The 72,089-nt window shown below is 49.1% G+C and overlaps 2 protein-coding genes across 2 annotated transcripts; one reads left to right on the forward strand and one right to left on the reverse strand.

Annotated features, from left to right (window-relative positions):
• Positions 1-24,737: 24,737 nt before the first annotated feature.
• Positions 24,738-27,428, reverse strand: LOC147118665 (uncharacterized). Its single transcript, XM_085984519.1, has one exon. It carries the CDS (start codon positions 27,293-27,295, stop codon positions 25,406-25,408), a length of 1,890 nt encoding a protein of 629 aa, XP_085840645.1. The 5' UTR covers positions 27,296-27,428; the 3' UTR covers positions 24,738-25,405.
• Positions 27,429-28,659: 1,231 nt separating this feature from the next.
• Positions 28,660-33,937, forward strand: LOC147118666 (uncharacterized). Its single transcript, XM_085984538.1, has 2 exons — positions 28,660-28,748; positions 33,052-33,937. Exon 2 carries the CDS (start codon positions 33,171-33,173, stop codon positions 33,786-33,788), a length of 618 nt encoding a protein of 205 aa, XP_085840664.1. The 5' UTR covers positions 28,660-28,748; positions 33,052-33,170; the 3' UTR covers positions 33,789-33,937.
• Positions 33,938-72,089: the final 38,152 nt, after the last annotated feature.

Genomic DNA, 72,089 nt, shown 5'->3' on the forward strand with positions numbered 1-72,089 from the left:
GGCCTGTAGTTTCCAGGTTTCTTTCTACACTCTTATAATGCAGTGATGTTAGTCTGATCGGCCTGTAGTTACCAGGTTTCTTTCTACACTCTTATAATGCAGTGATGTTAGACTGATCGGTCTGTAGTTACCAGGTTTCTTTCTACACTCTTATAATGGAGTGATGTTGGACTGATCGGCCTGTAGTTACCTGGTTTCTCTCCCCACTCTTATAATGGAGTGATGTTACACTGATCAGCCTGTAGTTACCTGGTTTCTCTCCACACTCTTATAATGGAGTGATGTTAGACTGATCGGCCTGTAGTTACCTGGTTTCTCTCCACACTCTTATAATGGAGTGACGTTAGACTGATCTGCTTGTAGTTACCTGGTTTCTCTCCACACTCTTATAATGGAGTGATGTTAGACTGATCGGCCTGTAGTTACCTGGTTCCTCTCCACACTCTTATAATGAAGTGATGTTAGACTGATCGGCCTGTAGTTACCTGTTTTCTCTCCCCACTCTTATAATAGTCATGTGATACTGATCGGCCTGTAGTTACCTGTTTTCTCTCCCCACTCTTATAATGGAGTGATGTTAGACTGATCGGCCTGTAGTTACCTGGTCTCTCACCCCACTCTTATAATGAAATGATGCTCGACTGATCGGCCTGTAGTTACCTGGTTTCTCTCCCCACTCTTATAATGAAGTGATGTTAGACTGATCGCCCTGGCGTTACCTGGTTTCTCTCCCCACTCTTATAATGGAGTGACGTTTGACTGATCGGCCTGTAGTTACCTGGTTTCTCTCCCCACTCTTATAATGGAGTGATGTTAGACTGATCGGCCTGTAGTGACCTGGTTTTTCTCCCCACTCTTATAATGGAGTGATGTTAGACTGATCGGCCTGTAGTTACCTGGTTTCTCTCCACACTCTTATAATGGAGTGACATTAGACTGATCGGCCTGTAGTTACCTGGTTTTTCTCCCCACTCTTATAATGGAGTGATGTTAGACTGATCGGCCTGTAGTTACCTGGTTTCTCTCCACACTCTTATAATGGAGTGACGTTAGACTGATCTGCCTGTAGTTACCTGGTTTCTCTCCGCACTCTTATAATGGAGTGCTGTTAGACTGATCGGCCTGTAGTTACCTGGTTTCTCTCCACACTCTTATAATGGAGTGATGTTTGACTGATCGGCCTGTAGTTACATGGTTTCTCTCCCCACTCTTATAATAGAGTGACGTTAGACTGATCGGTCTGTAGTTACCTGGTTTCTCTCCCCACTCTTACAATGAAGTGACGTTAGACTTATCGGCCTGTAGTTACCTGGTTTCTCTCCCCACTCTTAAAATGGAGTGATGTTAGACTGATCGGCCTGTAGTTACCTGGTTTCTCTCCCCACTCTTATAATAGTGACGTTAGACTGATCAGCCTGTAGTTACCTGGTTTCTCTCCCCACTCTTATAATGGAGTGATGTTAGACTGATTGGCCTGTAGTTACCTGGTTTCTCTCCCCACTCTTATAATGGAGTGACGTTAGACTGATCGGCCTGTAGTTACCTGGTTCCTCTCCACACTCTTATAATGAAGTGATGTTAGACTGATCGGCCTGTAGTTACCTGGTTTCTCTCCCCACTCTTATAATAGAGTCATGTGATACTGATCGGCCTGTACTTACCTGGTTTCTCTCCCCACTCTCATAACGGAGTGATGTTAGACTGATCGGCCTGTAGTTACCTGGTTTCTCTCCCGACTCTTACAATGGAGTGACGTTAGACTGATCGGCCTGTAGTTACCTGGTTTCTCTCCCCACTCTTAAAATGGAGTGATGTTAGACTGATCGGCCTGTAGTTACCTGGTTTCTCTCCCCACTCTTATAATAGTGACGTTAGACTGATCAGCCTGTAGTTACCTGGTTTCTCTCCCCACTCTTATAATGGAGTGATGTTAGACTGATCAGCCTGTAGTTACCTGGTTTCTCTCCCCACTCTTATAATGGAGTGATGTTAGACTGATCGGCCGGTAGTCACCTGGTTTCTCTCTGCACTCTTATAATGGAGTGATGTTAGACTGATCGGCCTGTAGTTACCTGGTTTCTCTCCACACTCTTATAATGGAGTGAAGTTAGACTATTCGGCCTGTAGTTACCTGGTTTCTCTCCCCACTCTTATAATGAAGTGATGTTAGACTGATCGCCCTGTAGTTACCTGGTTTCTCGCCCCACTCTTATAATGGAGTGACGTTAGACTGATCGGCCTGTAGTTACCTGGTTTCTCTCCACACTCTTTTTATGGAGTGATGTTAGACTATTCGGCCTGTATTTACCTGGTTTCTCTCCCCACTCTTATAATGGAGTGACGTTAGACTAATCGGCCTGTAGTTGCCTGGTTTCTCTCCCCACTATTATAATGGAGTGATGTTAGACTGCTCGGCCTGTAGTTACCTGGTTTCTCTCCCCACTCTTATAATGGAGTGACGTTAGACTGATCGGCCTGTAGTTACCTGGTTTCTCTCCACATTCTTATAATGGAGTGACTTTAGACTGATCGGCCTGTAGTTACCTGGTTTCTCTCCCCACTCTTACAATGGAGTGACGTTAGACTGATCGGCCTGTAGTTACCTGGTTTCTCTCCCCACTCTTACAATGGAGTGACGTTAGACTGATCGGCCTGTAGTTACCTGGTTTCTCTCCCCACTCTTACAATGGAGTGATGTTAGACTGATCGGCCTGTAGTTACCTGGTTTCTCTCTCCACTCTTATAATGGAGTGATGTTAGACTGATCGGCCTGTAGTTACCTGGTTTCTCTCCATACTCTTATAATGGAGTGACGTTAGACTGATCGGCCTGTAGTTACCTGGTTTCTCTCCCCACTCTTATAATTGAGTGATGTTCGACAGATCGGCATGTCGTTACCTGGTTTCACTCCCCACTCTTATAATGGAGTGATGTTGGACTGATTGGCCTGTAGTTACCTGGTTCCTCTCCACACTCTTATAATGAAGTGATGTTAGACTGATCGGCCTGTAGTTACCTGGTTTCTCTCCCCACTCTCATAACGGAGTGATGTTAGACTGATCGGCCTGTAGTTACCTGGTTTCTCTCCCGACTCTTACAATGGAGTGACGTTAGACTGATCGGCCTGTAGTTACCTGGTTTCTCTCCCCACTCTTATAATGGAGTGATGTTAGACTGATCGGCCTGTAGTTACCTGGTTTCTCTCCCCACTCTTATAATGGAGTGATGTTAGACTGATCGGCCTGTAGTTACCTGGTTTCTCTCCCCACTCTTATAATGCAGTGATGTTAGACTGATTGGCCTGTAGTTTCCAGGTTTCTTTCTACACTCTTATAATGCAGTGATGTTAGTCTGATCGGCCTGTAGTTACCAGGTTTCTTTCTACACTCTTATAATGCAGTGATGTTAGACTGATCGGTCTGTAGTTACCAGGTTTCTTTCTACACTCTTATAATGGAGTGATGTTGGACTGATCGGCCTGTAGTTACCTGGTTTCTCTCCCCACTCTTATAATGGAGTGATGTTACACTGATCAGCCTGTAGTTACCTGGTTTCTCTCCACACTCTTATAATGGAGTGATGTTAGACTGATCGGCCTGTAGTTACCTGGTTTCTCTCCACACTCTTATAATGGAGTGACGTTAGACTGATCTGCTTGTAGTTACCTGGTTTCTCTCCGCACTCTTATAATGGAGTGATGTTAGACTGATCGGCCTGTAGTTACCTGGTTTCTCTCCCCACTCTTATAATGGAGTGATGTTACACTGATCAGCCTGTAGTTACCTGGTTTCTCTCCACACTCTTATAATGGAGTGATGTTAGACTGATCGGCCTGTAGTTACCTGGTTTCTCTCCACACTCTTATAATGGAGTGACGTTAGACTGATCTGCCTGTAGTTACCTGGTTTCTCTCCGCACTCTTATAATGGAGTGATGTTAGACTGATCGGCCTGTAGTTACCTGGTTTCTCTCCACACTCTTATAATGGAGTGATGTTAGACTGATCGGCCTGTAGTTACATGGTTTCTCTCCCCACTCTTATAATTGAGTGATGTTCGACAGATCGGCATGTCGTTACCTGGTTTCACTCCCCACTCTTATGAAGGAGTGATGTTGGACTGATTGGCCTGTAGTTACCTGGTTCCTCTCCACACTCTTATAATGAAGTGATGTTAGACTGATCGGCCTGTAGTTACCTGGTTTCTCTCCCCACTCTCATAACGGAGTGATGTTAGACTGATCGGCCTGTAGTTACCTGGTTTCTCTCCCGACTCTTATAATGGAGTGATGTTAGACTGATCGGCCTGTAGTTACCTGGTTTCTCTCCCCACTCTTATAATGGAGTGATGTTAGACTGATCGGCCTGTAGTTACCTGGTTTCTCTCCCCACTCTTATAATGCAGTGATGTTAGACTGATTGGCCTGTAGTTTCCAGGTTTCTTTCTACACTCTTATAATGCAGTGATGTTAGTCTGATCGGCCTGTAGTTACCAGGTTTCTTTCTACACTCTTATAATGCAGTGATGTTAGACTGATCGGTCTGTAGTTACCAGGTTTCTTTCTACACTCTTATAATGGAGTGATGTTGGACTGATCGGCCTGTAGTTACCTGGTTTCTCTCCCCACTCTTATAATGGAGTGATGTTACACTGATCAGCCTGTAGTTACCTGGTTTCTCTCCACACTCTTATAATGGAGTGATGTTAGACTGATCGGCCTGTAGTTACCTGGTTTCTCTCCACACTCTTATAATGGAGTGACGTTAGACTGATCTGCTTGTAGTTACCTGGTTTCTCTCCGCACTCTTATAATGGAGTGATGTTAGACTGATCAGCCTGTAGTTACCTGGTTTCTCTCCCCACTCTTATAATGGAGTGATGTTACACTGATCAGCCTGTAGTTACCTGGTTTCTCTCCACACTCTTATAATGGAGTGATGTTAGACTGATCGGCCTGTAGTTACCTGGTTTCTCTCCACACTCTTATAATGGAGTGACGTTAGACTGATCTGCCTGTAGTTACCTGGTTTCTCTCCGCACTCTTATAATGGAGTGATGTTAGACTGATCGGCCTGTAGTTACCTGGTTTCTCTCCACACTCTTATAATGGAGTGATGTTAGACTGATCGGCCTGTAGTTACATGGTTTCTCTCCCCACTCTTATAATAGAGTGATGTTAGACTGATCGGCCTGTAGTTACCTGGTTTCTCTCCGCACTCTTATAATGGAGTGATGTTAGACTGATCGGCCTGTAGTTACCTGGTTTCTCTCCACACTCTTATAATGGAGTGATGTTAGACTGATCGGCCTGTAGTTACATGGTTTCTCTCCCCACTCTTATAATGGAGTGATGTTAGACTGATCGGCCTGTAGTTACCTGGTTTCTCTCCACACTCTTATAATGGAGTGATGTTAGACTGATCGGCCTGTAGTTACCTGGTTTCTCTCCCCACTCTTATAATAGAGTGATGTTAGACTGATCGGCCTGTAGTTACATGGTTTCTCTCCCCACTCTTATAATGGAGTGATGTTAGACTGATCGGCCTGTCGTTACCTGGTTTCTCTCCCCACTCTTATAATGGAGTGATGTTAGACTGATCGGCCTGTCGTTACCTGGTTTCTCTCCACACTCTTATAATGGAGTGATGTTAGACTGATCGGCCTGTAGTTACCTGGTTTCTCTCCCCACTCTTATAATGGAGTGACGTTAGACTCCATTTCTCCTCCATTTACAGACGCTCCCTGACTCACTTCCTGTCTGTCCCGGAGTTTGACGCTTTGTTGAGATTCGGGCCGGAGTGAAATGGGAACCTGCGGGTGGAGGCAGATAATGTTCACTGCTCTTATAATCGGGCCTGGGGCCGCACTCAGGGTGTGTGAAGCCCGCGTCCCCCTGGGGTTCATGAACCCGCCTCCCTCTGACCTGCTGCAACCTCGCCACCCGCGCATGCTCAGCTCACACTGCCCAACAATCAGCCACTCCCGCACATGCTCAGATCACACTGCCCAACAATCAGCCACTCCCGCACATGCTCAGCTCACACTGCCCAACAATCAGCCTCTCCCGCGCATGCTCTGCCTCCGATCTAGTTTCTTTTCTTTCCAGTTTTGAAGAAGGGTCCAACCCGAAACGTCAACTCAAATTTCTCTCCACGGATGTTGCCTGACCTGCTGAGTTTTTCCAGCATTTTCTGTTGTTATTTCGGATTTCCAACATCTGCAGTATTTTGCTATCTTGCTCAACTCACCTTCTGTTGTTCAGGTTTAAAGGTTAAGCCCCGCCCCTCGCACACTCCGATTGGTTGGAGAACCCGCCGCCCACTCGGTCCTCCAGCCCCGCATCGCCCCGCCCCGCTCTTCCTATTGGTCCGGAGCACCCGTCAATCAGTCCCCCCTTGCCCTGCCAGTACACTTTACACCCAATCTCAGCCTATTACCATCTCGTCTAGCTTCTAACACCTTTCATTGTCTCTTTTTTACTTCTTTTGTTTCTTTTATTCTTTTGTCCGATCGCAGCCCTGCCTCTGATCCATCTTTTCTTTCCAGTTTTGAAGAAGGGTTTGACCCGAAACGTCAACTCAAATTTCTGTCCACGGATGTTGCCTGACCTGCTGAGTTTTTCCAGCAGTTTCTGTTGTTATTTCGGATTTCCAACATCCGCAGTATTTTGCTATCGAATCAGTCCGCGGGCCCGTGTCACGTGTCCCTCGCCCGGCGGAGCTGCAGGTCGGCGGGAGCGGGGTCGGGAGATTAATAAACTGCGGGTAGGCCGCGCCGCAGCGTTTATAAAGTTGGTGGAGGGAGCAGGTTCATGAACCCCGGGGGGACGCGGGCTGCTCACACCCCGAGCTCAGGGAGCGGGTTCATGAACCCCGGGGGGACGCGGGCTGCTCACACCCCGAGTGCGGCCCCAGGCCCCATTATTAAAACACTCAACATTATCCGCTTCACACACACCCGGGGTGGGCCTCAGGCCCCGAACAAGAGCCTCCAGGCCGGGCGTTTGCCCTGAGTGGGGCGGCAGCTGCGGGGCTTTCTCCCGGTGACAGGCCTGGGGTAATGGCTGCCATCTTGAGAGGCTCAGGGGCAGCAGGGCGCATGCGCGGCCCCCTTGGCCAGGAACTGGGAGGAGAGAATTTTGTCAATTTCTATCCTGGACTCACAGTGATGGCTTTTGGAGTTTTCCTTTTACAGGCTGTGAGAAGGGCAGCATTTACACACCGCAAACTCAAACCAAACATCACATCAAGGTCTGACAGAGTCACTCCATTCATCAGGACATGAATATCATCGGCCTGTGAATGTGGAAGGAGAAATGTTTGTTCTGTATGTGGGAAAAGATTTCAAACATCAGTGTGACTGGAAAAGCACTGAGACACCCACACCCGAGTGAGAGTGTTCCAGTGCACTGACTGTGGAAAGAGCTTTAACCAGTTACACAGCCTGAAAAAACATTGCACCTTTCACAGCGGGGAGAAACCGTACACGTATTCTGTGTGTGGACGAGGCTTTAGCCGATTGTCCAACCTGGAGAACCACAAGGACACCCGCACCACGGAGAAACCGTGGAAATGTGGGGACTGTGGGAAGGGATTCAATTACCCGTCTGTGCTGAAAACACATTGACGCAGTCACATCGGGGAGAGGCCGTTCACCTGCTCCGTGTGTGGGAAAACATCACTTGTTTCCCACTTGGCGCAAAAAGAATATATTAATGGCAACAATTCATTTGAGTTGCTTTGAAATAGTTTAGTTTACAAAGGTCCATCATCAAAGACCCTACCCACCCCAGCCACAGTCTGTTTGCCCTCCTGCCATCTGGGAGACACTACAGATGCATTTGCACCCATACGACCAGATTTAGGAACAGCTTCTTTCCCAGGGCTGTCATCCTACTGAACTCCACAAATAAACTCTAAAGCCTGCACATCTGCCAATGCACTTTATTATGGATATGTTTATGTTAATATACTACAAGCCAAATGTATGTTGAATGTTTAAATGTCTTAATCCAAATGTACACTCTCGGGAGCCGCAAGCCTACATTTCATTGTACTGCACTTGTGCACTAACAATGACAATAAAAGTTGATTTGATTTGATTTGATTTTGAGTCATGTTTCTCTCATTGTATTTCCCAACTCAGATTCATGGCCTCATTTATTTTCTTCCTCTGAGCCCCTGAACCTCATCTGGCAGTGTAATGTTGGCACGTGGTGATTGATGGCCCTGGGAACCAATAGGAAGAGAGCTCAGAGGCCGGAGGGCCAAGGGAGCAGCGCATTCTGCAACCAATCACGGTGCTTGAGGGGCGGAACCTAAGTCGGCCAGTCGGGTGAGTCAGTGTGAACCGTTGTTAAACAATTATCTTTTAAAAGTTAAATTGAGATTTTGTTTGTCAACAGAACAGTTTAACATTTGTCAGTAGTTTGTTTCCGTTTCAGACACTTCAGTGCCAAGTAGACCAGGTGTTTACAACCCTCTTAATAAGGAGAAACTGACTCCAGTGTCAGAAGGGTCGGTAACCAGAGGACTCAGATTTAAGGTCATTGTCAAAAGAACCAGCGGCGACATGAGGAAAGAATTTAAGCAGCGAGTTGTTATGACCTGGAAGGCACTGCCTGAAGTGGTGGTGGAAGCAGATTCAATGGCAACTTTCAAAGGGGAATTGGAGAACTACTTGAATTGGGAAACAAATTGCGGGTCTGTGGGGATAAAGCAGAGGAGTGGGCCTAAATTCAAAGAGCTGGCTCTGGGACAATGGGCCGAAGGGCTGTACCATTCTCTGATTCTATGAACTCTGCATTCCTCCAATTCTGGCCTGTTGTGCATCCCCCACTTCCTTTGCTCCACCATTGGTGGCCATGCCTTCAGTTGCCTCGGCCCTAAGGTCAATCTTTGCCTGATTACGCTCTTGTGAAGCACCTTGGAATGTTTTACTACATTAAAGGTGCTATGTAAATGCAAGTTGTTGTTGCTGTGCTACCATTGGCCTCAGCTTTTCCAGACAGAATCAGCCAGGGACGGCGGCTGTGCTGCTCCCCATGGTTGAAATGCTGGCAGCTCACTGTATAAGCCCACAAGCTCAGCATTGCCATTGGGAAGGAATTGGAGGGCAAACAGTGACTGGGGCCAAACCCTATCATCAGGCACCACCTTTAGGAGAGAAAGGGAATAAAATCCGAATTTCTATCCTGTATTTACAATCATGACTTTTGTAAATTGCTTTTACAGGGCATTAGAAGGGGAGGATGTGCAGACGAGAAATTCAAACCAAACATCATGTCAAGATCTGACAGAGTGACACGATTCATCAGGACCTGAATATCATCGGCCTTTTAATATAGGAGAAATGTTTGTCTGTGGGAAATGATTTCAAACGTCATTGTGACTGGAAAAGCACCAAAACACACACACCCGAGTGAGAGTGTTCCAGTGCACTGACTGTGGAAAGAGCATTAACCAGTTACACAGCCAGAAAAAACATTGCTCCATTCACAGTGGGGAGAAACTGTACACGTGTTCTGTGTGTGGACGAGGCTTCAACTGATCGTCCAACCTGGAGAGTCACAATGACACCCACACCATGAAGAAACCGTGGAAATGTGGGGACTGTGGGAAGGGATTCAGTTCCCCATCGAAGCTAGAACTTCATCGACGCAGTCACACCGGGGAGAGGCCAGTCACCTGCTCTGTGTGTGGGAAGGGATTCTCTCATTCATCCAACCGTCTGGTACACCAGCGAGTTCACACTGGGGAGAGTCCATTCACCTGCTTCACATGTGGGAAGAGATTCACTTGTTCATTTGAGCTTCTGAGACACCAGTGCATTCACACTGGGGAGAGGCCGTTCACCTGCTCCATGCGTGGGAAGAGATTCACTTGTTCATCCGAGCTTCTGAGACACCAGTGCATTCACACTGGAGAGAGTCTGTTCACGTGCTCTGTGTGTGGGAAGGGATTCACTCAGTCATTCAACCTGCTGACACACCAGCGAGTTCACACCGGGGAGAGAACGTTCACCTGCTCAGTTTGTGGGAAGGGATTCACTCAATCATCCAACCTGCTGACACACCAGCGAGTTCATACCGGGGAGAGGGCGTTCACCTGCTCCGTGTGTGGGAAGGGATTCACTCAGCACTCCAGCCTGCTGACACACCAGCGACTTCACACTGGGGAGCGGCCATTCATCTGCTCCGTGTGTGGTAAGGGATTCACTCAGCACTCCAGCCTGCTGACACACCAGCGACTTCACACTGGGGAGCGGCCATTCACCTGCTCTGTGTGTGGGAAGGGATTCACTAATTCATCCGATGTTCTGACACACCAGCGAGTTCACACTGGGGCGAGACCTTTCACCTGCTCTGTGTGTGGGAAGGGATTCACTCGGTCATCGCACCTCACTGCACATCAACTTGTTCACACTGATAAAAGACCTTTTAAATGTTCTGGCTGTGAAAAGATCTTTAAAAGCACAAAGGAACTGCTGATACACCAGCGAGTTCACACTGGAGAGAGGCCGTTCATCTGCTCTGTGTGTGGGAAGGGATTCACTCGGTCATCCCAACTGCTGAGACACCAGCGAGTTCACCAGTGACTGCAGGGGTTGGATTCTGCTGTTGTTGCTGCTGTTAATCACATCCAGGACTGAACCAGGTTCATTCTGAGAGTTGGAGTTTGTTTCTGCTGGTGTTAATAACCCCTATAACTGGGCTGGAGTTTCATATTCTGGATATATGTCAAATAAATCAGCGTTGCTTTCAATGCCTGTAGATTTTTGTCACCATTTCTCCTTCATTTACAGATGTTCCCTGACCAGTCACCATTTCTCCTTCATTTACAGATGCTCCCTAACCAGTCAGCATTTCTCCTCTATTTACAGACGCTCCCTGACCAATCACCATTTCTCCTTCATTTACAGACACTCCCTGACCAGCCACCATTTCTCCTTCATTTACAGACACTCCCTGACCAGCCACCATTTCTCCTCCATTTACAGACACTCCCTCACCAGCCACCATTTCTCCTCCATTTACAGACGCTCCCTGACCAGTCTCCATTTCTCCTCCATTTACAGACGCTCCCTGACCAGTCTCCATTTCTCCTCCATTTACAGATGCTCCCTGACCAGTCTCCATTTCTCCTCCATTTACAGACGCTCCCTGACTTCCTGTCTGTCCCGGAGTTTGGGCGGGGCCCCTTTGCTGAGGACGCAGGCGGGTGGATAATGTTCACTGTTTTTATAATCGGGCCTGGGGCTGCACTCGGTGCAGTGAGGGAGGAAATGCAGTGGGTGTTGTGTAGATGGATTGTCAAAAGGTGTTTGATAAGGTGCCGGACAGGAGGCTTGTTGATCAAATTAAGGCTCACGGTATTAAAGGGAGTGGGGCAGCGTGGATAGGAAGTTGGGTAAAGGGCAGAAAACAGTGTAGTGGTTAATGGATGTTCTTCAGACTGGAGATGTCTGAGGTGATAGATTTAGGAGGAAGAAAAACATAGGAAATGTACATGAAATGGTAAAACTTTGAAAGGAGTAAAGGAGCAAAGACATAGGAGTATAAGATTCTAGCTAACACCTTGTCCTATTAACTTGCAGGTTCAAGTGTCCAGTGTCCCCAACTTTAATACTCTATTAAGAAGCTGATGGCTTTATATTCTATCATCTTTGGGTTAAATGTTGTGATCATCGAGGTCAGCACCAAGTGCCCCATCAACACTCCCAGGGCAGGTACAGCATGGTTAGATAGTAAAGCTCCCTCTACACTGTCCCATCAAACACTCCCAGGGCAAGTACAGCACAGGTCAGATACAGAGTAAAGGTCCCTCTACACTGTCCCATCAAACACTCCCAGGGCAGGTACAGCACGGGTTAGATATAGAGTAAAACTCTCTCTACACTGTTCCATCAAACACTCCCAGGGCAGGTACAGCACAGGTTAGATACACAGTAAAGCTCCCTCTTCACTGTCCCATCAATCTCTCCCAGGGCAGGTACAGCACGGGTTAGATACAGAGTAAAGCTCCCTCTACACTGTCCCATCAAACACTCCCAGGGCAGGTACAGTACGGGTTAGATACAGAGTAAAGCTCCCTCTACATTGTCCCATCAAACACTCCCAGGGCAGGTACAGCACAGGTTAGATACAGAGTAAAGCTCCCTCTACACTGTCCCATCAACACTCCCAGGGCAGGTACAGCACGGGTTAGACACAGAGTAAAGCTCCCTCTACACTGTCCCATCAAACACTCCCAGGGCAGCTGCAGCACAGGTTAGAGTGCGAGTAAAGATCCCTCTGTGATTCTGCAATTATTTACATAGGAGATCCCCAGTACCCACATTCCTGACTATTCAGCAGAATTTTCACAGGGATAAACCCTGCAAGAGACTTCACTGCTTTGACACTAATCTCCTGTGTGATAGACTCTCTAGAGTTTAGAAGAATGAGAGGTGATCTCATTGAAACATACAGGATTCTGAAGGGGATTGACAGGGTAGATGCTGAGAGGCTGTTTCCCCTGGCTGGAGTGTCTAGAACTCGGGGGCATAGCATCAGGATCAGGGGTCGGCCATTTAAGATTGAGATGAGGAGGAATTTCTTCACTCAGAGGGTTGTGAATCTTTGGAATTCTCTGCCCCAGAGGGCTGTGAATGCTGAGTCTTTGAGCATATTCAAGGCTGAGAGATTTTTGGACTCTAGGGGAATCAAGGGATATGGAGATCGGGCGGGAAAGTGGAGTTGCGGTCGATGATCAGCCATGATCTTATTGAATGGCGGAGCAGGCTCGAGGGGCCGCATGGCTACTCCTGCTCTTATTTCTTATGTTCTTAACCGCAGTCACTGACACCAATCTCCTCCTGTCTGATATAAACCCCACAGTCACTGACACCAATCTCCTCCTGTCTGATATAAACCCCACAGTCACTGACATCAATCTCCTCCTGTCTGATATAAACCCCACAGTCACTGACACCAATCTCCTCCTGTCTGATATAAACCCCACAGTCACTGACATCAATCTCCTCCTGTCTGATATAAACCAAACCCACAGTCACTGACATCAATCTCCTCCTGTCTGATATAAACCAACCCCACAGTCACTGACACCAATCTCCTCCTGTCTGATATAAACCAACCCCACAGTCACTGACACCAATCTCCTCCTGTCTGATATAAACCAAACCCACAGTCACTGACATCAATCTCCTCCTGTCTGATATAAACCAACCCCACAGTCACTGACACCAATCTCCTCCTGTCTGATATAAACCAGCCCCAGTCACTGACACCAATCTCCTCCTGTCTGATATAAACTAGCCCCACAGTCACTGACACCAATCTCCTCCTGTCTGATATAAACTAACCCCACAGTCACTGACAGCAATCTCCTCCTGTCTGATATAAACTAACCCCACAGTCACTGACACCAATCTCCTCCTGTCTGATATAAACCAGCCCATCACTGACACCAATCTCCTCCTGTCTGATATAAACCAGCCCCAGTCACTGACACCAATCTCCTCCTGTCTGATATAAACCAGCCCCACAGTCACTGACACCAATCTCCTCCTGTCTGATATAAACTAACCCCACAGTCACTGACGCCAATCTCCTCCTGTCTGATATAAACCAACCCCAGTCACTGACACCAATCTCCTCCTGTCTGATATAAACCAGCCCCAGTCACTGACACCAATCTCCTCCTGTCTGATATAAACTAACCCCACAGTCACTGACAGCAATCTCCTCCTGTTTGAAGTGCAACCTCTACTCAACCTAATGGGAGGAGGGAGAGCGGCCGCTTGTCGGCCGCCACACCCTCAGCAGCCCAGCGAGGAACTTGTTGATCTGACGCTGCTCGCGCGACCCCGCGCTCTCATCCGCGCCCGTGGATTTGACAGCGGCACGGACGGAGCCGACGAGCAACGCCAAATCCGACCATCTGTCTAGGGCCAGCCGGATTTTGCCAGGGCGACCCCGGCATGCAGCCAGAAAGTACCGGAGTTCCACAACGGGGCTGAGGGGGGACCCGGAGGGGGGCACGAGGGTATCCGCTGCCTCACTGGCGACGGAGTCTGACTCGTCCTCGATGCTCTCCGCCGGGTCCCCGTCCTCCTCCGGGAGGTCGTCATCAGCCAGCCCCACCTCTGTCTCGATCCCACCCCCAGGATCGGCGGCAGAGGACTCCTCCCTGGGCTCCTCCGGAGGTGCCGGGTCAGGAGGCGGCGGCGGTTCGGGGCCCCCCTCCGCCCCAGGCACCGGGGTGCACGGGGAAACCGGGGAGTACACTATCCCCAGTTCCCCCAACACCCCCGGCGCTAGCGTCGGAGATGGAGTCAGGGGGCCTTCCTCCGCACCGCCATCAGCCACCGACCCAGCGGACCGGGGAGCTTGAATACATTCCTCGGCCACGTCGAGCAGCGCCTGGGAATGGTCCGGACTGTCCTGGGCGAGCCCAGCCTCACTGGCCTCGCCCACCCCAGTCTCCAGGGTGCCCGGCATGGCGAGATGTAACGATTCTTGTTATTTCCTCCGCGAGTAGGCCTGCGGTCCCCCCCATGCGCAGGGTCCCTTCCCTGTCCCCGGGAGGTGCAGGCGGGACAGACTCATCTGTCGCACCCTCCCGAGGGACAGGCAACTCCTGCCGAATACAGATGTCAGTAACGGTAGGGGGGGGCACAGCACCCACGGCGGGCGACGATTCCATCTGCGAGGAGGGACATTGTCTCTCGTGGTCCTCCTCCTCTCCCAGGGACTCGCGCCTCCTTTTTGTTATGGAGGGACACGAAGGCTGGGAGACCTCCATACCTACCGGGGTCTCCTCCTCCGCTCCCTCCCGTCGCTCGGGTCCCTCGAGCCCGAGCCCGGTCACAGGTCTTAATTCTTCTGCCTCAGCGGTTACGATCACGGGCCCGGGCACGAGGCCCCCCAAACTCTGAAACTCCGCCGCCACCAGTGCAAGGTATGCGGGCATAAGTTCCGCCAGATTGTCCGTAACCGTGTGCTCACCGAGGGGACCCGCCCTAAGGTGCTTCATCTTCTTCTGCACCTTCCCTCCGCGCAGATGCTCTCCCTCCCCCCCGCCGGAGGCCGTGATGGCGTTGGCCTCCGATGTCGACCGCGCATCAGGTGTTGAGGACGCGCGGACAGAATCGGGGAGGGGGGCGGGGAGCGGTGGCGCCTCAGATGTTCTGGTGGCCTTGGAGGCAGGGCAGTTCTTTCGTATGTGCCCCACCTCCTTACAGGCGTGGCACCGCACACCGTCCGACGTTCAAAAGACACGGTAGGCAGCCCCCTCGTGGCATACAATAAAAGTGCCCTCGGTGTCCTCCTCCCGCGCCAGCTGAACAAAAAGCTGGCGCCGGAAGGAGAAGACGTGCCGGAGGCTGGCTTCCCTGCATCCGAGCGGGATCGGTGTGATCCCCAACCTCACCTCCCCAGTTGATGTAGGTGGGGGAGGAGGAGCTCAGCCGAAACAAAGGGCGGGACGTTTGATAAAATGATCCTATGCACGGTGGCCTCGAGAGGATCCACCGGCAGGAAGGTCCCGCCCACGGTGAGCCCCTTAGTTACGGCCAGGGACACCGCCCGCTCCGACCCCAGGAAGAACACAGAACACAGCCTTGCCGTACATTTTCGAGGTGGCGACGATGGCTGAAGGGCCGACAACCTCAGCCACGGCCTTCACGCACGCCTCGATAGTCATGTTGGGGAGAGTGTAGCTCTTCACCCCGTGATTTTTAGTGATCAGGCGGAAAGGTGACGGGGCAGCAGAAGCAGCGGGAGCAGCCGTGGCCATGGCTGCCACACTTGCGTACGATTTTGCTGGCCCCGTCACTGGCGATGATGTGGTCGCCATCGTGGGGTGCTTATTATAAAGGGCTGAGCAGAGGGAGCTTTAAAAGTGAAGGCACACCTCTCCCCTTGTTGATTAAATTGGGAGAGGGGCCTTCTCCCCTCTGCTCAATAGGCAATTAATGGATATGAGGTGCCTCTTAGAGAGAGGCAAAGAGAGAGAGAAAGTGGGGTGGGAAGGAGGGAGGCCGCAGGGGCTGGGTCTCCACTCAAGATGGTGGGTGGGTGCTCGCAGGGGTGAACTCTCTGAAAAAATAAGTCTCTATTGATGGTCTTCTTGTGGGGGGAGAAGATGTTTTTCACCTGGGAAAATAAAGCTGGAGATGCCCAGGCTCAGTCCACCACCAGGTCTTAACGATGTGACAATTAAATGATAACTTCGCCTGGGCAGCTCCAGCTGTCCCAGATCAAGCAATAGGGAGGGGTGTTTGCTAGTGGTGTGTGTGGCCTAGTTTTTACACTCACACACAACCCTAGATGTTTTCTTCTCCTTCTTCTTTCCTCCCTCCACTTAAATACAAAATCTTTATGAGAGTGCACCATGAAACAGCCACCTGTCGAAGTTTTCCAATGGCTCTCCCTCCTTCTGAACAGATGTAGGATGTTCATTTTTCTCCCCTCTCCTGTAATGGAGACCACTTGGGGAAGCAGTGATGGAATGGATTCTCTTTGTTGTTAGCTCTGGTCTGGTCTGGTCTCCTGGTCTCTCCTCTCCTCTCCTCCGGCACCCCAATAGTAGCTGCAGCAGCAACAGATGTGGTCTCTCCTCCTGGACACAGAGAGAGACCTCTCCTCTCCTCCCCTCTCTTCTGGCACAGCAGCAGCACAAGATTCCTGGCTCCAGTTTATCAATCTCCCGACCCCGCTCCCGCCGACCTGCAGCTCCACCTGGCGACCGCGCGAGGCTTTCTTTATAAAGTCGGTGAGGGACACGTGACCCGGGCCCACGGCCTGATTGACGGGAGCTTCCGACCAATAGGGAGCGAGCGGGGCGGGGCTGGAGGAGCGAGCCGGCGGCGGGTCCTCCAACCAATCGGGGAGCCCGAGGGCGGGACTAGCGCCGGCTGATTGTCTGATCCGCAGGGCAGCGAGTTTCTCCAGTCCCTTGTTCAGGGCCCGGGGCCAGGGGAGGCTGTGGGCCTTTATTCCCCTTATTGGACACAAGGCTCTTTGTCTCACAACACACTGGCTCAGATTTTAATACAGACTTTTTAAATTCATCAATAAAAGCAGATAAACCTCATGCTTCTGTAGAACAAACTTTTTAATATTTGGGAGTAAAAATACAACTTTTTTTCCCTCTGGGGAATTTATTATTAGTTTCAGGAAACAACAACAACCACTTGTATTTATAAAGCACCTTTAATGTAGTGAAACGTCCCAAGGCTCTTCACAGGAGTGTTAGAAAAGGTCAGAGGTCGGTTTTAAGGAGCATCTTAAAGAAGGAGCGAGATGGAGAGGTTTAGGGAAGGAATTCCAGAGCTTAGGGCCCAGGCAACTGAAGGCACGGCCACCAATGGGGGAGCGATTAAAATCGGGGATGCTCAAGAGGCCAGAATTAGAGGAGCGCAAACACCTTGGGGGTTGTGTGACTGAAGGAGATTACAGAGATAGGGAGGGGCGAGGCCACGGAGGGATTTGAAAACAAGGATGAGAATTTTGAGGATCAGACACTTAAGGAAAAGCAGGGAGTGGGGGAGGGACAAGCCCTTATGGGACAGGGTCGCTAATTCTGTTCTGCGACAGTTACTGGGACAAACTGTATCTCCCCCTCTCCTCCACACAGGGATTTGTGGTAGTTAAAGGGACAGCGATTCTCCTTGTTCTGTGAGATTGTAATTAAAGGGTCACTACTCTTGAGATGGCTGCGAACTTTTAGTGCCGCCAGCCTTTCTAAAACATCTTCCTTTCTTTGAGGATCTGTGTGAACTCGCTGGTGACTCAGCAGGTTGGATGAACTCTGAAACCTCTTTGCACAGTCAGAACATTTAAAGGGTCTCTCATTGGTTCTGCGGCAGGAGGGATCTGGTTAACAGTGATCACAATATCATTAGGTTTAAAGTAGTTATGGAAAGGGACAAAGAAGAATCAACGGTGAAAATACCCAGCTGGAAGAGAGCCAATTTCAGTGATTTGCGAAGGGATTGAGCACAGGTGGACTGGAAACAACGATTGTCCAGGAAAACAGTGAATGACCAATGGCAGGCCTTCAAGGCTGAGATAGTTCGGGTACAATCCAAGCATATTCCCATAAGGAGGAAAGATGGAGCGTCCAAAGCTAGAGCTCCCTATGAGAAAGGATATTGCGGTTAGAATAAAACAGAAAAAGGAGGTTTACGACAAATGTCAGGTACAGAATACAGTCAAAAACCAGGCAGAATATAGAGAGTGCGGGGGAAATTGAAACAGGATGTAAGAAGGGCAAAGAGACAATATGAGAAAAGATTAGCGGGTAACATAAAAGAGAACCCAAAAATCTTCTATAAACAGCAGTCGGCGAGACTCGGGGCCATTTAAAAAACAGCTGAGGCGGAAGTCCAGCTCTTGAGCTTTTTTTCAGAAGCGGACCTGGTGGGAAGCACCCAGGTGAAAGGTATTTAAGGAGGGTGGTGGCTTAAACCCGAGTTCCTACAGAGTAGGAACCCCCACCGCCCCCCTCCTCTAACCTAGTAGTCTTTTAGCAGCTGTCTAAAAACAGAGGTCACAAATTTTTTGGTCTCAGTTTCTTTTCAGCAGGGCAGGAACCGGGAGGAGCGGGAAGTCGGCGTAGGACCAAGGGGACACAAGACCGGGAAGTCAGCGAAAGACCAGGGAGGTAAGACTAACTGGTAAGTACTTTCCTCAAACCTTCCTAGGAAGTAAAACCAAAACTAGTGGGATTTGGTTAGTTTAAAAAGGAATAAGAGGAGTACAGTATACATTGGTCTAAGTAAGCTTCGGGAAAACAAAAGTCGATAAATAAACTAAAACTAGAAAATTAAAAGTAATATAAGGGTTAAGTCATGGCAGTAGAGCTCGGACCTGTGTCATGCTCCTCCTGTAACATGTGGGAAATCAGGGACGCTTCCTGTGTCCCTGACGACTATGTGTGCAGGAAGTGTGTCCAGCTGCAGCTCATGTGGGACCGCATGACGGCCCTTGAGCTGCAGATGGACTCACTTTGGAGCATCCACGATTCTGAGAGGGGTGTGGATAGCACATTTAGTGAGTTGGTCACACCGCAGGTTAAGGCCAGCGTAGACAGTACATGGGTGACCAAAAGGCAGAGCAAGGGCAGGAAGGTAGTGCAGAAATCCCCTGGGGTTGTCTCCCTTAGCAACAGGTTCACCGCCTTAGGTACTGTTGTCGGGGGGGGTGACACATCGGGGGAAGGCACCAGCAGCCAGGCTCATGGCACCATGACTGGCTCTGTTGCAAAGAAGGGAGGGAAAAAGAGTGGCAGGGCTATAGTAATAGGGGATTCGATTGTAAGGGGAATAGATAGGGGTTTCTGTGGTCGCGACCGAGACTCCAGGATGGTATGTTGCCTCCCTGGTGCAAGGGTCAAGGATGTCTCGGCGCGGGTGCAGAACATTCTGGAGGGGGAGGGGGAACAGCCAGTTGTCGTGATACATGTTGGTACCAACGACGTAGCTAAAAAAAGGGAAGAGGTCCTACAAGTAGAATTTCGGGAGTTAGGAGCCAAGCTAAAAAGTAGGACCTCGAAGGTAGTAATCTCTGGATTACTACCAGTGCCACGTGCTAGTAAGAGTACAGAGAACAGGATAGTTAGGCTAAATACGTGGCTTGAGCAGTGGTGTAAGAGGGAGGGTTTTAAATTTTTGAGGCATTGGAACCAGTTTTGTGGTAGGTGTGACCTATACAAAAGGGACGGTCTACACCTGTGCAGAGATGGAACTGATGTTCTCGGGGTAATTTTTGATAAAGCAGTTCGGGAGCATTTAAACTAGTATGGCAGGGGGCTAGAAACCTATGTAGTGAAATAGAGGAAAGTGAAAGGCAGACAGAAATAAATGATAAAAGGGTGAGGAACAAAAAACAAAGGGCCAAACTAATTCATAAAAAATGTGAGCATAAAAAAAGCCTGAGGGTTTTATACCTTAATGCGAGAAGCATCAGGAACAAGGTAGATGAATTAGCTGTGGAAATAGAGGTTAATAATTATGACCTAATTGGGATTACGGAAACATGGTTGCAGGGTGAGCAGGGCTGGGAGCTTAACATACAGGGGTATTCAGTATTTAGGAAGGATCGACAAAAAAGAAAGGGAGGAGGGGTAGCATTGCTAGTAAAAGAGGGGATAAATGCAATTGAAAGGAAGGATATTAACTCAGTTAATACAGAATCTATATGGGTGGAGCTAAGAAATAGCGAGGGGCGAAAAACATTAATAGGAGTGGTATATAGGCCTCCAAATAGTAAAATAGAGGTTAGGGAGGGCATCACGAGGGAAATTAGAGAAGCGTGCAATAAGAGCACAGCTGTCATCATAGGTGACTTTAACTTACATATAGATTGGACTAGCCTAATCAGTAAAAATAATGAGGAGGAGGAATTCCTTGAGTGTTTGAGGGATGGTTATCTGGATCAATATGTCGAGGAACCAACTCGGGAACAGGCTATATTGGACTGGGTACTGTGCAATGAGAAGGGACTAATCAGTAATCTTGTTGTACGGGGACCCTTGGGTCAGAGCGATCATAACATGATCGATTTCTCACTCGAAATGGAGAGCGAAGAAATTGACTCAGAGACTAAGGTCCTGAATTTAAACAAGGGGAATTATGATGCCATGAGACGGGAACTGAGTAGGTCTGATTGGACAACGTTCCTGGGAGGACTGGAGGTAGATAAACAATGGCAAACATTTAAAGATAGAATGACAAAATTGCAAAAATTGTTTATACCAATCTGGCATAAAAGGAAATCTAAAAAGGTGACTCAACCGTGGATAACAGGGGAAATTAGAGACAGCATAAAATCCAAAGATAGGGCGTATAAAATAGCCAAAAAAAGCGCCAGAGCGGAAGATTGGGAACAGTTTAAGATAGAGCAAAGGAGGGCAAAGGGCATAATCAAGAGGGGCAAAATAGCTTACGAAAACAAGCTGGCGGAAAATATAAAAACTAACTCCAAAAGCTTTTATAAGTATATCAAAAGGAAAAGACTGGTGAAAACCAAAGTTGGTCCATTGCAGTCAGATACGGGGGAATATATAATGGGAAATAAGGAAATGGCAGATCAACTAAATGCATACTTTGAGTCAGTCTTTACGAAGGAAGACACAAAAAACCTCCCTGGGATATCGGGAAAAATAGGGACATTGGCAAAGGAGGAACTGACGCAAATCAATATCTCTAAGGATATGGTGTTAAGGAAGCTAAAGGGATTGAAGGTGGACAAATCCCCAGGGCCTGATAACATGCATCCTAGGGTACTGAAGGAGGTGGCCCTAGAGATAGCGGATGCACTAAGGATGATTTTTCAGAATTCATTAGACTCGGGAACAGTGCCGATGGATTGGAGGGTAGCTAACGTTACCCCACTATTCAAAAAGGGGGGTAGGGAAAAAGCAGGTAATTACAGACCTGTAAGCCTTACATCAGTTGTGGGCAAAATGCTGGAGTCCATCATTAAGGATGAAATAGCGGAGCACTTAGCAAATGGGGACAGGATAGGACAGAGTCAACATGGATTTACAAAGGGTAAATCGTGCTTGACTAATCTATTGGAATTTTTTGAGGGAGTAACTGGTAGAATAGATGGGGGAGAGCCAGTAGATGTGGTGTACCTGGACTTCCAAAAGGCCTTCAATAAGGTCCCACATAAAAGATTAGCATGGAAAATTGAGGCTCATGGGATAAAGGGGAAAGTTTTGGCGTGGATAGGGAACTGGCTGTCAGATAGAAAACAGAGAGTTGGAATAAACGGCTCATTTTCTGAATGGCAGGCAGTAACAAGTGGGGTACCACAGGGATCTGTCCTGGGCCCCCAGCTGTTCACAATTTACATTAATGACCTGGATCAGGGAGTCGGATGCAGCATTTCCAAATTTGCAGACGACACTAAACTAGGAGGGGGGGTGGGCTCAGAGGAAGAGACCAGGAAGCTCCAGAGCGATTTGGACAGACTGGGCGATTGGGCGGATAAATGGCAGATGCACTATAATGTGGACAAGTGCGAAGTTATCCACCTTGGGTGCAGGAACGGGAGGGCAAATTATTATTTAAATGGCAATAGATTGGGAGAGGGGGAAGTACAGAGAGACCTGGGTGTTCTTGTACACCAGTCACTGAAGGCGAGCATGCAGGTGCAACAGGCGGTCAAGAAGGCAAACGGTATGCTGGCCTTCATAGCAAAAGGGTTAGAATACAGGAACAGGGATACCTTGCTGCAGCTGTACAGGGCACTGGTGAGACCACACCTCGAGTACTGTGTACAGTTTTGGTCGCCTCATCTGAGGAAGGATGTTCTTGCCATGGAGGGGGTGCAGCGGCGATTCACCAGGCTGATACCAGGAATGGCGGGAATGACCTATGAGGAGAGACTATGTAGTTTAGGGATGTACACACTGGAGTTTAGAAGATTGAGAGGGGACCTCATAGAAGTGTATAAAATCCTGACAGGTCTAGACAGACTGGATGCAGAAGGAATGTTTCCCTTGGCGGGTGAGAACAGAACTAGAGGACATAATTTAAGGATAAGGGCTAAACCATTTAGGACAGAGATGAGGGGGAATTTCTTCACTCAGAGAGTGGTGAACCTGTGGAACTCATTGCCACAGAGGGCAGTGTACGCCAGCTCATTAAATATATTTAAGAGGGAATTAGATATATTTCTACGGGCAAAAGGGGTTAAGGGTTACGGAGAGAAGGCGGGGACGGGATACTGAATTAAAGGATCAGCCATGATCTCATCGAATGGCGGAGCAGGCACGAAGGGCCGAATGGCCTACTCCTGCTCCTATCTTCTATGTATAAACATATGAAAAGTAAAAGGATAGTTAAAGGAATGGTGGGGCCGATTAGGGACCAAATAGGAGCTCATCATACGGAGGCAGAGGGCGTGGCTGAGGTACTGAATGAGCACTTAGCATCTGTCTTCACAAAAGAAGAGGATGAAGTTAATGTCGCAGTAGAGGAGGGGAGAGTAGAGAAATTGGATAAAAATAGATAGAAAGGAGGTGCTAAATAGGTTGTCATCACTCAAAGTTAACAAGTCACCCGGTCCAGATGGAATGCATCCTAGATTGCTGAGGGAAGCTAGGGTGGAGATAGCAGAAGCTCCGACCACAATCTTTCAATCTCCCTCAGATATATATGGGTGTGGTGCCAGAGGACTGGAGGATTGCAAATGTTACAGCCTGTTTAAAAAAGGGGGAGGGATAAACCTGGTAACTACAGGCCAATCAGTCTAATGTCAGTGATGGGTGAACGACTAGAGACCATTGTCAAGGACAAAATTAATTCTCACTTGGAGAAGCATGGGTTAATAAGGGGCAGCCAGTATGGATTTGTTAAAGGTAAATCGTGTCTGACTAACCTGATTGAGTTCTTTGATGAAGTAACAGAGGGTTGATGAAGGTAGTGCAGTAGATGTTATATATATGGACTTTCAAAAGGCATTTGATAAAGTACCACATAAGAGACTTACTCGGAAAAGAGAAGCACAGGGAATTAAAGGGCTGATGGTAATTTGGGTATAATTGGCTAAGGGAGAGGAGGCAGTGAGCAGTGCTGAGGGATGTTTTTCTGACTGGAGGGAAGTATGCAGTGGGTTCCCCAGGGGTCGGGATTGGGACCATTGCTTTTCTTGTTATATATAACTGACCTAGACTTGGGTATAGGTGTAAAATATCGAAGTTTACGGATGATACAAAACTTGGCAACGTAGTAAATAGCGAGCATAGTAGTAGCAGACTTCAGGAGGACAGAGACAGACTGTGAAATGAGCAGACACAAGGCAGATGAAATTAAATGAGGATAAGTGTGAAGTGATGCACTTTGGGAGAAACAACAGGGAGAGGCCGTATAATCTAAATGGGACTATTTTGAGGGGGTGCAAGAGCAGGGGGACCTGGGGGTCCATATTCACAAATCTTTGAAAGTGCCACGGCAAGTTGGTGAGGCGGTTCAGAAAGTGTATGGGATACTTGGCTTTGTAAATAGGGCCATTGAATACAAAAACAAGGAAGTTACACTAAACCTTTACAAATCACTAGTTAGGAACATAGGGCAGGAGGAGGCCATTCAGCCCCTCGAGCCTGTTCCGCCATTCAATGAGATCATGGCTGATCTGCGACCTAACTCCATACACCCACCTTTGGCCCATATCCCTTAATGCCTTTGGTTAACAAAAACCTATCAATCTCAGATTTAAAATTAACAATTGATCTCGCATCAATTGCCATTTGCGGAAGGGAGTTCCAAACTTCTACCACCCTTTGTGTGTAGAAATGTTTCCTAATTTCACTCCTGAAAGGTCTGGCTCTAATTTTTAGACTATGCCCCCAGTCCTAGAATCACCAACCAGCGGAAATAGTTTCTCTCTATCTACCCTATCTGTTCCCCTTAATATCCTGAAAACTTCGATCAGATCACACCTTAACCTTCTAAATTCCAGGGAATACAACCCTAATTTGTGTAATCTCTCCCCGTAACTTAACCCTTGAAGTCCGGGTATCATTCTGGTAAACCTACGCTGCACTCCCTCCAAGGCCAATATATCCTTCCTAAGGTGTGGTGCCCAGAACTGCTCACAGTACTCCAGGTGTGGTCTAACCAGGGTTTTGTACAGCTGCAGGGTTTTGGCCTCAGCTGGAGTCTTGTGTACAGTTCTGGGCACCACACTTTAGGAAGGATGTCAAGGCCTTGGAGAGGGTACAGAGGAGGTTGACCAGGATGGTACCAGGGATGAGGGACTTCAGTTATGTGGAGAGATTGGAGAAGCTGGGATTGTTCCCCTTAGAGCAGAGAAGGTTAAGAGGAGACCTAATAGAGGTGTTCAAAATAATGAGGGGTTTTAATCGAGCAAGTAGGGAGAAACTGTTCACTCTGGCAAGTGGGTCGGTAACCAAAGGTCACAGATTTAAAATAGTTGCTAAAAGAACTAGAGGGGAATGAGGAGAATTGTTTTCACACAGAGGGTTGTTAAGATCTGGAACGCACCATCTGAAAGGATGCTGGAATCAGGTTCCACAGGAACTTTCAAAAATTGGCCCTTAGTGTTAGGGGGGATTAAATACGTGGGGTTACGGGGATAGGGCTTGGGTGGAATGGCTGTCGGTGTAGGGACCGGGTGTTAGGGTTTGGATGATCAGCCATGATCTCGTTGAATGGCGGAGCAGGCTCGAAGGGCCGAATGGCCTACTCCTGCTCCTATCTTCTATGTTTCTATGTTTTCTATGTTTATGTTTCTATGTAATTGGACATGTACTTGAAGAGGACTAGTTTGCAGAGTTCTGGGGATGAAGCTGGGGTTTGGGACTAAATTGGACAGCTCTTTCAAAGAGCCGGCACAGACACGATGGGCCGAATCACCTCCTTCTGTGCTGTTAGATTTGATGATCAGTGTGAACACGCTGGTGTCTCTTAAGGCTCTTCGAGCTTTTAAAGCTCTTCCCACAGTCAGAACATTTAAAGGGTCTCTCGTCAGTGTGAACAAGCTGGTGTTCCTTCAGTTCCTCGGGGCTTTTAAAGCTCTTCCCACAGTTAGGACACTGAAATGGTCTCTCATCAGTGTGAACAAGCTGGTGTCGCTTTAGATCCCCGGGGCTTTTAAAGCTCTTCCCACAGTCAGAGCACTGAAATGGTCTCTCCCCAGTGTGAACAAGCTGGTGTACCAGCAGGTTGGAGGGCTGAGCGAATCCCTTCCCACACACAGAGCAGGTGAACGGTCTCTTCCCGGTGTGTAGATTTTGGTGTCTCGTCAGATTCCCGGAGCTTTTAAAGATCTTTCCACAGTCAGAACATTTAATGGGGTTCTCTCCAGTGTGAACAAGCTGGTGTGACAGCAGGTGCGATGACTCAGTGAATCCCTTCCCACACACGAAGCAGGTGAACGGTCTCTCCCCGGTGTGAACTCGCTGGTGTCTCTTCAGCTCCTCGGAGCTTTTAAAGCTCTTCCCACAGCCAGGACAGTTAAAGAGTCTCTCGTCAGTGTGAACAAGCTGATGTGCCAGCAGGTTGGAGGACCGAGCGAATCCCTTCCCACACAGGGAGCAGGTGAACGGTCTCTTCCCAGTGTGTAGGTGTTGGTGTCTCTTCAGCTCCCTGGAGCTTTTAAAGCTCTTCCCACAGTCAGAACATTTAAAGGGGTTCTCTCCAGTGTGAACAAGCTGATGTGACAGCAGGTGGGATGACTTAGTGAATCCCTTCCCACATTCAGAGCAGATGAATATCCTCTCCCCAGTGTGGAGGCGCTGGTGTTGCTTGAGCTCCCGGGGGCTTTTAAAACTCTTCCCACACTCAGAACATTTAAAGGGTCTCTCGTCAGTGTGAACAAGCTGGTGTTGCTTCAGATCCCCGGAGCTTTTAAAGCTCATCCCACAGTCAGAACATTTAAATGGCCTCTCATCAGTGTGAGCTCGCTGGTGTTGCTTCAGATACTGGGGGCTCTTAAAGCTCTTCCCACAGTCAGAACATTTAAACGGCCTCTCCCCAGTGTGAACAAGCTGGTGTTGCTTCAGATCCCAGGGGCTTTTAAAGCTCTTCCCACAGTCAGAACACTGAAATGGTCTCTCCCCAGTGTGAACAAGCTGGTGTCCCTTCAGTTCCCCAGGGCTTTTAAAGCTCTTCCCACAGTCAGAACACTGAAATGGTCTCTCATCAGTGTGAACAAGCTGGTGTCCCTTCAGATACTGGGCACTTTTAAAGCTCTTCCCACAGTCAGAACACTGAAATGGTCTCTCATCAGTGTGAACAATCTGGTGTCGCTTCAGTTCCCCGGGGCTTTTAAAGCTCTTCCCACAGTCAGGACACTGAAATGGTCTCTCATCAGTGTGAACAAGCTGGTGTTCCTTCAGATCCCTGGCGCTTTTAAAGCTCTTCCCACAGTCAGAACATTGAAATGGTCTCTCATCAGTGTGAGCTCGCTGGTGTTGCTTCAAATGCCCGGGGCTTTTAAAGCTCTTCCCACAGTCAGAACACTGAAATGGTTTCTCCCCAGTGTGAACTCGCTGGTGTGTTTGCAGGTGGGATGAACAAACAAATCCCTTTCCACACACGGAGCAAGTGAACGGACTGTCCCTGGTGTGACTGCGCCGTTGAACTTCCAATGCAGATGGGGAACTGAATCCCTTCCCGCCGTCCCCACCTTTACCCGGTTTCTCCCCGGTGTGACGGTGCACGTGTCTCACCAGGTCAGGCAATCGGCTGAATTCGCGTCCACACACCGAACACATGTGCGGTTTGTCATCGCTGCAATCGCTGCTTTCTCCTTCCATGTGCAAAGGCCGATGATATTCAGGTCCGGATGAATCGAGCGACTCTGTCAGATTTTGACGTGATGTTTGGTCTGAGCTTCCCGCCTGTAACTGCTCCACTTCTATAACCCTGTAAATTGAGTTCAGAAAAGAATCAGAGGTAAACTGTTGTTTAATTTTCCCCTTTCCGACCCTAGGGGCAGTGAAGCTGATTTTCAGGCCCCAGCTGCTGCACAGGTTGGTTGAAAGGATCAGCAGTAATGGCGGCTGTAATACCCACAAGCCCCAGCGCTGCAGAAAGCGCTCTGTTAACTCTGAGTCCCGCGCATGTGCTCATGGCCCCCGCGTTCTCCCTCCTGCTCCACAATCGCCCGTCCCGATCGGTCCACAACGCGCATGCTCAGCGCACAAAACCCCGCGGTTGGAACATCGGGTGCACATGCGGAGCCGCAACATCTGGTACGCGTGCGTGGCTCAGGTGGGGGCGAGTCGGTGTTTCGCCTCAGCCGCCAGGGAGGTGCGCATGTGCAGGACGACCCAACATTCTTCCTGTCAGCAATCACTCCCTCGTTTCTTTAATAAAAACAGAAACTGCTGGAAATACTCAGCAGGTCAGGCAGCATCTGTGGAGACAGAAACAGAGTTAACGTTTCAGGTCGATGACCTGTCGTCAGAACTGCTTGTTCTTTAGTGTCAGCCAGTGGCTCAGTTGGTAGCACTCTCGCCTCTGAGTCAGAAAGTTGTGGGTTCAAGTCCCAGCCCAGAGACTTGAGCACAAAAATCCAGGCTGACACTCCAGTGCAGTGCTGAGGGAGTGCGGCACTGTCGGAGTTGCCGTCTTTCGGATGAGACGTTAAACTGAGGCCCTGTCTGCTCTCTCAGGTGGATATAAGAGATCCCATGGCATTATTTCGAGAAAGAAAGACTTGCCTTTATACAGTGCTTTCATGACCACCAGACGTCTTGAAGTGCTTTACAGCCAATGAAGTACTTTTGCAGTGTAGTCACTGTTGTAATGTGGGAAAGAGCAGAGGAATTATCGGTGTCCTGGTCAATGTTTATCTCTCAATCAAAGTAACAAAATGATAGATTACCTGGTCATATATTACAACAGTGACTACACTTCAAAAGTACTTCATTGACTGTAAAGCGCTTTGGGACGTCCGGTGGTGGTGAAAGGCGCTATATAAAGGCAAGTCTTTCTTTCTTCACTGGTCTCACCAGCGACCTCTTCTGGCTGATGGAGAGCCAAGAGTCCGCGCATGCGCACGCGGGACGGCAGTTTGCGCCGAGTCCGGAGCAGCGACCCCTCCCGGTCACCAAGGGTAATAACCGCGCATGCCCAGAGGGCACCAATGCCCCTCCCCCACTCGGAGCTGCGCCTGCGCAGACGGATCCTATTGCAAGGAGTCGGCGCGGTGCATTCCGGGGAAGGCCTTGGTGTCGGTTGCAGAGTCGCGATCGGTGACGCAAAGTGAGTTTTCTCCGCTCCGATTGGGTGGACAGTCGCGCGGGGTGGGGGAGAGGGGTGGATCTGGAGAGAATAAAGAGAAATAGAAAAACCTGAGAGTCCGCGAGGCCCCGGACCGAGCGGCGTCAGTTGGACGTTCCACGTGATCTCCTCGGGGACACGTGACCCGGGCCCACGGCCTGATTGACGGGAGCTTCCGTCCAATAGGGAGCGAGCAGGGCGGGGCTGGAGGAGCGAGCCTGCGGCGGGTCCTCCAACCAATCGGGGAGCCCGAGGGCGGGACTAGCGCCGGCTGATTGTCTGATCCGCAGGGCAGCGAGTTTCTCCAGTCCCTTGTTCAGGGCCCGGGGCCAGGGGAGGCTGTGGGCCTTTATTCCCCTTATTGGACACAAGGCTCTTTGTCTCACAACACACTGGCTCAGGTTTTAATACAGACTTTTTAAATTCATCAATAAAAGCAGATAAACCTCGTGCTTCTGTGGAACAAACTTTCTAATATTTTATAGAATCATAGAATGGTTACAGCACAGAAGGAGGCCATTCAGCCCGTCGAGCCCGTGCCGGCTCTCTGCAAGATCACTTCAGCGAGTCCCAGTCCCCGCCCTTTCCCCGTAACCCTGCATATTTCTTTACTTCAGGTACTTATCCAATTCCCTTTTGAAAGCCGTGATTGAACCTGCCTCCACCACCCTTTCAGGCAGTGCATTCCAGATCCTAACCACTCGCTGCGTACAAAAGTTTTTCCTCATGTCACCTTTGGTTCTTCTGCCAATCACCTTAAATCTGTGTCCTCTGGTTCTCGACCCTTCCGCCAATGGAAACAGTTTCTCTCTATCTACTCTGTCCAGAACCCTCATGATTTTGAACTCCTATCAAATCTCCTCTCAACCTTCTCTGCTCTAAGGAGAACCACCCCAGCTTCTCCAGTCTATCCACGTAACTGAAGTCCCTCATCCCTGGAACCATTCTTGTAAATCTTTTCGGCACCTTCTCTAAGGGCTTCACATCCTTCCTAAGGTGCGGTGCCCAGAATTGGACACAATACTCCAGTTGAGGCCGAACCAGTGTTTTATAAAGGTTCATCATAACTTCCTTCCTTTTGGACTCTATGCCTCTCTTTATAAAGCCCAGGATCCGGTATGCTTTTTTAACCACTTTCTCAACCTGCCCTGCCACCTTCAATGATTTGTGCACACATACCCCCAGGTCTCTCTGTTCATGCACCCACTTTAGAATTGTACCCTTTAGTTTATATTGCCTCTCCTCGTTCTTCCTACCAACATGTATCAAGGTACTTCTGAGCCCAGGAGGACCCAACAATTTCAAATGTGAGACTGTCAAGGGAGGTGGATTCTAGAGGAGATTATGTTGTTACACAGACACATAGAAACATAGAAGATAGGAGCAGGAGTAGGCCATTCGGCCCCTCGAGCCTGCTCCGCCATTCAATGTGATCATGGCTGATCATCCAAATTCAGTACCCTGTCCCTGCCTTCTCCCCATATCCCTTGATCCCTTTAGCCTTAAGAAATATATCTAACTCCTTCTTGAATATATTTAGTGAATTGGCCTCTACTGCCTTCTGTGGTAGAGAATTCCACAGGTTCACCACTCTCTGGGTGAAGAAATTCCTCCTCATTTCTGTCCTAAATGGCATGCCCTTTATCCTTAGACTGTGACCCCTGGTTCTGGACTCCCTGACCATCGGGAACATCCTTCCTGCATCTGGTCTGTCCAGTCCTGTCAGAATTTTGTAAGTTTCAATGAGATCCCCTCTCATTCTTCTAAACTCCAGCGAGTACAAGCCCAATTGACCCAATCTCTCCTCATACATCATTCCTGCCATCCCAGGTATCAGCCTGGTGAATCTTCGCTGAACTCCTTCCATGGCAAGAACATCCTTCCTCAGATAAGGCGACCAAAACTGCACACAATACTCAAGATGTGGTCTCACCAAGGCCCTGTACAACTGCAGCAAGACATCCTTGTTCCTGTACTCAAAGCCTCTCGCTACGAAGGCCAACATACCATTTTCTTTCTTAACCGCCTGCTGCACCTGCATGCTTACCATCAATGACTGGTGCACAAGGACACCCAGGTCTCGTTGCACTTCCCCTTCACCCAATCTATTGCCATTCAGATAATAATCTGCCTTCCTGTTTTTGCCACCAAAGTGGATAACCTCAGATTTATCCACATTATATTGCATCTGCCATGCTTCTGCCCAATCACCCAACCTGTCCAAATCATCCTGGAGTTTTGCGGCATCCTCCTCACAGCACACACGCCCACCCAGCTTTGTGTCGTCTGCAAATTTGGAGATATTACATCTAGTTCCCTCGTCCAGATCATTAATATATATTGTGAATAGCTGGAGTCCAAGGACCGATCCCTGCGGTACCCCACTAGTCACTGCTTGCCACTCGGAAAAAGACCCATTTATTCCAACTCTTTGCTTTCTGTCTGCCAACCAGTTTTCTATCCAAGTCAATACCTTGCCCCCAATCCCATGTGCCTTAACTTTACACGCTAATCTCTTATGCGGGACCTTATCGAAAGCCTTCTGAAAGTCCAAATACACCACATCCACTGGTTCACCCTTATCTATTGTACCAGTTACATCCTCAAAAAATTCCAGTAGATTAGTCGAGCACGATTTACCTTTTGTAAATCCATGTTGACTTTGTCCGATCCTGTCACTGTTTTCCAAGTGCTCAGCTATTACATCTTTTATAATGGACTCTAGCATTTTCCCCACTGTCAGGCTTACCGGTCTGTAATTCCCCACTTTCTCTCTACCACCTTTTTTGAATAGTGGGGTAACATTAGCTACCCTCCAATCCATGGGTACTGTTCCAGGTTCCATCGAATGTTGGAAGATGATCAGCAATGCATCTACTATTTCTAGGGCCACTTCCTTAAGCACCCTAGGATGTAGATTATCAGGCCCTGGGGATTTATCAGCCTTCAGTCCCTTAACACCATTTCCTTACAAATACTGATTTCTTTCAGTTCCTCCCCTTCATCAGACCCTGTGTTCCCCAACATCTCTGGGAGGTTATTTGTGTCCTCCTTTGTGAAGACAGAACCAATATATGTATTTAATTGGTCTGCCATTTCTTTGTTCCCCATTATAAATTCCCCTGATTCTGACTGCAAGGGACCTACGCTTGACTTCACCAATCTTTTTCTCTTCACATATCTATAAAAGCTTTTACAGTCAGTTTTTATGTTCCCTGCAAGCTTACTCTCATATTCTATGTTCCCTTTCTTAATTAATCCCTTTGTCCTCCTTTGTTGAATCCTAAACTGCTCCCAATCCTTAGGTTTACTGCTTTTTCTGGCCAATGTATATGTCCTCTCCTTGGATCTTATGCTATCCCTAATTTCCCTTGTTAGCCACGGTTGAGTCACCTTTTTTGTTTTATTTTTATGCCGAACTGGGATGAACAAATTCTGTAGTTCATCCATGCGGTCTTTGAATGCTTGCCATTGCCTATCCACCGTCAACCCTCTGAGTGACAGTCCCCAATCAATCCTACCCAACTCGCTCCTCAGACCATCATAGTTTCCTTTATTTAAATTCAGGACTCTAGTCTCTGAGTCAACTACTTCATTCTCCATCTTAATGAAGAATCTGTCATATTATGATTGCTCCTCCCCAAGGGGCCTCGCACAACAAGATTGCTAATTAATCCTTTCTCATTACATAATGCCCAGTCTAAGATGACCTGATCTCTGGTTGGTCACTGTCGCTACAATGTAAAAGAGTATTGTTTTAGGAACAAATATCTCTGTAGGGGCTTTTAATCCAGTTCACATATACAGATTTGTTTTAATTCATTCTTGGGATGTGGGCGTCACTAGCAGGAGCAGCAGATATTGCCAATCCCCAGTTGCCCGTTGCGAATGTGGTGGTGAGTCGCCTTCTTGAACTCCTGCAGTCCGTGTGGTGAAGGTACACCCACAATGTTGTTCGGTAAGGAGTTCCAGGATTTTGACCCAGCAACGATGAATATGTCTAAGTCAGGATGGTGTGTGACTTGGAGGGGAACTTGGAGATGATGGTGCTCCCATGCAACAGCTGCCCTTGTCCTTCTAGGTTGTGGAGGTTGCGGGTTTTGGAGGTTCTGTCAAAGTTCTGGTCGAGTTGCAGATGTATAAAGTTACTTTCCATTGCCCCCTCCCCCTCCCACCTCTCTCTCCTTCTAGTGCTGGCCCCACAAATGACCAGATTCATTGAACTCAATTTCACAACCTACCTTTGTTTTCTTGTGGGTTCTCTCTCACGCACCCTGTTTTAAAGTAATTTTACAGGGCATTAGAAGAGGAGGATTTACAGACAGCAAACTCAAACCACACATCACATCAAGATCTGACAGAGACACTCAACTCATCGGATCTGAATATCATCGGCCTCTGAACATGGAAGCAAAAAGCACCGTTCACAGCGGGGAGAAACCGTACACGTGTTCTGTGTGTGGTCGAGGCTTCAGCCGATCCTCTGGCTTATCGACACACAAGCACAGTCACACCGGGGAGAGGCCGTTCACCTGCTCCGTGTGTGGGAAGGGATTCACTAATTCATCCCACCTAATGAGACACCAGCGAGTTCACACTGGAGAGAGGCCATTCACCTGTCCTGTGTGTGGGAAGGGATTCACTCAGTCATCCATCCTGCTGAATCATCAGCGAGTTCACACTGATGAGAGACCATTTAAATGCTCGGACTGTGGGAAGTGCTATAAAACTTCCTGGGATCTGACGTACCATCAACGTGTTCACACTGGGGAGAGACCGTTCAGGTGCTCTCACTGCGGGACTGGGTTCAGGCGATCATCTGAGCTCACTGTACACCAGCGCACTCACACCGGGGAGAGACCATTCACCTGCTCCGTGTGTGGGAAGGGATTCACTCATTCATCCACCCTGCTGACACACCAGCGAGTTCACACTGGGGAGAGACCGTTCACCTGCTCTGAGTGTGGGAAGGGATTCACTCGTTCATCCCACCTGCTGAGACACCAGCGAGTTCACAAGTGACTGCAGGGGTTGGATTCTGCTGTTGTTGCTGCTGTTAATCACATCCAGGACTGAACCATGTTCATTCTGACAGTTGGGGTTTGGTTCTGCTGATATTAATAACTCCTGTAACTGGGCTGGAGTTTAATATTCTGGAGAGATGTCAAATAAACCAGCTTTGTTTTAAACACATTGTTGTAGATTTTCTTCTTTCCCACCTGAGTGTTTAGCATTCACCTGGCTGGAGCTCAGAAAGGACAATCTGGGGGAGGATCGTACGGCAGGAACAGAACTTCAGCCTGGACACAGTCCTTCAGGGCCACACTGAGAGGGGCAAACGGCACTTTGGTCTTTCTCGTCTCTCTTCACTGACAGCAAAGTCGCCGTATGGGTTAATATCGAGGCGTGTGAGAAACGTGTCCCAGCCGCTCTCTGCCATGGTTCAGAGCTCCTAGGCATGGAACAGAAGGCTCCTTTAGGAATGTACCCCAGTGCTTTTATTTTAATGGCCTTATTAACCTGTGTCGCTAGTTTTAGTGATTTGTGTATCTGTATCCCTGGATCCCTCTGCTCCTCCAGCCCATTTAGACTCTTAGGGGGAAAAGTTCGGTGGCACCCCCTTTGGGTTGCTAATGTCGCCGGGGCTAATTTTAGTTCCCCGATAAAGTTAGCGCCCCTGTGCATTAAATTCAGTGGTAGCGCCCCAGGCACGAGGCGGGGTGCTACTGGAAGCGCTCCCCTCCCTCTTGAGGTGCAACCAGTGAAATTCATGGCATTTCATGTAACAGCACCATGCCCGTTGGCACATAGCACCGTGTCATAGCAGACCTCCCTGATTAAAGGGGAGGGGCCTAGCACTGCGCACACCGGGGCCCTGCTGGACCACCGGGCAGCGGGGTGTCTGATCAAGAGGAGCGCCGAGCTGAGCGATTGCAGCCGGCACGCCGAAAAAGAAGGGGGCAGGTGCTGGCAGTCGGCCAAAATAAAAAGTTGCCGCCCGACACCTGCCCTTTAAGTGGCGTCGCCACAGCTGCAGAATGTTGGACATATTGTCTGGTGATAGGTCAGGGGTCGCAACCCAAGGTTGCAGCCGGGGTGCTGCGCATGGCGATGATGTCATTGCCGGTGGTGCAGTGCCGCGGGGCGCTACCGGCTACCGCCGCTGCTAACCTCCCGCTGAATATCGCGGGAGGCACAAAGCAACCCAATTTCACCCCCTTGTCCAAGTAGTGTGTGATGCGCTATCAATTACTCATAAAAGACGGAGTTAGGAGAGTAACAAAAAGGCTTTTATTAACAAAGAACAGCATGCCTCTCGTGGTTGACTGGTTTCCAAGAAGGCAGGGGGCTGCAGAGCAGTCACCTTTATACCTGGGCATGTGGGTGGAGCCAGGGGCGGAGCCAGCTGAGGCATGCATAGATACAACAGTGTGCAACAACAACAACGGTGAACAACAATAACAGTGGTTTACCACATTCACCCCTTGTTTAAAATTGAGTCCGACGGGGTGAAGTGTACTAAAGGTTCGTGTAAGTAAGTCTATCAGGTGGCCTTGTATGCCGTCCTGATCGTCGTGGTGGCGGCGGTGATGGTGCAGCATCCAACGTTGAATCTGGCGTCTCATTGAGTGGTTGGGTGGTCAATGACGGGTCCTGGGGCTGCGGCATGCCGTCTAGCGGGGTTGGGTTGTGGGTAGTGGTGGATGGCAATGGTAGTGTTTCAGGGGCACCCGAAGGTGTGAGGTCTCGTATGGAGACTGTGTCCTCCCGCCCGTCCGGGTACGCCACGTAAGCATACTGGGGGTTGGCGTGGAGGAGGCTCACCCTCTCGACCAGGGGGTCCGTTTTATGGGACCTCACGTGCTTCCGCAGTAGGACGGGTCCTGGAGACGTCAGCCATGTCGGTAGCGAGGTCCCCGATGTGGACTTCCTGGGGAAAGTGAACATTTTTTCATGGGGGGTGGCATTGGTGGCCGTACAAAGCAGTGACCGAATGGAGTGGAGCGCTGCAGGGAGGGCCTCCTGCCAGCGAGAGGTTGGAAGGCCCTTAGATTTTAAGTTTAAGAGGACGGCCTTCCAAACCGTCGCCTTCTCTCTTTCCACCTGGCCGTTCCCCCGGGGGTTGTAGCTGGTGGTTCTGCTTGTAACAATACCTCTCGTGAGCAGGTACTGACGGAGTTCGTCGCTCATGAAGGATGAGCCCCGGTCGCTATGGATATAGCTAGGGAAGTCGAACAAGGCGAAAAGGTCATTCAGACATTTAATGACCGTGGTACTGGTCATGTCTGGGCAAGGGATGGCAAACGGGAAACGGGAGTACTCATCAATTATGTTGAGGAAGTACACGTTGCGGTCAGAGGAGGGGAGGGGCCCTTTAAAATCGACGCTCAGGCGCTCGAAGGGGCGAGTGGCCTTGATCAGGCTTGCTCTGTCTGGCCTATAAAAATGCAGTTTGCACTCGGCACAGATTTGGCAGTTCCTGGTCATGGTCCTGACCTCCTCGATGGAGTAGGGCAGGTTACGGGATTTGATGAAATGGAAGAACCTGGTGACCCCCGGGTGGCAGAGGTCATTGTGGAGGGTCTGCAGTCTATCAACCTGCGCGTTGGTGCATGTACCACGTGATAGGGCATCTGGGGGCTCATTGAGTTTCCCGGGCCGGTACAAGATATCGTAGTTGTAGGTGGAGAGTTCAATTCTCCACCTCAAGATCTTGTCGTTCTTGATTTTGCCCCTCTGCTTATTATTAAACATAAAAGCTACTGAACGCTGGTCAGTGAGCAGGGTAAATCGTTTTCCGGCCAGGTAATGCCTCCAATGTCGCACCGCTTCCACAATGGCCTGGGCCTCCTTTTCGACAGAGGAGTGTCGAATCTCGGGGCCCTGGAGGGTCCTTGAGAAAAAGGCCACGGGTCTCCCCACCTGGTTAAGGGTTGCAGCTAGGGCGAAGTCGGATGCGTCGCTCTCCACTTGGAAAGGGATGGACTCATCCACTGCGTGCATTGTGGCCTTTGCAATACCTCTTTTTATGAGAGTGAAGGCTGCACATGCCTCTGCTGTCAGGGGGAAGGAGGTGGACTTGATGAGGGGTCTGGCTTTGTCCGCATAGTTGGGCACCCACTGAGCATAGTAAGAGAAAAACCCTAGGCATCTCTTCAGTGCTTTTTGGCAGTGGGGGAGGGGGAGCTCCATAAGGGGGCGCATTCTGTCGGGGTCGGGACCGATGACTCCGTTCTCCACTACGCAGCCAAGAATGGCGAGGCGCGTGGTGCGAAACATACATTTGTCCTTGTTGTATGTTAGATTCAGCCGCTGGGCCGTACGGAGGAATTTCTCTAGGTTAACGTCATGGTCCTGCTGGTCGTGGCCGCAGATGGTGACGTTGTCTAGATAGGGGAAGGTGGCCTGCAGCGCGTTCTGATCAACCATTCGGTCCATCTCCCTTTGGAAGACCGAAACCCCGTTGGTGACGCCGAAGGGGACTCGGAGGAAGTGGTAGAGACGACCGTCAGCTTCAAAAGCTGTGTACTGGCGGTCCTCAGCCCTGATGGGGAGCTGGTGGTATGCCGACTTCAGATCAATCGTCGAGAACACCCGGTATTGTGCTATCTGATTGACCATGTCAGATATGCGGGGGAGTGGGTATGCATCTAACTGGGTGTAGCGATTGATCGTCTGGCTGTAGTCAATAACTAGGCGCTGTTTTTCGCCAGTCTTCACTACCACCACTTGTGCTCGCCATGGGCTAGTGCTACCCTCAATAATCCCTTCCTTCAGGAGTCTTGCTACTTTGGATTTAATGAAGCTCCTATCCCCGGCACTGTACCGCCTGCTTTTGGTAGCGATGGGCTTACAGTCGCGGGTGAGGTTAGCGAACAAGGGGGGGGGGAGACTTTAAGCGTGGAGAGGCTGCAAATGGTGCGCGGCGGGCGATTTAAAAGCTGCTGGCTGCAGACTGTGAGTGGGGGGAGGGGTCCGCCGTACGCTAATGTGACACTTTTAAGGTGGCACTGAAAATCCAACCCCAGTAGAACGGCAGCGCAGAGATGGGGCAAGACAAGAAGTTTAAAATTTTTGTATTCTGTGCCCCTTACTGAAAGGGTCACTACACAGTAGCCACCAACGTCTGCTGAATGGGATTTGGAAGCCATAGAGATCCGATGGCGCGTTGGCAGGACTGGGAGAGAGTAACTGCACACCGTGTCGGGGTGGATAAAGCTCTCCGTGCTCCCGCTGTCGAAAAGGCAGGTAGTGGCGCGGCCATTTACCATAATGTCCATCATGGACCTGGACAGTTGGTGAGGGAGAGATTGGTCCAGCGTCACGGAGGCCAGCGTATGGTCGAGCGAGTCGCTGTGGTCGTCAGACGAGGCGGTGGTGGAGTCCGGGTCACCCGCGATTGGAGTTGGAGGCGTCCAAGATGGCGGACAAAATGGCTGCGCCCATGATCCTGATCCCCACGCGGCTGGAGGTGTCCAAGATGGCGGACAAGATGGCTGCCCCCACAGTTCACACGTAGCGCTGCTGGCGTTTGCGGTTTTACCTTTGCAGGCGCTGATGTAGTGTCCTTTCTTCCCGCAGCCAGAGCAGGTAGCGTTTTTCGCCGGGCAGCGTGCTCTGGGGTGTTTTGCCTGGCCACAAAAGTAACATTTCGGGCCCTTGGACATCGCTGCAGCAGTTGGTGCCGGGGGTGGCGGTCCCATGACCCAAGGTTGTGGCGTCCACGGTGCGGAGCGGTTAGGGGAGAATGCGTCCATATTCCGGTGGGCCGCGTCTAGCGAGAGCGCGAGGGACACTGCCTTCTTCAGGTCAATTTCGCCCTTCTCCAACAGTCTCTGCCGGGAGTAGTCGGACTTGAGGCCCGCAACAAAAGCATCTCGGATAAGTCCCTCCGTGTGTGTCGCGGCCGATACCTCTTTACAATCGCAGGCTCGGCCGAGTATCTGTAGTGCCCGTAGGAATGCCTCCACCGATTCCCGGACTGCTGTTTGCGGGATCTCAGGAGGTGTCTGGCGTAAACCGTATTTACCGGGCGTGTGTATTGTCCTTTTAGCAGATCGATAGCTGCCGTGTAGGTAGTCGCGTCCTGGATGAGCGTGTAGACTTGGTGGCCCACCTTGGAGGCCAGGATTTTTAGTTTGTTTCCCTCTAGTGTCACGGCTGAGGCTTCCAGGTAAGCTTCGAAGCAACGCAGCCATTGTGCGAACTTGGTAGACGAACCCGCCTCTTGAGGGTCTAGGTCCAGGCATGTTGGTCTGAGGGCATGCAGCAGCGCCTGCTGCTCAGCGTTTGGTGCCGTCGTTTGCTGCAGCGCCTGCTGCTCAGCGTTTGGTGCCGACATTTTGTTTTTGTTAATAAAATTGATGCGCTATCAATTACTCATAAAAGACGGAGAGTTAGGAGAGTAACAAAAAGGCTTTTATTAACAAAGAACAGAGTATGCCTCTCGTGGTTGACTGGTTTCCAAGAAGGCAGGGGGCTGCAGAGCAGTCACCTTTATACCTGGGCATGTGGGTGGAGCCAGGGGCGGAGCCAGCTGAGGCATGCATAGATACAACAGTGTGCAACAACAACAACAATGGTGAACAACAATAACAGTGGTTTACCACAGTGTGTGGCCTCCTTATTCTTCCCACCAAAACACACCACCTCACACTGCTCTATAGTGAAATTAATTTGCCAATTACACGCCCATTCTCAAATTTATTAATATCTTCTTGCATTTTGTCTTCCTCAGTATTAACTCTACCTCCCAATTTGGTGTCATTGACAAACTTTGAGATTGTACCTCTGATTCCCGAGTCCAAATTGTTTATGAACAACAGTGATCCCAGCACCGATCCCTGTGGAACACCACTTCCCACCTTTTGTCAGTCTGAGTAGCTACTCCCAACCCCTACTCTCTGTTTTCTGTTTTGTAACCAGCTTGCTATCCATAAACAGTTTGTGCGATATAGAAGATGACCAAGGTCAGGCCGTGTGGAGTGAAGGGCCAGGCAGCAGAATGGATGGAAAGATGGCTACAAAACAGAAATCAGAGGGTTGGAGTTAAGGGAAGTTTGTTGCGATCTTTCCATCCATTCTGCTGCCTGACCTTTGACTCCACACGGCCTGACCGTGGTCATCTTGTAGACCGTACATACTGCAGACACAGTGCACCAGCGGCAGAGGGGGTGGATATTGAGTCCTGTGGCAGGGGCGCTGATGAAGTGGATTTCTCTGTCCGTGAGTTTTGAGGCATTACTACTGGTGTTTTTCACCTCTTTCCACTGTTAAAATAAAAATCTTATTGGCAGTTTATTAAAGCCTCTCGGGTAGGCCACACAAAAAAATGAGGCCTCATAAGTTTCTGTCAGAATGACAGGCCTGAACCTGAGTTGGAAAACACAGTTAGAAAACATTTAGTAATTAAACCAGACTGGGCGGGGCCTGAGGTGCGAGTTAGTAATGGAAAATTGGTGGCTAGTGTACTTCACACCAGGGCTGAGGACCCGGGGACTCGGGTTTCTGTATCATTTATTGATTAATTTAGTTTATTGCCCAATCTCAATCAGACTGGTGGGTCATCTTGCTGTCCGGTGGAGGCGAGGTTCCCCAATGGAGGGCTCTCTACGCGGGGGTCCTTCCCTGCACCATTGGGGATCTGGGGTGGAGACTGTTGCAATGAGCTGTCGTGTGCAACAGTTTTTAAGCACCTTTCCGGACTCCAAGGCCAGATGTGATGTTTGCGGCCTAGCGGAGTCCACAGGCCGTGTATATATTCAGTGTGACAGGTTGCAGCCCCTGTATAGTTACCTGAAGGGGCTGCTCCTCAACTCTTGGTTACACTTTAGCCCCACGCTCCTAATCTTTGGCCGCCTGGAGCAGAGGGGTGTGGGTAAGTCGAAGGATCTTCTCCTGGACCTGCTCTTGGGCCTGGTGAAAACAGCAATTTGTAGGCCCAGACTGGACGGGGCCTATGGGGGGGTCACTCTGGCTGCCTCTCTCCCGTGGTCTTGTCCCTGCCCGGGTGGCCCTGGAGAGGGAGCAGGCGGTGTCCACCGGTTCACTTGATACCTTCCTCGACCGGTGGGCACGGAAGTTATCAAGAGGCGATAATCGATCCTCACAATCACATTGTGATGTAATTATTAATTGTGTGTGTGTCACAAATACATTTCTTCTATTTTGATACAAAAGCTCTACTAGACATGTTAAACTACTAGTTATTTAATCAGGGCTGCAGCTGCTGAAAGGTTGACTGTACTGAGGTTTGTGGCCAGAGCTGGCAGACGTGTTGTTCTGAAGTCTGATGTCTCACACCTGAAGAGTCTGTTTATGTCATGTTGTAATGACCTTTTTCTGTTGCCTGGTGTCAGAAATAGAAATCAAAGGGAGATGATGCCCCACTCTGTTAATCAACTCTTTGACACATTTCCTTTCTTAATTTACAAAGATCACAACTCCATCAGTGAACAATGGATTGCCAGTCTGCCACTTTTTAGTGAGGCTTGAAAGGATTCGCTGTGAAGCTACACCTGCCCATCTGTCTGTGTGTCAGTGTGTTTGGATTGTGTTAGACAACAGTCCGAATATCTCACCTACATCCATTACAATTTTTGAAATGTAAGATTGTACTTGGAAGAAGTTGAGTTTGAATCTAACAATTCTGAAATTGGGAGCTGGTAATGATTTCTGTTTTTCACATAACTATATAGTGATGTGATCAGTCAAAGCAAATTAAAAGATGCTGCTATTTACTGAACACAACTGAATAATTCTACAAGGATGTTATCGCAGTCTTCCTCAGTATTAACTACACCCCCCAATTTAGTGCCATCTGCAAATTTTGAAATTGTACTTCTGATTCCCAAGTGGAAATCATTCATGTAAATGGTGAACAACAGTGGTCCCAGCACCGATCCCCATGGAACACCACTTCCCACCTTCCACCCGTCTGAGTAAATACCTCCTCCTGCGCTATGTGGGAACTCAGGGACACATCCTGTGTCCCTAACAACTACGTGTGCAGGAAGTGTGTCCAGTTGCAGCTACTGGCAGACCGCATTGAGGCGCTGGAGCTGTGATTGGATACATACTGGACCATTCGCGATGCTGAGGAAGTCGTGGATAACACGTTTAAGCAGTTGGTCACACCGCAGGCAAAGGTTGGACAGGCAGAAAGGGAAGGGGATGACCAACAGACAGAGTGCTAGGCGCAGGCAGGTAGTGCAGGTGTCCCCTGTGGACATCCCCCTCTCAAACAGATACACCACTTTGAGTACTGTTGAGGGGGATGGCTTATCAAAGGCAGCAGCAACCAACTTCCTGGCACCAGGGGTGGCTCTGCTGCACAGGACGGGAGGAAAAAGAGGGGTAGAGCTATAGTAATAGGGGATTCTATTGCAGGGGGAATAGATAGGCGTTTCTGCGGCCGCAAACGAGACTCCAGGATTGTGTGTTGCCTCCCTGGTGCAAGGGTCAAGGATGTCTCAGAGCGGCTGCAGGACATTTTGTAAGGGGAGGGTGAACAGCCAGTTGTCGTGGTGCATATAGGTACCAACGATAAAGGTAAAAAACGGGATGAGGTCCTAAAAGCTGAATATAGGGAGTTAGGAGGTAAATTAAAAAATAGGACCTCAAAGGTAGTAATCTCAGGATTGCTACCAGTGCCACGTGCTAGTCAGAGTAGAAATAGAAGGATATTTCAGATGAATACGTGGCTAGAGGAATGGTGCGAGGGGGAGGGATTCAAATTCCTGGGACATTGGAACCAGTTTTGGGGGAGGTGGGACCAGTTCAAACTGGATGGATTGCACCTGGGCAGGGCCGGGACCAATGTCCTAGGGGTAGTGTTTGCTAATGCTCTGGGGGAGGGTTTAAACTAAAATGGCAGGGGGTTGGGAACCTGAGTAGGGGGACAGAGGAAAGGGAAACAAGGATAAAAGCAAAAGATTGGAAGGAGAATAACAAAAATCATCAATCATAAATCATAATCATAATCAACTTTATTGTCATTGTTAGTGCACAAGTGCAGTACAACGAAATGTAGGCTTGCGGCTCCCGAGAGTGTACATTTTGATTAAGACATTTAACATTCAACATTCATTTGGCTTGTAATACATAAACATAAACATAATAAAGTGCATTGGCAGATGTGCAGGCTTTAGAGTTTATTTGTAGAGTTCAGTAGGATGACAGCCCTGGGAAAGAAGCTGTTCCTAAATCTGGTCGTTCGGGTGCAAATGCATCTGTAGCATCTCCCAGATGGCAGGGGGGCGAACAAACTGTGGCTGGGGTGGGTAGGGTCTTTGATAATGGTCAGTGACCTCCGTAAACAGCGTTTCTGGTAGATGTGCCCTATGGTCGGTAGCCGGGTGCCGGTAATGAGTTGGGCAGTTTTGACTACCCGCTGCAGGGCTTTCCGGTCATAGGAGCTACAGCTGCCATACCACACTGTGATACAGTTCGTCAGGATGCTCTCTATTGTGCAGTGGTAAAAGTTAGAGAGGATCAGGGGTGACAGGTTACATCCCTTCAGCCTCCTTAGGAAATATAGGCGCTGCTGGGCCTTCTTCACCAAAGAGGAGGTATTGAGGGACCAGGAGAGGTCTTCCATGATGTGGACTCCGAGGAACTTAAAGCTGTCCACCCTTTCCACCACAGCCCCATGGATGTGGATGGGGGTGTGACTTACGCCTTTAGACTTCCTGAAGTCCACAATGATTTCCTTGGTTTTCTTGATGTTAAGGGCCAGGTTGTTATCGGCGCACCACTTCACGAGATGCTGGGCCTCCTCCCTGTAGGCTGACTCATCGTTGTTGGTGATCTGGTCTACCACCGTGGTATCATCCGCAAACTTGATGATGGTGTTGGAACCATGAACAGCCACACAGTCGTGGGTGAAGAGGGAGTAGAGGAGGGGGCTCAGCACACATCCTTGTGGGGCCCCCGTGTTCAGGGTTGGGGGGGGGGAGGTGTGGTTACCTAATTTGACAGACTGGGGTCTGTTAGGAAGTCCAGGGTCCAGTTGCAAAGGGAAGTGTTCAGGCCAAGAGTGTGGAGTTTGGTGGCCAGCTTGTTGGGGACGATAGTGTTGAATGCTGAGCTGTAGTCTATGAACAGCATTCTGATGTAGGTCTCTTTACCGTCTAAGTGATTCAATGCAGAATGTAGAGCAGTTGTGATTGCATCCTCCATTGGTCTGTTTGCACGATAGGCAAACTGGTGTTGGTCAAGAGAGGCGGGAACACTGGCTTTGATGTGAGCCAGGACCAGTCTCTCGAAACACTTCATTATGATGGGTGTGAGTGCGACAGGTCGATAGTCGTTCAGACACGTCACAGCCATTTGCTTTGGCACAGGAATAATGGTAGTGGTCTTGAAGCATGTAGGGACTACTGCCTGGGCCAATGACAGATTGAAGATGGCGGTGAAGACATCAGCCAGCTGATCAGCACATTCTTTGAGTACAGTCAGAGAAATCAACGGTTTAAATCAAACATGGCCACAGTAAATAATAATTCTAATAGGTCTAAGAGCGTTACAAAAACAAGCCTGAAGGCCTTGTGTCTTAATGCGAGGAGCATTTGTAATAAGGTGGATGAATTAGCTGCGCAAATAGAGGTAAACGAATACGATTTGACTGGGATTACGGAAACATGGCTCCAGAGTGGCCAAGGCTGGGAACTCAACATCCAGGGGTATTCAATATTCAGGAAAGATAGGCAAAAAGGAAAGGGAGGTGGGGTAGCATTACTGGTTAAAGAATGAATTAACACAATTGTAAAAGGATATTAGCTCTGATGATGTGGAATCTGTATGGGTAGAACTGAGAAATACCAAGGGGCAGAAAAAGTTAGTGGGAGTGGTATATAGACCTCCAGACAGTAATGCGGAGGTTGGGGATAGCATTAAAAGGGAAATTAGAGAAGCGTGCAATAAGGGCACAGCAGTCATCATGGGTGACTTTAATCTACATATAGATTGGGCTAACCAAATTAGTAACAATACTGAGGAGGAGGAATTCCTGGAGTGTTTACGGGATGGTTTCCTGGACCAATATGTTGAGGAACCAACCAGAGATCAGGCCATCTTAGACTGGGTATTATGTAACGAGAAAGGATTAATTAGCAATTTTGTTGTACGAGGCCCCTTGGGTCAGAGCGATCATAATATGATAGAATTCTTCATTAAGATGGAGAATGAAGTAGTTGACTCAGAGACCAGGGTCCTGAATTTAAATAAAGGAAACTACAATGGTCTGAGGCGCGAGTTGGGTAGAATTGTTTGAGGAATGTCACTCAAAGGGTTGACGGTGGATAGGCAATGGCAAACATTCAAAGACCGCATGGATGAACTACAGAATTTGTTCATCCCAGTTTGGCATAAAAATAAAACAAAAAAGGTGACTCAACCGTGGCTAACAAGGGAAATTAGGGATAGCATAAGATCCAAGGAGAGGACATATAAATTGGCCAGAAAAAGCAATAAACCTGAGGATTGGGAGCAGTTTAGGATTCAACAAAGGAGGACAAAGGGATTAATTAAGAAGGGGAAAATTGAATATGAGAGTAAGCTTGCAGGGAACATAAAAACTGACTGTAAAAGCTTTTATAGATATGTGAAGAGAAAAAGATTGGTGAAGTCAAGCGTAGGTCCCTTGCAGTCAGAATCAGGGGAATTTATAATGGGGAACAAAGAAATGGCAGACCAATGAAATACATATTTTGGTTCTGTCTTCACAAAGGAGGACACAAATAACCTCCCAGAGATGTCGGGGAACATAGGGTCTGATGAAAGGGAGGAACTGAAAGAAATCCGTATTTGTAGGGAAATGGTGTTAGGGAAATTGATGGGATTGAAGGCCGATAAATCCCCAGGGCCTGATAATCTACATCCTAGTGTACTTAAGGAAGTGGCCCTAGAAATAGTAGATGCATTGCTGATCATCTTCCAACATTCGATGGAATCTGGAACAGTACCCATGGATTGGAGGGTAGCTAATGTTACCCCACTATTCAAAAAAGGTGGTAGAGAGAAAACGGGGAATTACAAACCAGTAAGCCTGACATCGGTAGTGGGGAAAATGCTAGAGTCCATTATGAAAGATGTTGTAGTGTATGTACCTTTAAGAGGAAAACTACTTTTACAGCTCCTGTATACTGTAGGACCGGCAGTGACCACACCTGTATATAAATCCTGAGTAGGGATCTGTACTGTTAGTTTTTAGAATACCCTCATCCAGTAAACACCTGTTGATTGTTCATCTGCAGTCTCCGTCTATTTATTGAAGGACACCACACCTCACAATTCACGGATTTAACAGATGTAATAGCAGAGCACTTGGAAAACAGTGACAGGATCAGACAAAGTCAACATGGATTTACAAAAGGTAAATCGTGCTTGACAAATCTACTGGAATTTTTTGAGGATGTAACTGGTAAAATAGATAAGGGAGAACCAGTGGATGTGGTGTATTTGGACTTTCAGAAGGCTTTTGATAAGGTCCCGCATAAGAGATTAGTGTGTAAAGTTAAGGCACATGGGATTGGGGGCAAGGTATTGACTTGGATAGGGAACTGGTTGACAGACAGAAAGCAAAGAGTTGGAATAAACAGGTCTTTTTCCGAGTGGCAGGCAGTGACTAGTGGGGTACTGCAGGTATCGGTCCTTGGACTCCAGCTATTCACAATATATATTAATGATCTATACAAGGGAACAAGATGTAATATCTCCAAATTTGCAGACAACACAAAGCTGGGTGGGCGTGTGTACTGCAAGGATGCCGAGAAACTCCAGTAAGATTTGGACAGGTTGGGTGATTGGGCAGAAACATGGCAGATGCAGTATAAAGTGGGTAAATGCGAGGTTATCCACTTTGGTGTCAAAAACAGGAAGGCAGATTATTATCTGAATGACAATAGATTGAGAGAAGGGGAAGTGCAACGAGACCTGGGTGTCCTTGTGCACCAGTCGCTGAAGGTAAGCATGCAGGTGCAGCAGGCGGTTAAGTAGGCAAATGGTATGTTGGCCTTCGTAGCGAGAGGGTTTGAGTACAGGAACAAAGATGTCTTGCTGCAGTTGTACAGGGCCTTGGTGAGACCACATCTTGAGTATTGTGTGCAGTTTTGGTCGCCTTATCTGAGGAAGGATGTTCTTGCCATGGAAGGAGTTCAGCGAAGATTCACCAGACTGATACCTGGGATGGCAGGAATGACGTATGAGGAGAGATTGGGTCGATTGGGCTTATACTCATTGAAATTTAGAAGAATGAGAGGGGATCTCATTGAAACTTATAAAATTCTGACAGGACTGGAGAGACTAGATGCAGGAAGGATGTTCCCGATGGTCGGGGAGTCCAGAACCAGGGGTCACAGTCTAAGGATAAGGGGTAAGCCATTTAGGACAGAAATTAGGAGGAATTTCTTCACCCAGAGAGTGGTGAACCTGTGGAATTCTCTACCACAGAAGGCAGTAGAGGCCAATTCATTAAATATATTCAAGAAGGAGTTGGATATATTTCTTAAGGCTAAAGGGATCAAGGGATATGGGGAGAAGGCAGGGACAGGATACTGAATTTGGATGATCAGCCATGATCTCATTGAATGGCGGAGCAGGCTCGAGGGGCCGAATGGCCTACTCCTGCTCCTATGTTCCATATTTCTATGTTTCTATTTCATTACATACGAATTAGGAGCAGGAGCAGGCCACTCAGCCCCTCGAGCCTGCTCCGCCATTCAATGAGATCATGGCTGATCCGATTACTCCACATTCTCGCCTACCCCCAATAACTTGTCTCAGTTTCTTGCTGAAATAGTTCTACTTTTTGTGGCATCTTCTTTCAATTTACTATTTCATGAGTGAATTACAGTATTTTCCTGGAGTTTCTCAGCACCCTCCTCGCAGCACACACGCCCACCCAGCTTTGTGTCATCTGCAAACTTGGAGATATTACATCTAGTTCCCTCGTCTAGATCATTAATATATATATTGTGAATAGCTGGGGTCCTAGGAGGGAACTAGATGTAATATCTCCAAGTTTGCAGACGACACAAAGCTGGGTGAGCCTGTGTGCTGCGAGGAGGATGCTGAGAAACTCCAGTACGATTTGGACAGGTTGGGTGATTATACTGCATCTGCCATGTTTCTGCCCAATGTGGATAAATGTGAGGTTATCCACTTTGGTGTCAAAAACAGGAAAGCAGATTATTATCTGAATGGCAATAGATTGAGAGAAGGGGAAGTGCAAGAGACCTGGGTGTCCTTGTGCACCAATCGCTGAAGGTAAGTGATAGGGAATAAGCAAGCTGTAAAGCCATAAAAGGAGTTCCGCCCTTCGCCCAATCAGGACACAACAGCGAGTAATTCGCTGTCATAAACTCCGGGGATAAAACGCCGAGGCCCACCCCGGGTGTTTGTGAAGCGGATAATGTTGAGTGTTTTAATAATGGGGCCTGGGGCCGCACTCGGGGTGTGAGCAGCCCGCGTCCCCCCAGGGTTCATGAACCCGCTCCCTGAGCTCGGGGTGTGAGCAGCCCGCGTCCCCCCGGGGTTCATGAACCCGCTCCCTGAGCTCGGGGTGTGAGCAGCCCGCGTCCCCCCGGGGTTCATGAACCCGCTCCCTGAGCTCGGGGTGTGAGCGGCCCGCGTCCCCCCGGGGTTCATGAACCCGCTCCCTGAGCTCGGGGTGTGAGCGGCCCGCGTCCCCCCGGGGTTCATGAACCCGCTCCCTGAGCTCGGGGTGTGAGCGGCCCGCGTCCCCCCGGGGTTCATGAAGCCGCTCCCTGAGCTCGGGGTGTGAGCGGCCCGCGTCCCCCCGGGGTTCATGAACCCACTCCCTAAGCTCGGGGTGTGAGCGGCCCGCGTCCCCCCGGGGTTCATGAACCCGCTCCCTGAGCTCGGGGTGTGAGCGGCCCGCGTCCCCCCGGGGTTCATGAACCCGCTCCCTGAGCTCGGGGTGTGAGCGGCCCGCGTCCCCCCGGGGTTCATGAACCCACTCCCTAAGCTCGGGGTGTGAGCGGCCCGCGTCCCCCCGGGGTTCATGAACCCGCTCCCTGAGCTCGGGGTGTGAGCGGCCCGCGTCCCCCCGGGGTTCATGAACCCGCTCCCCGAGCTTGGGGTGTGAGCGGCCCGCGTCCCCCCGGGGTTCATGAACCCGCTCCTTGAGCTCGGGGTGTGAGCGGCCCGCGTCCCCCCGGGGTTCATGAACCCGCTCCCTGAGCTCGGGGTGTGAGCGGCCCGCGTCCCCCCGGGGTTCATGAACCCACTCCCTAAGCTCGGGGTGTGAGCGGCCCGCGTCCCCCCGGGGTTCATGAACCCGCTCCCCGAGCTTGGGGTGTGAGCGGCCCGCGTCCCCCCGGGGTTCATGAACCCGCTCCCTGAGCTCGGGGTGTGAGCAGCCCGCGCCCCCCCGGGGTTCATGAACCCGCTCCCTGAGCTCGGGGTGTGAGCAGCCCGCGCCGCCCCAGGGTTCATGAACCCGCTCCCTGAGCTCTCTCACCTGATGTGTCAGCGGCTGCTGCCAAGGTCTGCGCATGGTCAGCCCGGGTGACTGACGTGAGCTTCCGACCAATAGGAAGAGCGGGGCGGGGCTGGAGGACCGAGTGGGCGGCAGGTCCTCCAACCAATCGGAGTGTGTGAGGGGCGGGGCTTGACCTTTAAACCTGAACAACAGAAGGTGAGCTGAGCATGCGCGGGAGAGGCTGATTGTTGGGCAGTGTGAGCTGAGCATGCGCGGGTGGCGAGGCTGCAGCAGGTCTGAGGGAGGCGGGTTAATGAACCCCGGGGGGACGCGGGTTTCACACACCCCGAGTGCGGCCCCAGGCCCGATTATAAGAGCAGTGAACATTATCCGCACCCACCCGCGGGTTCCCGTTTCACTCCGGGCCGAATCTCAACAAAGCGACAAACTCCGGGAGAGGCAGGAAGTGAGTCAGGGAGCGTCTGTAAATGGAAGAGAAATGGTGACTGGTCAGTGAGCATCTGTAAATGGAGGAGAAATGGTGACTGGTCAGGGAGCGTCTGTAAATGGAGGAGAAATGGAGACTGGTCAGGGAGCATCTGTAAATGGAGGAGAAATGGAGACTGTTCAGGGAGCGTGTATAAATGGAGGAGAAATGGAGACTGGTCAGGGAGCGTCTGTAAATGGATGAGAAGTGGAGACTGGTCAGGGAGCGTCCTTCACCTAAACTGAGAAATATTACACAGGGACAGTTTATAGGGAGGGACCAAGTGTGGGAAAGGGGGTTTTAGAAGTTCGGAATTAAAATTAAAATATTGTCAAAATGAAAATATTGTCACGATTAAATTAGATTTAGAATGTAATTCTAAACACAAGACAGATATTCTTTATTTCATATACATATGACCTGCTGAGTGTTTCCAGCATTTTCTGTTGTTATTTCAGATTTCCAGCATTCGCAGTATTTTGCTATTGTATGTTTACATAGAGGCTGCTAGATTCTGAATTAAAAGACTAACTGCCCAGAAACTCTTGAATTGAAGCTTTTTTTCAATTCCTCCTTGGCCTCACCCCTCCCTATCACCCCTCCCTATCTCTGTAACCTCCTCCAGCCCTACAACCCTCCGAGATTGCTGCGCTCCTCCAATTCTGGCCTCTTGCACGTCCCCAGTTTTAATCGCTCCACCATTGGCAGCCGTGCCTTCAGCTACTGGGCCCTAAGCTCTGGAATTCGTTGCCCCAAACTCCCCGACTTTCCTCTTTTAAGCCGCTCCTTAAAACCGACCTCTTTTGCACTAATATCTCCTTATGCGGTTTGGTGTCAAATTTTGTTTGACAATAGGCTCCTGTGAAGCACCTTGGGACATGTTACTATGTTAAAGGTGCTACATAAATGCAAGTTGTTATTCTCTACACAGAGACCTTCCCTGTTGGAGAGGTCCATAAACATCATTGTGCTGTCTAGGCAACGGGCAAAGCCATCTGTCTTAACTAGCAATTTAAGAAGTTTATAGTTCCAATTAACTCCTGAGGCACAACATTCAATTGTGGGAAGAAAATATACTGAAGGAGCTGTTAGTTACAAACAATCTGCCAAGCCTATGTCTACGGAAGATCGAGTTAGAGCGAGCACATCTGTAAAAGGAATGCAGCTGGAAGTAATATTCCTTGCAGTTCGATGGAGGCCCTTTGTTAGTTCATTATTTGTAAGATTAGTTTGAGGTTGTTTGTTCTGTAACTTTCCTTCAGCAGGATGATCTGATTCACAGATGTAACAAGAATCACGCAGGCTCTACTTTTCGGGCCTGAATAGAGGGGCAGTTAGCAGCTTAGTTGAGAGTCCGAACCCCGGGGATAAGAAAGCTGACTGCTGCAGTCAAGGTGGAACATCTTGTGGTGCCTCCCAGATCTGCTCACTATCGGTCTGCTCAGTTGGTGGACACTGCCGGTCAGAAGAACTTTACTACACAACTATAATATTGTATGAATATCATAATTAGTATTTGTTTGTAGAATCCGTTATATGAGGAAAATTTTCACAGCGGGGAGTAACCATATACGTGTTCTGTGTGTAGACGAGGCTTCAACCGATCGTTCAGCCTGGAGAGACACAAGGACACCCGCTCCACGGAGAAACCGTGGAAATGTGGTGACTGTGGGAATGGATTTTCTTGCCCATCTGAGCTGGAAATTCATTGGCGCAGTCACACTGGGGAGAGGACGTTCACCTGCTCCGTGTGTGGGAAGGGATTCACTCGTTCAAGGAACCTCACTGAACACCAGCGTATTCACACCGGGGAGAGGCCATTCACTTGCTCCGTGTATGGGAAGGGATTCACTCGTTCATCCCACCTCACTACACACCAGCTTGTTCACACTGATGATGGATCATTTAAATGCTCTGACTGTGAAAAGGGCTTTAAAAGCAGAAATTCTTTGTTGGCACACCAACGCACTCACACAGAGGAAAGGCCATTCACCTGCTCCGTGTGTGCGAAGGGATTTGCTCGTTCATTCAACCTGCTGGCACACCAACGCACTCACAGCGGGGAGAGGCCGTTCACCTGCTCCGTGTGTGGGAAGGGATTCACTCAGTCATCCAGCCTACTGAAACACCAGCGAGTTCACAAGTGACTGCAGGGTTGGATTCTGCTATTATTGCTACTGTTAATCACATTCAGGACATACAAACATAGAAGATAGGAGCAGGAGTAGGCCATTCGGCCCCTCGAGCCTGCTCCGCCATTTAATGAGATCATGGCTGATCATCCAAATTTAGTACCCGGTCCCTGCTTTCTCCCCATATCCCTTGATCCCTTTAGCCTTAAGAAATATATCTAACTCCTTCTTGAATATATTTAATAATTGGCCTCAACTGCCTTGTGTGGTAGAGAATTCCACAGGTTCACCACTCTCTGGGTGAAGAAATTCCTCCTCATCTCTGTCCTAAATGGCCTACCCCTTATCTTTGGACTGTGACCCCTGGTTCTGGACTCCCCTGCCATCGGGACTGAACCATGTTGATTCTGATAATTGGGGTTTGTTTCTAATGTTAATAACTCCCTAACTGGGCTGGAGTTTAATCTTCTGGATATATGGCAAATAAATCAGCTTTGTTTCAAACACACAGTGTGTCGAGTCCTTGATTTCTCCAAGATAAGAGACTAATTGATGTCCTGTTACCGACTGCTCCATTTTTGGGCCTTTTCTCCTTTCTAACTCTAGATTATTTCAGTTCTCATACCTTCGGTTACTCTCATGGACAAGTCCCAGCTCGCCATACATTCCAGAGTGCCTCTCCTAGCCTTGGTATCCAGGGAAGGTATCAGTAACACGCCCGGGATCACTAAACACAAACCCAGTCTGATAATCACTTTCAGCTACTGGGCTTAGCGAGTGACCCACAGCATCTCTCTCACCTTCGATGTGTGAATAGAGCATCGCGCCTCAGAACCTGGTTTATATTTAAATTAACTCAGGAAATGTAACAGAAGATCAACAAGGAAACACATCACGGCCCAATAATCCAGCTCTACATTCACAGGAGGAAGCCTGTTATCAAACTCCTCGAGTGGACAAAATAAAGAAAGATCCCAAATGTAAGGGCCCCTCGAATACTTTAATACCTTTCAAATCGTGACCGGTTCCTCCTTATTCTAGAATTCCCCATCCGTGTGGGAGTTGATATTGGTCAGTTTGCTCAGATGGTTCGAGCATGGTGCTAATAACGCCAATGTCATGGGTTCAATCCCTGTCCTGATGAGCTACGCTGTTTCGCCACAGGCTCAATGGGCTGAATGGTCTCCTTCTGTGCTGTAACCATTGATTCTATGGTCAAAATCTGCTAATAGGAAATTTCTCACTGATTTTTCTGATTCGAATTTCAAGCTGACCAGTTCCTTCACTCACAGAATCTCCAAGGGGACACTGATTTAAACACAGCTCTCCCCTCTTTTATATTCAGGATTAGAGTTTACGGGAATTTGAATACCTGACCACTCAAATTTAAAAGGGCCCGTCAGTGATAGACAGACTGAACCAATCACACAGCTCTGGGTCAGGTTAAATTATTCCTCTCTCCAGCCTGCAACCGATGAAACTTGTAACACTGAGGCTGAAATTCCACATCCATGCACCGGGGGTGCAGGTAGTGCTGGGCACAGAGGGAGCAGCAAACCGGGTTCAGAGAGGGCACACTGGGTTTGACCTTGACCTGGGCTTTTACGGTGAGCATGTGCTGGGGCCCAAGCTCATTGCCAACGCATGGATTCCGGCCCTGGGAATGTACATGGGGATTCTAACCCTGGAACTGTACATGGGGATTCTAACCCTGGGACTGTACATGGGGATTCTAACCCTGGGACTGTACATGGGGATTCTAACCCTGGGACTGTACATGAGGATTCTAACCCTGGGACTGTACATGGGGATTCTAACCCTGGGACTGTACATGGGGATTCTAACCCTGGGACTGTACATGGGGATTCTAACCCTGGGACTGTACATGGGGATTCTAACCCTGGGACTGTACATGGGGATTCTAACCCTGGGACTGTACATGGGGATCCTAACCCTGGGACTGTACATGAGGATTCTAACCCTGGGAGTGTACATGGGGAGCCTGACCCTGGGACTCTACATGGGGATCCTAACCCTGGGACTGTGCATGTGGATTCTAACCCTGGGACTGTACATGGGGAGCCTGACCCTGGGACTGTGCATGTGGATTCTGACCCTGGGACTGTACATGGGGATTCTAACACTGGGACTGTACATGGGGATTCTAATCCTGGGACTGTACATGGTGATTCTGAACCTGGGACTGTACATGGTGATTCCGACCCTGGGACTGTACATGGGGATTCTAACTCTGGGACTGTACAAGGGGATTCTAACCCTGGGACTGTACATGGGGATTCTAACCCTGGGACTGTACATGGGGACTCTAACCCTGGGACTGTACATGGGGATTCTAACCCTGGAACTGTACATGGGGATTCTAACCCTGGGACTGTATATGGTTATTCTAACCCTGGGACTGTACATGGGGATTCTAACCCTGGGACTGCAGATGGGGATTCTAAACCTGGTACTGTACATGGGGATTTCAACCTTGGACTGTACATGGGGACTCTAACCCTGGGACTGTACATGGGGATTCCAACCCTGTGGATGTACATGGGGATTCCAACCCTGGGACTGTACATGGGGATTCTAACCCAGGTACTGTACATGGGAATTCTAACCCTGGCACTGTACAGGGTGATTCTTACCCTGGATCTGTACATGGGGATTCTAACCCTGGGACTGTACATGGGGATTCGAACCCTGGGACTGTATATGGGGATTCTAACCCTGGAACTGTACATGGGGATTCTAACCCTCGGACTGCACATGGGGATTCTAACCCTGGGATTGTACATGGGGATTCTAACCCTGGGACTGTACATGGGGATTCTAACCCTGGGACTGTACATGGGGATTCTAACCCTGGGACTGTACATGGGAATTCTAACCCTGAGACTGTACATGGGGATTCTAACCCTGGGACTGTACATGGGGATACAACCCTGGGACTGTACATGGGGATAAAACCCTGGGACTGTACATGGGGATAAAACCCTGGGACTGTACATGGGGATTCTAACCCTGGGACTGTACATGGGGATTCTAACCCTGGGACTGTACATGGGGATTTTAACCCTGGTACTGTACATGGGGATTCTAACCCTGGGACTGTACATGGGGATTCTAACCCTGGGACTGTACATGGGGATTCTAACCCTGGAACTGTACATGGGGATTCTAACCCTGGGACTGTACATGGGGACTCTAACCCTGGGACTGTACATGGGGATTCTAACCCTGGAACTGTACATGGGGATTCTAATCCTGGGACTGTACATGGTGATTCTGAACCTGGGACTGTACATGGTGATTCCGACCCTGGGACTGTACATGGGGATTCTAACTCTGGGACTGTACAAGGGGATTCTAACCCTGGGACTGTACATGGGGATTCTAACCCTGGGACTGTACATGGGGACTCTAACCCTGGGACTGTACATGGGGATTCTAACCCTGGAACTGTACATGGGGATTCTAACCCTGGGACTGTATATGGTTATTCTAACCCTGGGACTGTACATGGGGATTCTAACCCTGGGACTGCAGATGGGGATTCTAAACCTGGTACTGTACATGGGGATTTCAACCTTGGACTGTACATGGGGACTCTAACCCTGGGACTGTACATGGGGATTCCAACCCTGTGGATGTACATGGGGATTCTAACTCTGGGAATGTACATGGGGATTCTAACCCCGGGACTGTACATGGGGATTCTAACCCCGGGACTGTACGTCGGGATTCTAACCCTGGGGCTGTACATGGGGATTCCAACCCTGGGACTGTACATGGGGATTCTAACCCAGGTACTGTACATGGGAATTCTAACCCTGGCACTGTACAGGGTGATTCTTACCCTGGATCTGTACATGGGGATTCTAACCCTGGGACTGTACATGGGGATTCGAACCCTGGGACTGTATATGGGGATTCTAACCCTGGAACTGTACATGGGGATTCTAACCCTCGGACTGCACATGGGGATTCTAACCCTGGGATTGTACATGGGGATTCTAACCCTGGGACTGTACATGGGGATTCTAACCCTGGGACTGTACATGGGGATTCTAACCCTGGGACTGTACATGGGAATTCTAACCCTGAGACTGTACATGGGGATTCTAACCCTGGGACTGTACATGGGGATACAACCCTGGGACTGTACATGGGGATAAAACCCTGGGACTGTACATGGGGATAAAACCCTGGGACTGTACATGGGGATTCTAACCCTGGGACTGTACATGGGGATTCTAACCCTGGGACTGTACATGGGGATTTTAACCCTGGTACTGTACATGGGGATTCTAACCCTGGGACTGTACATGGGGATTCTAACCCTGGGACTGTACATGGGGATTCTAACCCTGGAACTGTACATGGGGATTCTAACCCTGGGACTATACATGCGGATTCTAACCCTGGGACTTCACATGGGGATTCTAACCCTGGGACTGTAAATGGGGATTCTAACCCTGGGGCTGTACATGGAGATTCTAACCCTGGGACAGTACATGGGGATTCTAACCCTGGGACTGTACATGGGGATTCTAACCCTGGGACTGTACATGGGGATTCTAACCCTGGGACTGTACATGGGGATTCTAACCCTGAGACTGTACATGGGGATTCTAACCCTGGGACTGTACATGTGGATTCTAAACCTGGGACTGTACATGAGGATTCTAACCCTGGGACTGTACATGGGGATTCTAACCCTGGGACTGTACATGGTGTTTCTAACCCTGGGGCTGTACATGGAGATTCTTACCCTGGGGCTGTACATGGGGATTCTAACCCTGGGACTGTACATGGGGATTCTAACCCTGGGACTGTACATGGGGATTCTAACCCTGGGACTGTACATGGGGATTCTAACCCTGGGACTATACATGGGGATTCTAACCCTGGGACTGTACATGGGGATTCTAACCCTGGGATTGTACATGGAGATTCTAATCCTGGGACTGTACATGGGGATTCTAACCCTGGGAGAGTACATGGGGATTCTAACCCTGGGACTGTACATGGGGATTCTAACCCTGGGACTGTATATGGTAAATCTAACCCTGGGACTGTACATGGGGATTCTAACCCTGGGACTGTACATGGGGATTCTAACCCTGGCACTGTACATGGGGATTCTAACCCTGGGACTGTACATGGGGATTCTAACCCTGGGACTGTACATGGGGATTCTAACCCTGGGACTGTACATGGGGATTCTAACCCTGGGACTGTACATGGGGATTCTAAACCTGGGACTGTACATGAGGATTCTAACCCTTGGACTGTATATGGGGATACAACCCTGGGACTGTACATGGGGATTCTAACCCTGGGACTGTACATGGGGATTCTAACCCTGGGACTATACATGGAGATTCTAACCCTGGGACTGTACATGGGGATTCAAACCCTGGGACTGTACATGGGGATTCTAAACCTGGGACTGGACATGGGGATTCTAAACCTGGGACTGTACATGGGGATTCTAAACCTGGGACTGGACATGGGGATTCTAACCTTGGGACTGTACATGGGGATTCTAACCCTGGGACTGTACATGGGGATTCTAACCCTGGGACTGTACATGGGGATTCTAACCCTGGGACTATACATGGGGATTCTAACACTGGGACTGTGCATGGGGATTCTAACCCTGGGACTGTACATGGGGATTCTAATCCTGGGACTGTACATGGGGATTCTAATCCTGGGACTGTACATGGGGATTCTAACTCTGGGACTGCACATGCCGATTCTAACCCTGGGACTGCACATGGGGATTCTAACCCTGGGACTATACATGGGGATTCTCACCCTGGGACTGTACATGGGGATTCTAACCCTGGGACTGTACATGGGGATTCTAACCCTTGCACTGTACATGGGGATTCTAACCCTGGGACTGTACATGGGGATTCTAACCCTGGGACTGTACATGGGGATTCTAACCCTGGGACTGTACATGGGGATTCTAACCCTGGGACTGTACATGGGGATTCCAACCCTGGGACTGTACATGGGGATTCCAACCCTGGGACTGTACATGGGGATTCTAACCCTGGGACTGTAGATGGGGATTCTAACCCTGGGCCTGTACATGGGGATTCTAATCCTGAGACGGTACATGGGGATTCTAACCCTGGGACTGTACACGGGGATGCTAACCCTGGGACTGTACACGGGGATTCTAACCCTGGGACTGTACACGGGGTTTCTAACCCTGGGACTGTACATGGGGATACAACCCTGGGACTGTACATGGGGATACAACCCTGGGACTGTACATGGGGATTCTAACCCTGGGACTGTACATGGGGATTCTAACCCTGGGCCTGTACATGGGGATTTTAACCCTGGTACTGTACATGGGGATTCTAACCCTGGGACTGTACATGGGGATTCTAACCCTGGAACTGTACATGGGGATTCTCACCCTGGGACTATACATGGGGGTTCTAACCCTGGGACTGCACATGGGGATTCTAACCCTGGAACTGTAAATGGGGATTCTAACCCTGGGGCTGTACATGGAGATTCTAACCCTGGGACTGTACATGGGGATTCTAACCCTGGGACAGTTCATGGGGATTCTAACCCTGGGACAGTACATGGGGATTCTAACCCTGGGACTGTACATGGGGATTCTAACCCTGGGACTGTACATGGGGATTCTAACCCTGGGACTGTACATGGGGATTCTAACCCTGAGACTGTACATGGGAATTCTAACCCTGGGACTGTACATGTGGATTCTAAACCTGGGACTGTACATGAGGATTCTAACCCTGGGACTGTACATGGGGATACAACCCTGGGACTGTACATGGGGATTCTAACCCTGGGACTGTACATGGTGTTTCTAACCCTGGGGCTGTACATGGAGATTCTTACCCTGGGACTGTACATGGGGATTCTAACCCTGGGACTGTACATGGGGATTCTAACCCTGGGACTGTACATGGGGATTCTAACCCTGGGACTGTACATGGGGATTCTAACCCTGGGACTGTACATGGGGATTCTAACCCTGGGACTGTACATGGGGATTCTAACCCTGGGATAGTACCTGGGGATTCTAACCCTGGGACTGTACATGGGGATTCTAACCCTGGGACTGTATATGGTAAATCTAACCCTGGGACTGTACATGGGGATTCTAACCCTGGGACTGTACATGGGGATTCTAACCCTGGCACTGTACATGGGGATTCTAACCCTGGGACTGTACATGGGGATTCTAACCCTGGGACTGTACATGGGGATTCTAACCCTGGGACTGTACATGGGGATTCTAAACCTGGGACTGTACATGAGAATTCTAACCCTGCGACTGTACATGGGGATACAACCCTGGGACTGTACATGGGGATTCTAACCCTGGGACTGTACATGGAGATTCTAACCCTGGGACTGTACATGGGGATTCAAACCCTGGGACTGTTCATGGGTATTCTAACCCTGGGACTGTACATGGGGATTCTAACCCTGGGACTATACATGGGGATTCTAACCCTGGGACTCTACATGGGGATTCTAACCCTGGGACTGTACATGGGGATTCTAACCCTGGGACTGTACATGGGGATTCTAATCCTGGGACTGTACATGGGGATTCTAATCCTGGGACTGTACATGGTGATTCTAACTCTGCGACTGCACATGCCGATTCTAACCCTGGGACTGCACATGGGGATTCTAACCCTGGGACGATACATGGGGATTCTAACCCTGGGACTGTACATGGGGATTCTAACCCTGGGACTGTACATGGGGATTCTAACCCTGGGACTGTACATGGGGATTCTAACCCTGGGACTGTACATGGGAATTCCAACCCTGGAGCTGTACATGGGGATTCTAACCTTGGGACTGTACATGGGGATTCTAACCCTGGGACTGTACAGGGGGATTCGAACCCTGGGACTGTACATGGGGATTCTAACCCTGGGACTGTACATGGGCATTCTAACCCTCGGACTGCACATGGGGATTCTAACCCTGGGACTGTACATGGGGATTCTAACCCTGGGACTGTACATGGGGATTCTAACCCTGGGACTGTACATGGGGATTCTAACCCTGGGACTGTACATGGGGATTCTAACCCTGGGACTATATATGGGTTTCTAACCCTGGGACTGTACATGGGGATTCTAACCCTGGGACAGTACATGGTAAATCTAACCCTGGGACTGTACATGGGGATTCTAACCCTGGGAGTGTACATGGGGATACAACCCTGGGACTGTACATGGGGATTCTAACCCTGGGACTGCACATGGGGATTCTAACCCTGGGACTGTACATGGGGATTCTAACCCTGCGACTGTACATGGGGATTCTAACCCTGGGACTGTACATGGGGATTCTAACCCTGGGACTATACATGGGGATTCTAACCCTGGGACTGTACATGGGGATTCTAACCCTGGGACTGTACAGGGGGATTCTAACCCTGGCACTGTACATGGGGATTCTAACCCTGGGACTGTACATGGGGATTCTAACCCTGGGACTGTACATGGGGATTCTAACCCTGGGACTGTACATGGGGATTCTAACCCTGGGACTGTACATGGGGATTCTAACCCAGGTACTGTACATGGGAATTCCAACCCTGGAGCTGTACATGGGGATTCTAACCTTGGGACTGTACATGGGGCTTCTAACCCTGGGACTGTGCAGGGGGATTCTTACCCTGGATCTGTACATGGGGATTCTAACCGTGGGACTGTACATGGGGATTCGAACCCGGGGACTGTACATGGGGATTCTAACCCTGGGACTGTACATGGGCATTCTTAACCTGGGACTGTACATGGGGATTCTAACCCTGGAACTGTACATGGGGATTCTAACCCTCGGACTGCACATGGGGATTCTAACCCTGGGACTGTACATGGGGATTCTAACCCTGGGACTGTACATGGGGATTCTAACCCTGGGACTGTACATGGGGATTCTAACCCTGGGACTGTACATGGGGATTCTAACCCTGGGACTGTACATGGGGATTCTAACCCTGGGACAATATATGGGTTTCTAACCCTGGGACTGTACATGGGGATTCTAACCCTGGGACTGTACATGGGGATTCTAACCCTGGGACTGTACATGGGGATTTTAACCCTGGTACTGTACATGGGGATTCTAACCCTGGGACTATACATGGGAATTCTAACCCTGGGACTGAACATGGGGATTCTAACCCTGGAACTGTAAATGGGGATTCTAACCCTGGGGCTGTACATGGGGATTCTAACCCTGGGACAGTACATGGGGATTCTAACCCTGGGACAGTACATGGGGATTCTAACCCTGGGACAGTACATGGGGATTCTAACCCTGGGACTGTACATGGGGATTCTAACCCTGGGAGTGTACATGGGGATTCTAACGCTGGGACTGTACATGGGGATTCTAACCCTGGGACTGCAAATGGGGATTCTAACCCTGAGACTGTACATGGGGATTCTAACCCTGGGACTGTACATGTGGATTCTAAACCTGGGACTGTACATGAGGATTCTAACCCTGGGACTGTACATGGGGATTCTAACCCTGGGACTGTACATGGTGATTCTAACCCTGGGACTGTGCATGGTGATTCTAACCCTGGGACTGTACATGGAGATTCTTCCCCTGGGACTGTACATGGGGATTCTAACCCTGGGACTGTACATGGGGATTCTAACCCTGGGACTGCAAATGGGGATTCTAACCCTGAGACTGTACATGGGGATTCTAACCCTGGGACTGTACATGGGGATTCTAACCCTGGGACTATACATGGGGATTCTAACCCTGGGACTGTACATGTGGATTCTAAACCTGGGACTGTACATGGAGATTCTTACCCTGGGACTGTATATGGGGATTCTAACCCTGGGACTGTACATGGGGATTCTAACCCTGGGACTGTACATGGGGATTCTAACCCTGGGACTGTACATGGGGATTCTAACCCTGGGACTGTACATGGGGATTCTAACCCTGGGACTGTACATGGGGATTCTAACCCTGGGACTGTACATGGGGATTCTAACCCTGGGACTGTACATGGGGATTCTAACCCTGGGACTGTACATGGGGATTCTAACCCTGGGACTGTACATGGGGATTCTAACCCTGGGACTGTACATGGGGATTCTAACCCTGGGACTGTACATGGGGATTCTAACCCTGGGACTGTACATGGGGATTCTAACCCTGGGACTGTATATGGGGATTCTAACCCTGGGACTGTACATGGGGATTCTAACCCTGGCACTGTACATGGGGATTCTAACCCTGGGACTGTACATGGGGATTCTAACCCTGGGACTGTACATGGGGATTCTAACCCTGGGACTGTACATGGGGATTCTAACCCTGGGACTGTACATGGGGATTCTAATCCTGGGACTGTACATGGGGATTCTAATCCTGGGACTGTACAAGGGGATTCTAACTCTGGGACTGCACATGCCGATTCTAACCCTGGGACTGCACATGGGGATTCTAACCCTGGGACTATACATGGGGATTCTAACCCTGGGACTGCACATGGGGATTCTAACCCTGGGACTGTACATGGGGATTCTAACCCTGGGACTGTACATGGGGATTCCAACCCTTAGACTGTACATGGGGATTCTAACCCTGGGACTGTACATGGGGATTCTAATCCTGGGACTGTACATGGGGATTCTAACCCTGGGACCGTACATGGGGATTCTAACCCTGGGATTGTATATGGGGATTCTAACCCTGGGACTGTATATGGGGATTCTAACCCTGGGACTGTACATGGGGATTCTAACCCTGGGACTGTACATGGGGATTCTAACCCTGGGACTGTACATGGGGATTCCAACCCTTAGACTGTACATGGGGATTCTAACCCTGGGACTGTACATGGGGATTCTAATCCTGGGACCGTACATGGGGATTCTAACCCTGGGACCATACATGGGGATTCTAACCCTGGGACTTTATATGGGGATTCTAACCCTGGGACTGTACATGGGGATTCTAAACCTGGGACTGTACATGGGGATTCTAACCCTGGGACTGTGCATGGGGATTCTAACCCTGGGACTGTACATGGGGATTCTAACCCTGGGACTGTACATCGGGATTCTAACCCTGCGGCTGTACATGGTAAATCTAACCCTGGGACTGTACATGGGGACTCTACCCTGGGACTGTACCGGGGGATTCTTACCCTGGATCTGTACATGGGGATTCTAACCCTGGGACTGTACATGGGGATTCTAACCCTGGGACTGTACATGGGGATTCTAACCCTGGGACTGTACATGGGGATTCTAACCCTGGGACTGTACATGGGGATTCTAACCCTGTGACTGTACATGGGGATTCTAACCCTGGGACTGTACACGGGGATTCTAACCCTGGGACTGTACATGGGGATTCCAACCCTTAGACTGTACATGGGGATTCTAACCCTGGGACTGTACATGGGGATTCTAATCCTGGGACTGTACATGGGGATTCTAACCCTGGGACCGTACATGGGGATTCTAACCCTGGGATTGTATATGGGGATTCTAACCCTGGGACTGTACATGGGGATTCTAACCCTGGGACTGTACATGGGGATTCTAACCCTGGGACTGTACATGGGGATTCTAACCCTGGGACTGTACATGGGGATTCCAACCCTTAGACTGTACATGGGGATTCTAACCCTGGGACTGTACATGGGGATTCTAATCCTGGGACCGTACATGGGGATTCTAACCCTGGGACCATACATGGGGATTCTAACCCTGGGACTTTATATGGGGATTCTAACCCTGGGACTGTACATGGGGATTCTAAACCTGGGACTGTACATGGGGATTCTAACCCTGGGACTGTGCATGGGGATTCTAACCCTGGGACTGTACATGGGGATTCTAACCCTGGGACTGTACATCGGGATTCTAACCCTGCGGCTGTACATGGTAAATCTAACCCTGGGACTGTACATGGGGACTCTACCCTGGGACTGTACCGGGGGATTCTTACCCTGGATCTGTACATGGGGATTCTAACCCTGGGACTGTACATGGGGATTCTAACCCTGGGACTGTACATGGGGATTCTAACCCTGGGACTGTACATGGGGATTCTAACCCTGGGACTGTACACGGGGATTCTAACCCTGTGACTGTACATGGGGATTCTAACCCTGGGACTGTACACGGGGATTCTAACCCTGGGACTGTACAGGGGGATTCTAACCCTGGGACTGTACAGGGGGATTCTAACCCTGGGACTGTACATGGGGATTCTAACCCTGGGACCGTACATGGGGATTCTAACACTGGGACTGTACATATGGATTCTAACACTGGGACTGTACATGGGGATTCAAACCCTGGGACTGTACATCGGGATTCTAAACCTGGGACTGTACATGGGGATTCTAAACCTGGGACTATACATGGGGATTCTAACCCTGGGACTGTACATGGGAATTCTAACCCTGGGACTGTACATGGGGATTCTACCCCTGGGACTGTACATGGGGATTCTACCCCTGGGACTGTACATGGGGATTCTAACCCTGGGACTGTACATGGGGATTCTAACCCTGGGACTGTACATGGGGATTCTAACCCTGGGACTGTACATGGGGATTCTAACCCTGGGACTGTACATGGGGATTCTAACCCTGGGACTGTACATGGGGATTCTAACCCTGGGACTGTATATGGTAAATCTAACCCTGGGACTGTACATGGAGATTCTAACCCTGAAACTGTACATGGGGATTCAAACCCTGGGACTGTATATGTGGATTCTAACCCTGGGACTGTACATGGGGATTCTGACCCTGGGACCGTACATGGGGATTCTAACCCTGGGACCGTGCATGGGAATTCTGACCCTGGGACTGTACATGGGGATTCTAACCCTGGGACTGTACATGGGGATTCTAAACCTGGGAGTGTACATGGGGATTCTAATCCTGGGACTGTACACGGGGATTCTAACCCTGGGACTGTACATGGGGATTCTAACCCCGGGACTGTACATGAGGATTCTAACCCTGGGACCGTACATTGGGATTCTGACCCTGGGTCTGTACATGGGGATTCTAACCCTGGGACCGTACATGGGGATTCCAACCCTGGGACTGTGCATGGGAATTCTGACCCTGGGACTGGACATGGGGATTCCAACCCTGGGACAGTAAATGGGAATTCCAACCCTGAAAATCTCCAGATGAGACCAAAATAGGGATTGTGGGGAGCTGTGAAGAGGACTGTAAGTGACTTCAGTGTGAATACACAGTTTAGTAAATGGGCCCAGCAGATGTCAGATTAAATTTAACGCAGAGAATTATACAGTGATGCATTTTGCGTGGAAGAAAAATGTGCGAAATCTACATTAAATGGTAAAACTTTAAAATGTGTAGAGGAGCAGAGAGACTTTGGGGTGTAAGATTCTAGCTAATGCCTTGTCTTATTAATTAACAGAATTGAGAGTCTCGTGTCACCAATTTTAAAACCTCATTAGCAAATATAAGGTCAGCAGATTTTCTGTCCTCTCCCGTACACGAGGTCTGTCCGCTGGATGGAACCTCGGGCGCCCTGAGCTTGATCTCCGGTGTCTCCAGTCCCGACTGCCCCCTTACATCAGGATCCCCTCACTTTTATACCCTGCAGTGATCCATCTCTGGCACCTGACTCTTCTTTGTCTTCTCTGCTGGGTTTTGGCAGGAAGCGAGGAAAAGACAGCTGTATGTTTGCTAATTTGTGATTTACAAGGACACATTCCCTGGTTCCCAGCAGTTACTTTTCTTCAGTAATGTTCTCATTATCCCTAAACTACCCTGCCTGCTGTTAATTATGTTATTTCTGATAGTTTCACAATTATAGGTATAAACATCACACATTATAATCTAATCTATTCTACTATTCACTCTGCTTTAAGCTTATATTGTGGTTAATAACAGACAAAAACCTGTTCTTTCCCCGGATCTGATTTCAGTTTCCAACCAGTCGATTCAGTGAATGGAATGTCTTATCAGTGTTGCCATGGCGACCTGCCTGCAGTGAAACGCCTGTTTGAGTTTCTAACTCAGACTTAACTTCTCTTTCCCATAATACACATTATATCAGACATGTTATGACAATGAATTTTAGCCTTGTTATGTTAATAACTCTCAAACCTACAAGAAAGAAAGACTTGCATTTATATAGCACCTTTCACCACCTCAGGACGTCGCAATGTGCTTCACAGCCAATGAAGTACTTTTGAAGTGTCGTCACTGACAGTGCTGTATTGTAGGAAACAAGCGGCTCAGATACACAAACCTTTAAAAGTGGGAGGACAAGTTAAGGCTCACGGTATTAAAGGGAGTGGGGCAGCGTGGATAGGAAGCTTTGTAAAGGGCAGAGAGTAGTGGTTAATGGATGTTCAGACTGGAGGGCTGTAAACAGTGGTGTCCCCCGGGGTCAGTGTTGGGACCATTGCTCTTCTCAATATAGACAAATGATCTGGGCTTGGGTTTATTGGGCACAAGATCAAAATATCTAGATGAGACTACAATAGGAAGTGTGGGGAACTGTGAAGAGGATTGTAAGTGATTTCAATGTGATATACACGGGTTAGTAGATTCAACAGGTAGAGGTCTGATGAAATTTAATGTAGAGATATGTGAAGTGATACATTTTGGGAGGAAGAATGAGGGGAAATGTACACTAAGTTGAAACATACAAGATTTTGAGGGGTGTTGACAGGGCAGATGCTGAGAGGTTGTTTCCCCTGGCTGGAGAGTCTAGAACTAGGGGGCATTGTCTCAGGATAAGGGGTCGGCCATTTAAGGCTGAGATGAGGAGGAATTTCTTCACTCAGAGGGTTGTGAATCTTTGGAATTCTCTGCCCCAGAGGGCTGTGGATGCTGAGTCATTGAGTATATTCAAGGCTGAGATCGATAGATTTTTAGACTCTAGGGGAATTGAGGGATATGGAGATTGGGTGAGAAAGTGGTGTTGAGGTCGAAGATCAGTCATAATCTAATTGAATGGTGGAGCAGGCTCGAGGGGCCGTGTGACCCACTCCTGCTCCTAATTCTTATGTAAAACTTTAAAAGGAGTAGAGGAGCAGAGTGATTCAGGAGTTCAGGTACAGAAATCTTTAAAAGTGAGAGGACAAGTTGATGAAGCTGTTTTAGAAATTGTATAGTGGGCTTTTATAAATAGGGGTGTAGAGTACAAAAGGGCAGAGGTCATGTAAACCTGTACAAATCATTGGTTAGGCTGCAGTTAGAATATTGTGTCAAGTTCTGAGGCATCTTACACTAGGAAGGATGTCAAGGCCATGGGGAGGGTGCAGAGAGATTCACTGACATGATACCAGGGAAAAGAGAAACATAGAAACATAGAAGATAGGAGCAGGAGTAGACCATTCTGCCCCTCGAGCCCGCTCTGCCATTTAATGAGATCATGGCTGATCATCCAAATTCAGTACCCTGTCCCTGCCTTCTCTCTATATCCCTTTAGCCTTAAGAAATATATCTAACTCCTTCTTGAATATATTTAATGAATTGGCCTCAACTGCCTTCTGTGGCAGAGAATTCCACAGGTTCACCACTCTCTGGGTGAAGAAATTCCTCCTCATCTCTGTCCTAAATGGCCTACCCCTTATCTTTAGACTGTGATCCCTGGTTCTGGACTCCCCGGCCATCGGGAACATCCTTCCTGCATCTAGTCTGTCTAGTCCTGTTAGAATTTTATAAGTTTCAATGAGATCCCCTCTCATTCTTCTACACTCCAGCGAATATAAGCCCAATCGACCCAATCTCTCCTCATATGTCATTCCTGCCATCCCAGGTATCATTCTGGTGAATCTTCGCTGCACTCCCTCCATGGCAAGAACATCCTTCCTCAGATAAGGCGACCAAAACTGCACACAATACTCAAGGTGTGATTTCACCAAGGCCCTGTACAACGGCAGCAAGACATCCTTGCTCCTGTACTCGAATCCTCTCGCTATGAAGGCCAACATACCAATTGTCTTCTTAACCGCCTGCTGCACCTGCATGCTTACCTTCAGCGACTGGTGCACAAGGACACCCAGGTCTCGTTGCACTTCCTCTTCTCCCAATCTATTGCCATTCAGATAATAATCTGCCTTCCTGTTTTTGCCACCAAAGTGGATAATCCACATTATACTGCATCTACCATGCATCTGCCCAATCACCCAGCCTGTCCAAATCATACTGGAGTTTCTCGGCATCCTCCTCACAGCACACACGCCCACCTAGCTTTGTGTCATCTGCAAACTTGGAGATATTACATCTAGTTCCCGCGTCTAGATCATTAATATATATATAGTGAATAGCTGGGTTCCTCGCACCGATCCCTGCAGTACCCCACTAGTCACTGCCTGCCATTCAGAGAAAGACCCGTTTATTCCAACTCTTTGCTTCATGTCGGCCAACCAGTTCTCTATCCAAGTCAGTACCTTACCCCGAATCCCATGTGCTTTAACTTTACACGCTAATCTCTTATGCGGGACCTTATCGAAAGCCTTCTGAAAGTCCAAATACACCACATCCACTGGTTCTCCCTTATCTATTCTACCAGTTACATCCTCAAACAATTCCAGTAGATTAGTCAAGCATGGTTTACCTTTTGTAAATCCATGTTGACTTTGTCCAATCCTGTCACTGTTTTCCAAGTGCTCTGCTATTAAATCTTTTATAATGGACTCTAGCATTTTCCCCACTACCGATGTCAGGCTTACCGGTCTATAATTCCCCGTTTTCTCTCTACCACCTTTTTTGAATAGTGGGGTTACATTAGCTACCCTTCAATCCATGGGAACTGTTCCAGAGTCTATAGAATTTTGGAATATGGCCAGCAATGCATCTACTATTTCTAGGGCCAGTTCCTTAAGTACCCTAGGATATCGATTATCAGGCCCTGGGGATTTATCGGCCTTCAATCCTGTCAATTTCCCTAATACTATTTCCCTACAAATACTGATTTCTTTCATTTCCTCCCTCTCATTATGTTCCCCGACATCTCTGGGAGGTTATTTGTGTCCTCCTTTGTGAAGACAGAACCAAAGTATGTATTTAATTGGCCTGCCATTTCTTTGTTCCCCATTATAAATTCCCCTGATTCTGACTGCAAGGGAGCTACGCTTGACTTCACCAATATTTTTCTCTTCACATATCTATAGGAGCTTTTACAGTCAGTTTTTATGTTACGTGCAAGCTTACTCTCATACTCTATTTCCCCCCTCTTAATTAATCCCTTTGTCCTCCTTTACTGAATCCTAAACTGCTCCCCATCCTCAGGTTTGCTGCATTTTCTGGGCAAATTATATGTCCTCTCCTTGGATCTTATGCTATCCCTAATTTCCCTTGTTAGGCACGGTTGAGTCACCTTCTTTGTTTTATTTTCATGCCAAACAGGGATGAACAAATTCTGTAGTTCATCCAGGTGATCTTTAAATGTTTGCCATTGCCTATCCACCGTCCAACCCTTGAAGTAACGTTCCCCCATCCATCCTAGCCAACTCGCACCTCATACCATCGTAGTTTCCTTTATTTAAGTTCAGGACCCTAGTCTCCGAGTCAAGTACTTCACTCTCAATCTTAATGAAGAATTCTATTATTTTATGATCCCTCCGCCCCAAGGGGCCTCGCACAACAAGATTGCTAATTAATCCTTTCTCATTACATAATACCCAGTCTAAGATGGCCTGATCTCTAGTTGGTTCCTCGACATATTGGTCCAGGAAACCATCCCGTATACAGTCCAGGAATTCCTCATCCACAGTATTGTTACTAATTTGGTTAGCCCAATCTATATGTGGATCAAAGTCACCCATGATAACTGCAGTGCCCTTATTGCACGTGTCTCTAATTTCTCATTTAAAGCCATCCCCAACCTCAGCATTACTGTTTGGGGGTCTGTATACAACTCCCAATAACGTTTTCTGCCCCTTGGTATTTCTCAGCTCTACCCATACAGATTCCACATCATCAGAGCTAATATCCTTCCTTACTATTGTGTTAATCTCTTTAACTAGCAATGCTACCCCATCTCCTTTTCCTTTTTGCCTGTCTATACTGAATATTGAATACCCCTGGATGTTGAATTTCCAGCCTTGGTCACCCTGGAGCCATGTCTCCGTAATCCCAATTATATCATATCCATTTACATCTATTTGCGCAGCTAATTAATCCACCTTATTACGAATGCTCCTCATATTAAGACACAAAGCCTTCAGGCTTGTTTTCTTAACACTCTTAGACCTTTTAGAATTATTATTTACTGTGGCCATGTTTGATTTAATCCCTTGATTTCGCTGACTGCCACTTTTGCTTTTCTCCTTCCTGTCCTTTGCTTCTATCCTTGCTTCCCTTTCCTCTGTCTCCCTGCACAGGTTCCCAACCTCCTGCCATTTTAGTTTAAACCCTCCCCAACAGCACTAGCAAACATTCCCCCTAGGACATCGGTCCCATTCCTGCCCCGGTGCAAACTGTCCAGTTTGTACTGGTCCCACCTCCACCAGAACCGGTTCCAATGTCCCAGGAATTTGAATCCCTCCCCCTTGCACCATTCCTCTAGCCACGTATTCATCTGAAACATCCTTCTATTTCTACTCTGACTAGCACGTGGCACTGGTAGCAATCCTGAGATTACTACCTTTGAGGTCCTATTTTTAAATTTACCTCCTAACTCCCTATATTCAGCTTTTAGGACCTCATCCTGGTTTTTACCTATATCCTTGGTACCTATATGCACCACGACAACTGGCTGTTCATCCTCCCCCTCCAGAATGCCCTGCAGCCACTCCGAGACATCCTTGACCCTTGCACCAGGGAGGCAACACACCATCCTGGAGTCTCGTTTGCGGCCACAGAAACACCTATCTATTCCCCTTACAACAGAATCCCCTATCACTGTAGCTCTCCCGCTCTTTCTTCTCCCGTCCTGTGCAGCAGAACCACCCCTGGTGCCAGGAAGTTGGCTGCTGCTGCCTTCCCCTGGTAATCCATCCCCCCCATCAGTATCCAAGTTGGTGTATCTGTTTGAGAGGGGGATGGCCACAAGGGACCCCTGCACTACCAGCCTGCGCCTACTACTCTGCCTGGTGGTCACCCATTCCCTTCCTGCCTGTGCAGCCTTTACCTGCAGTGTGACAAACTCCCTAAATGTGCTATCCACGATGTCCTCAGCATTGCGAATGCTCCAGTATGTATCCCTTCGCAGCTCCAGTGCCACAATGTGGTCTGTCAGTAGCTGCAGCTGGATACACTTTCCGCACACATTGTCATCAGGGACACAGGAAGTGTCCCTGATTTCCAACATAGCACAGGAGGAACATGCCATGGGGCCAAGCTGTCTTGCCATGACTTACCCTTTAATTTATTTAAATTAATTTAAATCAAATCAATACCACTAATTACACTACAATTAAATGATATACTCAAGGGCCCTGGTTTACTAGCACTCCCCGATACACAACAGAGACCTTAGAAACTATAACCACAAAAATTAAGACCTTCTAAATTTTATAAACTATTAATCTTAACTGTCAAACTATAGAGCAGTATAAATATTCACCTGACCGTACTCACACAATCAGCTGCTTCCTCTTGCCCGCTTCACTTTTTGAATCGTGACGTGGCTCCGGAACGCCACCGCCGGTCTGTGAGCTTGGTAAGCCTTGTATCGCTGCTCTCTCCACTCCCGACACTGGCCTCAATCAGCTCCCTCCCCTTGTGCCAATGTCACTTTTGACTTCTGACGTCACTCTTTGAAAATTCTGCCGGTGCTGAGTTGGTACCACTGCCTCGCTGCTCCTCCCAGGTCTGCACTGCCGCCACCGCTGCTGCTGTGGGGCGTACCTGCGTCTCGGGCTCTCTTTATATTGCCGCTGCCGCCTCGCCGCTCCTCCCAGGTCCACACAGCTGCTACCGCTGCTGCTCCTGTGGGGCCTACCTGCAACTCGGGCTCTCTTTATATCGCCGCCGCTACCTCGCCGCTCCTCCCTGGTCCGCACTGCCGCCACCGCTGCTGCTGCTGTGGGGCCCACCTGCAACTCGGGCTCTCTTTATATCGCCGCCGCTACCTCGCCGCTCCTCCCTGGTCCGCACTGCCGCCACCGCTGCTGCTGTGGGGCCTACCTGCACCTCGGGCTCTCTTTATATCGCCGCCGCTACCTCGCCACTCCTCCCTGGTCCGCACTGCCGCCACCGCTGCTGCTGTGGGGCCTACCTGCAC

The sequence above is a fragment of the Somniosus microcephalus genome, chromosome 4 (genome assembly GCF_052327205.1).
Source record: "Somniosus microcephalus isolate GS21.2 chromosome 4, FLI_Smic_1.0, whole genome shotgun sequence".
Lineage (NCBI taxonomy): Eukaryota > Metazoa > Chordata > Chondrichthyes > Squaliformes > Somniosidae > Somniosus > Somniosus microcephalus.

What these genes read in the sequence shown, in the direction of transcription:
- LOC147118666 (XM_085984538.1), top strand. Translation starts at nt 33,171, where the DNA reads ATGGAAGCAAAAAGCACCGTTCACAGCGGGGAGAAACCGTACACGTGT.
- LOC147118665 (XM_085984519.1), bottom strand. Translation starts at nt 27,295, where the DNA reads ATGGAAGGAGAAAGCAGCGATTGCAGCGATGACAAACCGCACATGTGT.